At 43.2% G+C, this 72,089-nt stretch overlaps 2 protein-coding genes across 4 annotated transcripts in view; both read right to left on the reverse strand.

Moving 5' to 3' along the window:
• Positions 1-2,680: 2,680 nt before the first annotated feature.
• kdr (kinase insert domain receptor (a type III receptor tyrosine kinase)) lies at positions 2,681-46,974 on the reverse strand. 3 transcript variants are annotated; one of them, XM_060066519.1, is made up of 30 exons: positions 46,645-46,973; positions 45,429-45,522; positions 23,081-23,283; positions 22,847-22,968; positions 22,433-22,598; positions 21,309-21,448; positions 20,669-20,852; positions 20,139-20,262; positions 18,358-18,524; positions 17,568-17,724; positions 16,409-16,529; positions 16,141-16,252; positions 15,546-15,890; positions 15,044-15,190; positions 14,803-14,934; positions 13,861-13,967; positions 13,108-13,243; positions 12,679-12,783; positions 12,459-12,572; positions 12,078-12,166; positions 11,541-11,697; positions 10,814-10,905; positions 10,398-10,520; positions 10,136-10,247; positions 8,575-8,674; positions 8,384-8,489; positions 7,852-7,994; positions 4,858-4,939; positions 4,613-4,692; positions 2,681-3,862 (listed from the first exon to the last, which is right to left on the reverse strand). In XM_060066519.1, the coding sequence occupies exons 1-30, from the start codon at positions 46,745-46,747 to the stop codon at positions 3,646-3,648; spliced, it is 4,080 nt and encodes a 1,359-aa protein (XP_059922502.1). In that variant the 5' UTR covers positions 46,748-46,973; the 3' UTR covers positions 2,681-3,645. The 3 variants fall into 3 exon arrangements, with proteins under 3 accessions (XP_059922502.1, XP_059922501.1, XP_059922503.1); XM_060066518.1 differs by having other exon boundaries at positions 22,433-22,601; XM_060066520.1 differs by lacking the exons at positions 2,681-3,862; positions 4,613-4,692; positions 4,858-4,939 and having other exon boundaries at positions 7,855-7,994; positions 8,384-8,448; positions 22,433-22,601; positions 46,645-46,974.
• A 24,592-nt stretch (positions 46,975-71,566) lies between these two features.
• The window catches only part of LOC132469627 (uncharacterized), a 1,854-nt gene continuing 1,331 nt past the window's right edge, over positions 71,567-72,089 (reverse strand). The window contains exon 1 of the mRNA XM_060067611.1: positions 71,567-72,089. This exon is cut by the window's right edge and continues 1,331 nt beyond it. Within this exon, the coding sequence (XP_059923594.1) occupies positions 71,715-72,089 (375 nt within the window). The 3' untranslated portion in view covers positions 71,567-71,714.

The following is a 72,089-nucleotide window of genomic DNA, read 5'->3' on the forward strand; positions in this document are numbered from 1 at the left end:
TATTTCGTGTTAAATACATTTCAGGATTAAGTTTGAGATTGTTTCAGTATTACTTGTTTTGGAAACCTGACGTGGGGCTGGCACCATCATATCTGTCTTATTTATTGAACCCAAACATAATAGGTCCATGATACCATGTGGAGTCATTTCAGAGGTGCCATGCCGTAATTCCGACGCCTCATTGTTCCGACGTCTCAATGGTCCGAAATATTTCCCATTAGATCGACATGCCACTATGCCGACGGTTCAATGTTCCGAAAACGGAACCCATTGATCCAAAGGTCCGTTAGTCCGACTTTTCAAAAAGGAGGCGCCTTAGGCCGACGGTTCAATATGCCGAATAGGCCAAGGCGCAATTCCACATGTGTGATTATGAAACCAAAAATAAAAGACGATAGGCTAAGTTCCAGCAGTGCACTTCTGTTGCTGTGGGCTTGAACGGTCAAAAGAGGTGAATTTATGAAGCGCACGTTACACAAGGAGTAATACTTTTCCCGTAAAGAAGTCAAATGGTGAGTGAAAAACAAATACAATTTTTATCTTTAGTAGCTGTGTGTGGGCCTATATGTGTTGTTTACTGTGTTTACAGTGGGCTTTTAGTCTATATAATTTCGCTGGTATTGATTTAGTCAAACTTATACCTCTTACCGTGGTGTGTGTGTGTGTGTGCCCGTGTTGAGAAGACCTACGCTCTCTGTCCATGGGGCGGAAACACCCGGTCGAAATGAAGTGAAGCGTTGTCACTTTGCTCTCCAATATTCAACGTTAATGTGATATGTAGGCCTATGTTGTATTTTGGAGAGAGTGAGAGAGCGCGAGAGCTCGAGCGAGGTTTAAAACTCTTTATATCTAGGCCTATTCGGCATATTGAACCGTCGGCCTAATGCGCCTCCTTTTTTAAATGTCGGACAAACGGACCTTCGGACCAATGGGTTCCGTTTTCGGAACATTGAACCGTCGGCATAGTGGCATGTCGATCTAATGGGAAATATTTCGGACCATTGAGACGTCGGAACAATGAGGTGTCGGAATTACGGGCAGGCCCCATTTCAGATTCCTTTGCTTCCTATCACCTTCTGAGTTCCCTGGGAACACCAGCTGATGGGTCTGTGTATATATTGGGCATTTGATTCTCGTTTCAGTAACAGAAATATATTAAAAAAACAAGTGGTAATTATGATTTCTGTTTTAACATTTAAAAAGGTATATACAAGGTGCTTTTCTTATAAAGTCAAAAAGGGGCAAACTAATCTAAAATAATAATTGTTAAACATATAGAGAATCATCGGGGGATTAGAAACCTGTACTTCCATGGTTGGTAAACAATGCGACTGCGATTACTCAGACCTCTCGCTTATGATGCTACAATGCTAACAATGCTAAAAAACAAGAATATTTCTGCATCCGGTACGTCATGAAGTAGGGCGTGGCTATGGACCCATGATGCGGAAGCATATCTCTCCTTGATGTTGCCCTGCGCCATTGTGCAGTTTACATAGGAATTAATGGGCGCCATTTTGGAATCCGTTGTCCATTTTATAATACGTCCATGAAAGAGACACACACACACAAACACAAACACACACACACACACACACACACACACACACACACACACACACACACACACACAAACACACACACACACACACACACAATGGCTCCGCCATTCTCTTAAAGAGACACACATACACACACACATTTTTTTAATTTTTGGAACTCTATTCAACTCATTCATACCTCAACCAACAGACTTCATTCTACCTTCAAAATGTTCAGCAGATTTCCTAGATTCAGTGTAATTATTCTTCAACATTCAGCTTCAGCAGTGTAGCGGAGCATTTCAGCGTCAGCAGACGTTATCAGCATGACTTCAAAACCCTTCAACTCACTCATACTTCATCCTACAGACTTCATTCTACCTTCAAAATGTTCAGCAGATTTCCTACATTCATTGTGATGATTCTTCAACGTTCAGCTTCAGCAGTGTGTAGTGGAGCATTTTAGCGACAGCAGAAATTAGCAGTATGACTTCAAAACCCTTCAACTCATTCATACTTCATCCTACAGACTTCATTCTACCTTCAAAATGTTCAGCAGATTTCCTACATTCATTGTGATGATTCTTCAACGTTCAGCTTCAGCAGTGTGTAGTGGAGCATTTTAGCGACAGCAGAAATTAGCAGAATGACTTCAAAACCATTCAACTCATTCATACTTCATTCTACAGACTTCATTCTACATTTAAAATGTTCAGCAGATTTCCTAGATTCATTGTATTGATTCTTCAACGTTCAGCTTCAGCAGTGTAGCGTAGCATTTCAGCGTCAGCAGACGTTAGCAGTATGACTTCAAAACCATTCAACTCATTCATACTTCATTCTGTAGACTTCATTCTACCTTCAAAATGTTCAGCAGATTTCCTAGATTCAGTGTAATGATTCTTCAACGTTCAGCTTCAGCAGTGTAGCGGAGCATTTCAGCGTCAGCATCCACACCGCAATACCTTCAGGGATTGCAATTCTAGTTACTGATTATCGGCATGCTATTCACATTCCAAGTTTCTCCCCCTTTTCTGCCGTTTCTTTTGTTTCTATCCTTTTTCAGCTACATATTGGACACATGAGCATACTCCTATTGGTATGTAGTAATGCGGACCATCAGATAAGACCAAAAGATGCCTAATCTAAAAGAGTGTTTATTTGATAAAAACTAGTAATATTTATTACAGGTCAATGCAAACTATGGCAATTCATGGAAAAAAGTGAGCTGTTCAATGAAAATTGGTCAGAATTAGGTTACAAAAATTAATTTGAAAGATTTAGTCTACAGACTCACAACTGACCAAATAATATGTAATAATTATAACTTCTGCCAGTTACCAAAATCTAGTTGCTATTTCCTGCAATTGAGGAAGTGTGGGTGGATTGCTTGTCAGGAAATGGGCTTACCCAAATGCCAAGGCTTGGCTGGGTAAACATGATTACCTTTTTAATGGTGGTTCAAATAAATCGGCTCAGAATTACGATATACCTCAAAATGGTTTGTTGAACGTAAAATGGAATCATGTGGAAGCAAATCACTGCGATAATTGTCAGAATTTTACATTTTGTATATATTGACATGTAAACACTATTTAATTCATGACATTGAAATATTATAAATTGAAAACAAGAAAAACTGATTATATTTGTTTTGAATTCACCTCTTTGAAATTCAAATAAGGCATTTGCCCTGCTGCTGCAGTTCAAATTCTTATGGCTTGAATTTTCTGGTCCGTATTGACAACTTGAATATGCTGTTTAGAATATTTGATTTTTGTTATTTGACATTGTGATTTTTAAAATGGTTTACTTAAAATGCCATGTTTGAAATTCAAAGGTGAATTCAAAACAAATAAATCAGGTGACCTTGTTTTCAAAGTATAATATTCAAATTTTATGAATTCAATCAGTGTGTACAATGGCTTTTAAAATTCAAAAAATGATGGCAGTGATTTGCTTCCATAGAATCACTGCTATCAGGACCATTGCCTGTGATGTTGCCATATTTCAAAATTGGTTTTCCATTGGGAGGGCAGCAGAATTGGGGCAGGGAGTGGGCAGACTTCACGGGTCGACAGGGGACAGCGGTAAAAATGTGCGGTCACACCGGCGGTGTGCTATAGCGCACATCAACGTTAAACTTGTCTGCTTTCGATGGCAACGGAGGATTCTTCAGCATTCTGTGCTTCATGATCACATCCTCGTTGGCATATATGGGCGTGTCCGTGTCGTCGGAGTGGTAGCCTGACTGGTATCCACTCGTCTGATTGGATGCTTCTGAGGCCACAGACTCCTTGCTTTTACAGCGTAGCAGTTGGCTGGGAAAAAACCAAGGCGGACGAGGGGACAGTTCATCAACTCATGAAAGCCTGTAACAGTGTATACATAAACTGTAGCTGCAGAATCAAACACATGTGTATCCCTGGATGGATGGTAGATGCATGGCGGACAGATGGAACGATAGATGATAGATGGATGAATGGAAGTGAAACAATAAAAGGGGTTGTAGGTAAGAATTAAAGTAGACGTATTATACCACCAGATGTGAGTATGATTAATCTTACAAGCCGTTTCGAAAATCTGCCCAATATGACATCACTAGTGGGCGTGTCCACCTAGATCTGTGCTGGATAGATCAGTCTACCAGCCTACCCAGTGGACTGAAGTAAACGTTGCTCATCTATCCAGCACAGATCTAGGTGGACACGCCCACTAGTGATGTCATATGGGACAGATTCTCGAAACGGCTTGTAAGGCTAATCACACTCACACTGGTGGTATAATATTTCTCCTTAAAGAGCTATTATTGAGGGCAATTTGGTAGAAATGAATTAGCCATCCATCATCAGGGATGAAATGCTCTGTTAGAATATCACTATAGTTCGCTGAGCCTGCCTCTGTATGAGCAATTGAGATAACAGATCTCTCTAAGCAAATTTCTGACTACTCAGGGCATCTCTACCATGATTAACACTTGAATGGTGGAGAGATGGATGGAGTGAGCTCTCACAACTCTTGAATCTTACCTACAACAGCTTTAAGAAAATGTGGTGGGTGTCGGTACTTACTTGAGATTGGGTGTTCTGGGCAGCTGGTGATCCAGACTCTTGATCTCATCTGGAGTGAAGCCCCTGACTGGACACCCCAACTGGAGGAAGAGCCAAACACACAGTTAACACCTCAGGGCCAACTTTTGAATCTGCATGTGTGCATTTGTGTGTGTGTGTGTGTGTGTGTGTGTGTGTGTGTGTGTGCGCGTGTGCGTGCGTGTGTGTGTGTCGGGTGGGTGTAGGAGGATGGGGGATACACTCACCATGACATTGTTGTTTTCCACTGGGATATCCTCAAAGGTTTTAACACTGAGAGGGCGGCTGCACCTGTCACTCTGTTGGCTCCTACATGAAGGTAGATCCAGTTTACACATCGAACAACCAGATGATGACACACACACACACAGGGATATCGATGATACAATTTTTCATTTTGACATTGAAACATCTTATTCTGGATTTATCCAAAATAAAATTACCGCAATTTTCGGACTATAAACTGCACCTTTTTTTCCCATTTTTCGATTCTGATTTTTACAGCAAACGGCCACTTAGTATTCAAAGCTTAAAGGACAATTCCGGTATTTTGAACATTGAGCCCCCTTTCTGGTTTGTTTAGGATGAAATAGAGTGGGTGACACCGAAATTTGAACTATTAGTCCTTTCTCGGGTATTTGGCTCATTTTGAATCGCTCCTGCCTGCTTCACAATGGTTGTCTGTGTGCATACACAAACCTGTCAACCCAGCAACCCTAAACGTTCGTTTTCAAAAATGTGCAAGTAACCGAGTGGTTAGTGGCATTCGTGAAGTTTAAAAAAAAATATCAGCGCAATATATGGTTTCTGTCGTGTTTTATTGCACATTTATCGCCAGTTGATTTCAGTTGGAAGACTCATTACTGCACGTTGATATTACTCTGCCGAACCGGAAAGGTGGGCTGTTTTTAGTTGGTTTGAAGTCTTGTACCGTGAGCACCTCGGATTAGGGAAAATCACATAGAAAATCACTGAAAATGGATTATGAAAGGTGGCTTCTGGAGGACACACTCGATTTTGAGTTTGACGGCAGAGGATATCGTTTTGAACCAGAATTCACCCAAGAGGAGCTACGTGAGATGGAGGCTAGGGCTACGGAGGCGCCTGAAGCTCCTGCTGAAGCGGTCCCCAGGATCACGGGAAATTGGTGGTGTGCCTGTGGGTAGTGCAGGCAGATGCTGACGGAAGTGCAGGCAGATGCCGACGGAAGTCGAAAGTAGGTGCTGCACAGAGTGGGACCTTGTGCGGAAGTTTATATGCGGTTGTGAGGTATCTGAAGAAATAGTTCCAATTAGCAACTAACACGGATGGAACCCATATATTGCGCCGATATTTTTTTTTTCAACTTCACGAATGCCACTAACCACTCGGTTACTTGCACATTTTTTAAAACAAACGTTTAGGGTTGCTGGGTTGACAGGTTTGTGTATGCACACAGACAACCATTGTGAAGCAGGCAGGAGCGATTAAAAATGAGCCAAATACCCGAGAAAGGACTAATAGTTCAAATTTCGGTGTCACCCACTCTATTTCATCCTAAACAAACCAGAAAGGGGGCTCAATGATCAAAATACCAGAATTGTCCTTTAAATCAGTATTAGGAGCTTCGTTGTTTTTTTTCACGTACGTGACGTTACCAGAGCGAGGGAGGCAAACTATAAAGGTACGGCCACACCAACCGCATTACTCGCATTAGGGGCGTTGAAAATCTGCATTTTTGCATAGGGAACCATTGGTATAGGCGCGTAGACGCGTTACATGCGTTGAAGCGTCGCGTTAGGGGCGTTAGACGCGGCAGACGCACGTAATTACGCACGTCAACGCAGTAACGCGCCCAACGCACCAACGCCCGGAGTTCAAAAATTGAACTTTCAACGCTCCAACATGTGACGCTTAGCCGCGATAGCCAATCAGCATGGAGCATGACCCGACGTCACTGGCAGAGAGTAGTGACGCTAACATAGTTAGAAAAAGTAACATAGTTACGCCATTAAATGCGTTTATGTAAACATTTTTAGCGAGAAATGTGCATTTTACTTTCATAATGTTCGCTCGGTGAATGGGAAGGATGTTTGGTTTGATAGTTATGACGAAGAGGGAACGCTCCATTCACTTGCATGGACAGCGTCTCCGGTTGCTAAGCAACCTCAACGTCTTGGCGGACTATATCTCTGCTGATCAACACTACGAATGCTGGAAACACACCAGACACACCATGTGAAGTTATTTAATTATTGTTATTTATATCCGAGATTATTTAATCTAACCCGATCTAAGCTCTATCATGCACCCAAACACGGCGGCGTTTGGGTTTCCTACCTCGGACTCCAGCGCAGCCACAGGCGCGTTGGGCGCGTTGAACCATTTTTGTGACACACAATGATCAAGCGTCAAGTTAGGCACGCTACACGCGTTATCCAACGCGAGTAACGCGTGTGGTGTGGTACGGCCACACCAAACGCGTTACTCGCGTTATATCTTGTTTCCCTTTACTTTATAACACAACATTAGCGTGATCTCGGGAGGAAAAGTAATACTTAGCGAAATGCTAACCTTAGCTTAGTTGTTTGTTTACGTTCGCTGTACAGCGAATACCCGGACAATATAATGGATATAATATGGACACATGAGACAATCAATATTCGATATTTGTTATGGATTTATTGTACAAATTCTTTGAAAAGATGCACGTTCCAGGATGAATTGAAAAGATCCCGTAAGGGCTGAGATGGCAGAGGACAGCTGATTTGGAACGGAACAACAGCTGTTCGCTTTCACGGGGAAAAACAAAGGAACTGCAACCTACTTAGGCCTACTAATTAACGTTCAAAAGCTATTAAATCTTACACAAAATATGCAGATACTGTCAAAAATCGGTTCCAGGGAGTATAGGGATTATTAATGTTGTTTTTGATGGTGTTTCGAATATTCAAGTATTCGAATATTCGCTCGGAAAAACCAACGAGTATTCGAAGCCTGAAAAATGGCATTCGGGACAGCCCTAATGGTAATTAAACATTAAAAGACCTGCGGCTTATAGTCCAGTGCGGCTTATATATGTACACATCATTCAATTTAGCTGCTGTGGTTTATACTCCGGTGCGCCTTATAGTGCGGAAATACGGTAGGCCTACATTAAAAAGTAGACATTTGATTGACAATGGAAAAACAAAGAGATGGTCTGTGAGTTATTTTATCTTCAGCGTGAGGGTGGTTCTTACCAGATCTGGGGTGCGTTGTCATAATGGGGCTGGGGCTCCAAATGCTCCCCACTCAGAGGGAAGGCTTGGGGGCCCCTGGGGCTGGAAGTCACCGGGCATCCCTGCACCTCATCTGCCGTCAAGGGAATGTAGTCTTTCCCATCCTGCACACCCACAAGCACCCACACACATGCGCATACACACACACATGCGCATACACACACACACACACACACACACACACACACACACACACACACACACACACACACACACACACACACACACACATGCATGGATGCGCATGCACAAACACATGCACGCACACACACACACGCACCCATGTACACACACACACACACACACACACACACACACACACACACACACACACACACACACACACACACGTTCATCAAGCACAAGCACACTTCCATGGATATATATTTAATGGATCCTATTGTTTTAAACAATCCTGTTTGAGTGTGTACGTACTCACCCACCTGCCTATTAACACAATATCAATACGTTTGTGATATTGATTGACACTAACCTGTTGAGCGCTGGTCTGTAGCAGGTTCCCCAGATGTTCCACCAGTTCAGAAAAAGTTGGTCTGTCTGTGGGACAATTGAGCCAACAGTCCAACATGGTCTGGTATCTTAGAGGATAACATAAAAATACATTTTAACATGTATCTAGCACATATCTAATCACCATATGATTCATATGAAATCTGGGCTCACATCTCAGTTGTGGCATAGTCTGGAGCTCTCATCCTGGTCCCCTCCTTCAGCCTCCTGCAGAAGGACTCATCAATGCAAACGCCTGGATATGGAGATGCTCCTGTAGGCCAAGGCACAGGGTTACTTTAGAGGAGAGGAGAGCAGAGGAAAGGAAAGGAGAGTATAGTAGAGTAGAGCAGAGAAGAAGAGCAGAGCAGGGAGGAGTAGAGTAGATCAACAGGGAGAACCACAAATATCTATGTTAAATAACGCTGTGGAAACATCAAATTTCAATAAAGCATAGTAATAAATGCTTCTCTCGCAAGGATCCTGGAGGGGGCCTGGGAGTATGCCCATCCGGTCTACATGTGTTTTGTGGATCTGGAGAAGGCGTATGACCGGGTCCCCCGGGAGAAACTGTGGGAGGTGCTGCGGGAGTATGGGGTAAGGGGGTCTATCCTCAGGGCCATCCAATCTTTGTACTCCCAAAGCGAGAGCTGTGTTTGTGTTCTCGGCAGCCAGTCAGTTTCGTTCTCAGTGGGTGCTGGTCTCCGCCAGGGCTGCGCCTTGTCACCAATCCTGTTTGTGATATACATGGACAGGATATCGAGGCGTAGTCGTGGTGGGGAGGGGTTGCAGTTCGGTGGTCTGAGGATCTCGTCACTGCTTTTTGCAGATGATGTGGTCCTCATTGGATCATCGGCCTGTGACCTTCAGCACTCACTGGATCGGCTGGCGGCCGAGTGTGAATCGGCTGGGATGAGGATCAGCACCGCTAAATCTGAGGCCATGACTCTTAGCAGGAAACCGGTGGATTGCTTACTCCGGGTAGGAAATGAGTCCTTAGCCCAAGTGAAGGAGTTCAAGTACCTCGGGGTCTTGTTCGCGAGTGAGGGTACTATGGAGCGTGAGATTGGCCGGAGAATCGGAGCAGCGGGGGCGGTATTGCGTTCGCTTTACCGCACCGTTGTAACGAAAAGAGAGCTGAGCCGCAAGGCAAAGCTCTCGATCTACCGGTCGATCTTCGTTCCTATCCTCACCTATGGTCATGAGGGCTGGGTGATGACCGAAAGGACGAGATCGCGGGTACAAGCGGCCGAGATGAGTTTTCTCAGAAGGGTGGCTGGCGTCTCCCTTAGGGATAGGGTGAGAAGCTCAGCCATCCGTGAGGAACTCGGATTAGAGCCGCTGCTCCTTTACTTAGAAAGGAGTCAGCTGAGGTGGTTCGGGCATCTGGTAAGGATGCCCACTGGGCGCCTTCCTTGGGAGGTGTTTCAGGCACGTCCAGTGGGGAGGAGACCTCGGGGAAGACCCAGGACAAGGTGGAGAGATTATATCTCAACACTGGCCTGGGAACGCCTCGGGATCCCCCCGTCAGAGCTGGTCAATGTGGCCCGGGAAAGGGAAGTCTGGGGCCCCCTGCTTGAGCTGCTCCCCCCGCGACCCGACCCCGGATAAGCGGATGAGGATGAGGATGAGGAGAATAAATGCTTCTATGCGAATATAAGGTCCTTTTATGACAATTTTTACTATGTTTAAACAAGATTAGCATGTTAGTGGCGGCCTTGTACCACAGGCTCACCCAGTGAAAATATCTCCCAGAGCAGGACCCCGAAGGACCAGACGTCGCTCTGCGTGGTATACACCCGGTCAAAGATGGTCTCTGGAGCCATCCACTTCAGGGGCAGGCGGGCCTGGGGAGACCAGCCACGGTTTACATTGAAGCTCAAATACAACACAGTCATCCCCACCATCATCAACATCATCATCTTCAAGATGGTTGGAGAGTTGGATAGAGCTTTATTGATAGTCTACGGTCTGTCTGCTGCTCATTCCTCACTCACATCTCCCTTGCGGACATAGTCAGGGTCTTTGTAGACATCTCTGGCCAGACCGAAGTCACAGATCTTCACCACGTTGTGCTCGGAGAGCAGGATGTTCCTAGCCGCTAGGTCTCTGTGGATACACTGTGGAGCACACAAACGCACACACATGCTCACACACCCACACACACACACATCCATCCACAAAACACACAACACACACACACACACACACCACACACACACACACACACACACACACACACACACACACACACACACACACACACACACACACACACACTTTAAAAATGTCATGCAGTAGATCATTGACATTTGTCATTCACTATAGAAAAAAAGGATTTTCCAAGCTTGGGTTTCAGTTGCTTCAGCATTTTAGACAAGTACTTCTATCAGGATTGTTTTGTAGAGCTGACCTTCCGAGAAGACAGGAACTCCATGCCCTTGGATACCTGGAAGCTGTAGCTGATCAGGTCCTCCATGGTCAAGTGATCATAGTCCGAGCTCTCTATGATAACAGAACAACATTCTCATTCAACACATAATAATAATAATAATAATAATAATGGATTGCATTTATATGGCGCTTCTCTAGACACTCAAAGACGCTTTAAAGTGAAGGAGGGACCTCACTAACCACCACCAGTGTGTAGCACCCACTTGCACTAATGTACACAATAGCATTGAGTATTCTATGTGCAAACCATTCCTCAACCAAAATTCCTTCTCATTCCTAAATCCCCAATATATCACAATATATTGGTGTTATTTGTTCTTTGACTTCAATGGCTATTCACCATCATTTGAATTTGCTGAAAAATATTCACTGATCAGCCTGTGTCTTTATGTTGTGCCTCAACCTCTTCAGATTCAATATTTTCTTTTGTTTTTTTATTTCTTATTGCCACTTTCTACTCCATCAATTACTACAGCACTTTATCTGATTTTAAATGTGCTCTATAAACACATTTGATTTGATTTAGAGTCCATATTTCTTATTCTACATTCAATCCATATCACCACTAACCACTTCATCCTTTTTCATCTAGAATAAGTTGTTGAAGGGTTTGTTTTTCCTTTAAATAACATCTGAGCCGCCACTCTGCTTTAACCCACAGGAACGTTTTTAAATGAGTAACTGGCCTCCTTTGAGTTCCGGTTCGATGGGTAAGGCGTCGTATCGGGTGCAGATAGCTGTGCCGGTACAGATGTCCAACTGGGCGGTAGTCCCCAAACCCAGGTCCACTTCATTCACGTCTTCCTCTGCACGTGCCCACCTCGCATTTTCCACCCTCTGTCTCTGTTAACATTATGACAGAGCAATCATCTCATTTCAGGTCAACGTAAATTTGTCATTACAGTGAGTGAGTCAGACAAAGCTTCACAGGTCTAAATTCAACGGACATGTGACTGTAAACACCCCAGAAACCCTTTGACAGGATAGTTAGACAATCTAAAAAACATGAAGGCAATTCTTGCTAAACTATATATACATAATATAATATAATATAATATAATATAATATAATATAATATAATATATAGTTTCTAAAGAATAGTTTTTTTCTGTGAAATTGTTTTTTTTTGCACGAAATTGTTCTGCTGTGTTGTAACTGGAGCATAATTCTTGAGTGTGTGTTTGGTCATAGTGTTGCATGCATGGTGACATCAGCAGGGTTACCTTGAAGGGACTGTACTCTCCACGCTTGCTCTTTAAGTAGCTGGAAAGGTTGCCGTTTTTACAATACTCTACAATCACCATCAATGGTCCTGAGTAGAGAAAGGGAGAGAATAGAGAACATTCAGAAAAAGTTAATGTGACATTTTGTGGGGAGACCAACCATAAAGAGCTAGACATATTATTTCTCAGGTGTTTAAAACATATGTCTAATTTGACGACAAGCAGATAATAACCAATCATGATAACCAATGAACAAGTAGCGGTACTAATAAAGGGGCCGTATGATGTCCTTCCTCATTGGTGCATACCAGAAGAATGTCACAATGAAGATACTTGGAGGAGGCAATGTTTTCTAGTAGTACGGTTGCTATGAGGACTCACCCCCCGGCTTGGTGCAGGCTCCCAGAAGGTTGACCACATTCAGATGGTGACCGATGTGTATGAGGATCTTCAGCTCGGACATCAGCGCCCGGTACTCACTCGATGTGGCCCCTTCTGTAGCACACCAAAGAGTATTTTCCTTTATCGCCTCTACATTTGTCATTGCCACTTTGTTTTCAATGAAACAGTTAGGGTTTCTCTCTACCCTGTTTATTTGTACCTTTCAGCATTTTGACAGCAACAGTTGTACACGTGGTGTTTTTCTCGATGCCAAAAGCAGCGGCCTCCACCACCTGACCAAACGCACCTCGTCCCAAAGGATCGCCTTTGTAACAAATAATATGAAGTCATTCAAAATAGCTTGGCTTAGCTTTTATGCAGCAGCGTGAATGGATCGGTGTTAATGGTAACTCCCAATGGATGAAGCGATTAAATGCATAGCAAACATAAATGTATGGATGAAATGTTAGTCATTTACACAACCCATTTTTCCATATGGTCTTCCAGTGATCTCTTTCTACGAGATATCATTAATGAGAAGGTAAGGTTCAGGTAAGGTTGCTTGACTGCGAACATTGAGGTTTGCTCCATTATCCTGCCCCTATGCTTAACACTGGTTATGCGTGACATGGTCTTGATTGTGGGTCACCTAGTTTCAGCCTGTCCTGGGGAAACTCCCACTTGTTGGCATCATACGTGAGCCGCTCACACTGCTCATCCACTGGCATGTCCTCAGAGTCCAAGATCATAGACAGGTAGCCCGTCTTCACGTCCTCACCGGTAGGCTGAGAGAGAGACAGAGAGTGGGAGGGTGAGAGAGTGTCATTTAGTCAGTCAGCCAGTCAGTCAGTCAGTGTCAGTCAGTCAGTCAGTCAGTCAGACAGACAGACAGACAGACAGGAAGGTAGACAGTGAGTGAGTGAGAGACGGTGAGTGAATGAGTTGGCGTGTTGGTGTGTTGCTGACAGAGTGGACATTCACAAACCAAAGAGGTCATCACTGGTCATTTCTGGTAATTGTTTGTACACAATAAACAGGACTTTGCTAATGACCCTGACCCTCTTCTGAGGGTTAGGTTTAGAAAGGCTGTGTGTGGGAGGAGAGATCGGACTGTTGTTTTAGGGAAACAATAGCAGAGGTGCCGTCATGAGCCAGCCTTGTTAGTTTTAATCAACCGGTTACAGTGGTCTATGTTTTGGTAAGTGTGTCTATGTTGTTGATTGCCTGAATGTGTCCTTTTGGCTTTGTGTCTTGTCTGCTTGCTTGAGTGTTGTGCTAGTAAAGGGAGTGTGTGTGTGTGTGCATGCATCCGTACATGCTTGCGTTTGTGTCTGTGTGTGTGAGAGAGAGAGCTGAAGGTAAGTGAATGTACAAATGTGCTGTTCTGCTCAATTAGTTGTACCCTCTTTCTTCCTCGGATGACGAAGACTATCAGCAGCCAGAAAAACATGGCAATGACCACACAGCCAATAGGCACAATCAGCTCCACATTGGTCTTCTCCTCTGCCCCTAAAAACAACAGCCATTGGGAAAGTACGCTCTTTATTAACAAAGCCATCACAGTATTGGGTTGCATAGCCATGGACTATTCTACTAAGACTTTAGAAACAAAAGTGGACAGTGTTAAAACATTAACATGACTCCCATACTTTTGGCATTTGTTGACAATAATGATGTGTGGAGAGGTTGGTTGTAATTGCTGTGTGCATGTGCGTGTGCATGTGTGTGCACGTGACCATGGCTGAAGGAAGAAGTCTAGGCTGGAAGTGTATCTAGTCATAACAACAATCTGGGCCCACCATGGTCCCCAACCCCTCTCATTTTCACTCATCCCAATCATTCCCTGTTTCTTCTTATGCTCTGTTTATGCTTATTATTCTGTCAGTGGCCCAGGAGGGGATGTGTGTACTGACGGGCTAGTGGCATTATGGTCACGTAGACCTTGATTGGAGTGAGACCATTTGTTGTTTGTCCCGGCATGGGTTCAGTATAGAGGGAGTGGGGGGTGGGGGGGGGGGGGGGGGACCTCTCCCATTGTCCTGAAATCTCTTCATTGTTATGTTTTTTCCTAAACTGCCTGTAGGATTTTTTAAACGGGGGTCAACTTCCCCTACCGGAACAAGTGAGGTTATTCTTACACACAGAATTTGATATTTAAAAATGCTTGGGCAAAAAGGGGGAAAACCTTGAGACAATGTGAAGAGAGCGTAGGGGTTGAAGGTTAAAATAAAGGACGATGTTGTTGTTTCCAAACTACCCAGCAGGAAATGCTAGACATTTCTGAAGAGCAATTTACGGTACGCACGGCTTAGTAACGTTTGAAGGTGATGTAGGCAATGTTTACCTTCTGTGGTCAGGAAGGCCTGGGAGGAGTCACAGGAACGCTTGTTACACGCAGTGCATGTGTACAAACCACTGTCCTCCTCCTTCACACGCTGGATGGTCAACCGTTGGTTCCGTTCGCTCAGAATAACTCCTGGAAACAGTTTGCAACAGCATGTTAGCCTGGATTCGGAGGGAACGGTGCAGATACAGACACCTTATTGCTGAATGGTTTGGATGTAGCCTGTTGGTCCCGCTCTCACCGGAACCTTCCAGAACGGTGTGGTTGTTCTTGGTCCAAGCCACGCTGGGGTGAGGGGTGCCCGTGACGTTACACGTGAACACCATCGTGCTGCTCATGTTTACCTTCTGGTCAGTCATGTTATTCAGAATCCTTGCAGGCTCCAGAGCTATAGTCAAGGTTGCAGATGCAAATTCACGTCAAGCATTTCTTTGCTTGACACTTTTCCAATGCACATTAGCTTTGTTTCTTCACTCAAGTATGCTTTGTTTAAGGTGCTGTAGGTTCACCCACCTGTGCTTAACAGGCTTAATTATTGCCCGAACAGATCAGGAAAGATCAAACTCAAAACTCAAAAGATGGATGACAATGGCATTCCTCACAGATTACACTCCTAACATGATAAGGAACATGAGGACTAAACCTTAAGAAGCAAAGAATATGTGAATTTAAAATCTGTATTTGACGTTTAGCCAGTAAAATAAATAAATAAAGACTAAGCAGAAAGAGCGGCGAGCATGTACCTCTGAGAGTCAGGCTGCGCAGCAGACAGATCTTCTCCCGTGTTTTGATGTTCTCCACCTGGCAGACGTACATGCCCTCGTCATGCCGCGACGCGCTGGCCAGTGGCAGCTCCAGGCTGAGCTTGGCGCCCGGCAGGCATGACAGAGCGGCCTGGGAGAGGGGAAGCTGGGCCAGGGTCAGCGAGCGGCACGGCTGGACCGATGTGGTGCTCTCCGAGTCAAAGGCGCCGGACAAGCGGAACCAGGCCAGGTTCCTGTAGATGAGCCTGTCCGCCTTGCACCTCAGAACCACCGGCTCCTCCTCTATGGGCTCACTGGATGGAGACACGGTTAGCTCCAGACCACCTGCGGAGGAATAAGATGTAGCGTCAACAGTAGCGTTGAGGGATCCCACCAAACTAAAGTAGTGTTTGATGGAAAGAGTTTCCTGGAACCATTTTTTAAATGTTCCATACTCTTCTGTGGTAATTGGGTTCCTTTGACTCTCTAGCTGTACATGCATCCATTTAAACAGAAAAATGCTTTGGTTTGGCTGTCTGGCAATTTTGTTGCCAGACAGCCACATGAAACATGAACCATGAAAAAGGCTTCTTACGGGTCACATGGAAGAAGATTACGCGTGAATCTTGTCCTTTTTTATTGGCAGCCAGGCATCTGTACAGAGCGTGGACCTCAGCTTTGTTGATCTTCAAAGAACTCACGATTTTCTTCATGAACAGAGGCAGACTCATTAAGTGGCAGGTCATTTGAATGAGAAATACAGCAACAACTTTGACCCTAACCAATGTTTAGGCGACTGATTAATTAGGAATAGATGGTGGCCTGGCAGTAGTATCTTGCTGGTGAAATGAATAGGGGTGTACCTTATGATCACGTTCAGGGTCGATGGTGATTCCATCCATAGGGTTGTGTTCTGTGCCGTTGCTGATATGCCTCCAGCTGGTGCACTCATCTAGGTTGACCTCTGATACGGCCATCCCTGACCTATTGTAAAAGGACCCGGAAAGGATCTAATGCAACTCCAATCACAATATTTTCTTTAAGACTTGGAGTAAAGATGTTTTCTTTACTCCATTTTTTTTTGAAGTCTAACCATTTAGATGTTATATTTAATCAAAGATGAATCATCTCCTGTAACAACAGTTTTATAGGAGGCATAATACACTGTGTATTCTGTATATATTTTTTTATTATTTATCAACTCTTTTAAACAATGAATATAGAGACTGTGATAAGATCTGCTACCAAATATAGGAGAAAGAAGCCTGATGGAGCGAATTCTAAAATGCACTACAGAGAAAATACGTGAAACAAGAGCATTTGATAAGAAGGGAGGAGAGGAAATCACGGAGCAGAGAAGTGGACTTGACAGGAAGAAGCCTGGTTTGATATGAGAGCACCAGAGGATCAACAGGAAGCACAGTGTTAAGGTGTAGGAAGTGATGTGCATGCTTAAGATAAGCTCCTTTCTGGTCTGGAGTCACTACAATGTCCTGCCTGCTTCCATCACCATAGCTTCTTCTCACAGCACTTTACCTGGGAGGAAACCTTTATGTAATTAATGTTTACCCCCCCCCCTCAAGTTCTCATGTGCTGCAATCCAGGCACAACAAATAGCTAACAGCTAATGGTTATCGTCACTGTCTCTAAACAGCAAGACGATAGAATGACGGCAATTGTGATTATAAGTGAGAATGCGTTTACTAAATATATGTTTCGGTTTCAACAAGTCTGAATAAAGGAGGTTATTCAAAAGGGCCCATTGTAAGAAGAATGAATCAAATCTGTCAATCTTCATCGGGCCACAGTTCACTCTCATTGTCTCCTTACCTGTCGTTTCTATCACCATCATGAAATCTGCTGTTCCAGGTCTAAAATAACACTGTGTTGACAATGGAGGGTGGAAGGGGTCTCTCTCTCTCTCTCTCTCTCTCTCTCTCTCTCTCTCTCTCTCTCTCTCTCTCTCTCTCTCTCTCTCTCTCTCTCTCTCTCTCTCTCTCTGCGTGTGTGTGTGTGGCTCACTGAAAGGCCTGTGGGCAGTCTTCCCGGGACATCCACTCCCACTGGATGTGTGAGGGGATGGGGAATCCCCGGGCGGTGCACCTGAGGGTGGCCCTGCTGCCGTATGTATACACGTCCGTGTCCACCGCAACCTCTTTCTCGATGATGTGTGGTGGCACTGTACAACAATGCGAGGAGCATTAACATACTGGGCAAAGTTCACAGTTAAAGACTGGAATGTTTGGCCGGTCTAAAAAGATCCATATGAAAAACCTTTCGAAATTGTTCTGTCTCCTTTCGAGCCTATTCTATAGCAACAGACTTTATCTAATGCCATTGATCTGAGTCATGCTCTTCAAAAACCATTTAAAAACAGGAATCATCATAGAATAAACACAGGTGTCGCTAGGCCTGGGCTATAAAACAATAAATCATTGTATCGTAATAGACTTTTGATCAATATCAATATAAAACATGTTTATGTATCGATAAGAGACTGGACCACCGAATCTAGCAAGTGGGTTTGTTACACAAACCCGGTTTCATACTTATTAACAATATATGAGGGTATTTCATTTATCGAAATTGGAGTATTTATCAATGTTGAAGGTCATATTAAGTGTTAAACAGCAGTGTTTAAATCCAGCATGGTAATTCCTAGTCATTTTAGGTCATTACAATTATCAATGGTTATCGATATCGACCAAAGTTATATCGTGATATGTCATTCAGCCATATTACTGTCGCTCATGATGATTGACCCCTGCCCCTATGAAAAGAGTCAATTGGACTCGATTAGTAGAGTACATGCCATTGACAATGAGCTGAAATGTGTGGCTCTCTTTGTCATTGGTGAGGTTGTTGGTCAGCACCACGGTGTAGTTCCCTGCATCCTTCTCCAAGACCCCGTGGATCACCAGGCTCCCGTTCTTCGGCATGACCCTGTAATCGACCTTAATTGGCAGGCCATCCTTATACCTGAACAGACAGAAAGAGGCGTGGGGTGTGGTTCAACACGAGAAAATCAGTGCAATTTATCTAAAATGTAATTTCCTTTACTCTTGTGGAAACAGTAGCACAACTAAAGCCAATCTCCTTTTGCCTTGATACTTTACATACCAACCTCTTTAAGAATGGTTTTGACTGCCTAGCAATAGACATATTGCAAATAGTTAACAACTCTCTCTAATCAGGCAAATTCCGAAAAAGCCTTGAAAACTGCAGTTGTTAAACCCCTTTTAAAAAAGCGGAGCCTAGATGCCTCTATTATTAACAACTACAGACCAATATCAATTCTCCCTTCATAAGTAAAATCATTGAGAAAGTTGTCCTCCAGCAACTTAATCACTTCCTGTCATCAACTGGTTGCTATGACACCTTCCAATCAGGATTTGATTTCACACGCTGAATAATTGAATAAGTCAAAGACTGTATGTGCCGAAATTTTCTTCAAGTAAATGAGGACAAAACCAAGATAATTGTATTTGCTGCTAAAAATGAAAGGCTTGAAGTAACCCAACACTTTCCCTCTGTCCCTGAAAGCCTCAATCAAAGCCAGAAATCTAGGGATTATCATGGATTCACATTTACATTTCGACAGTCACATTAAATCAGTTACAACATCTGCATATTATCACCTTAAAAACGTAGCAAGATCTAGTGAGTTCATGTCCACCGAAGACTAAGACCAAAAACTTACATACACGTACATGTACATACCTTTATCACTAATAAGCTTGATTACCGCAAATGGTCTCCTCACAGGTCTCCCAAAAAAAACTCTAAGGCCAATACAGCCTGTTCAGAATGCTAGTGCTAGAGTTCTAACAAAGACCAACATATGAAAACATTTCTTAAATCATTACATTGGCTCCCTGTATGTCATAACCTATAAATCCCTGGTTTAGGGCCAAAATATGTAACTGATATGCTTCCAATATATATGCCTTCTAGATCTTCTGAGGCCAATCTGTTAATTATCCCAAAAGTGAACACGAAACATGGGAAAGCAGGATGTAGTTAATATGCAACAAATAGCTGGAATAAAATCCCTGAGGATTTAAGACTTGCCCCAACCCTTACCACTTTTAAAACAAGACTGAAGACTTTTAAGTTTGCTTTAGCTTTCTGCTAAATCACTGAATAAACACTGTGAATGTAAGTATCTGATACCAGAGAGACTGTTGTTCTGATACAAGAAAAATATGATCTGATACCAGAGAGATACAGGATCTGATCTTAAATACATTGCACTTTCTAAAAGTGCAATGTATTGCAAAAAATGCTTTGCCTTTATTTTCTATCTATTTTATCATGTTTTTACCTTTGCCTATGTTTTCTTTTACTTATCAACTATTTAATTTTATTGTATGAAAATGTATATATGTGAAGCACTTTGAGTCTACCTCGTGTATGAAAAGTGCTACATAAATAAAGTTGCCTTGCCTTCCTGGATAAGGAAGGCATATGGATAAGGAAAGAATCACAAAATATTGTCATTTCAGTCTGTTTAATTATATTTTCAATGATTTTAGGGATGTATATTTGTTTGTTTAATGTATTTGTTGTGCTTTGATGCAGCGGTCACCGTACCACTGGATGGAGGGCTCAGGGTAGGCCTCGTACTTGAAGGGAACGAGGGGCTCTGCGGTGTGGTCGCCAACGGTCAGCTCTATCAAATTTGCACGAGGGTCCTTCAACTCAATGAACGGTTTTTCTACAATATAGACCAACAGAGCACTCGGTCAACTGCACCACATACCAAAGTGTTTAGTACAATATGTATTCACCCAACCGCATATACAATCTGTGTATATTTTAACAAGTAATTCTGGAAAAATAAGAGAACAAGCCTTTGGTCAACAAAAAAGTAAATTAAGAGCCCTGTCGATTAGACCATAACAAAACACCAGGAATATTGAATCTGAATTGACCTTCAAGAATTAAGGACGCAGAAAACCACAAGGAAGTAAAACACATGAGGACTTCATTGGCATTATAAACAAACAATTTTTTCACTTTTGTTATGATCACATTGAGTAAAGGATTGCAAAGTATTTTCATAGCATGTGTGTATTTCCAGGGTACCCTTGGTCTGGGCATTAGATTAGCACAGGGCCTACCGTAAACCTTGAGGAAGGCTGATGCACTCTTTTCCATCTGACCGCTTGACGCTGTGCAGGTGTACTCCCCCGTGTGGTCGACCGTCACGTTGTCAACGGTGAGCGTGTTGGACAGTTCCAGAGAGTTCCACAGCCTGACTTTATTGGCCTTTTTGTGAAAATCCTCTGAGCCATTTTTTGTGGTCTGAGGGGGGTGAATGAGATGACTGAGATACCATGAAGAACAAATCATTCATCATTTACAAAAAAGAACTGGATAGATCCTCTGTTCCCACAGATAGTCTGGTTGACTTTGAAATTTGGTCTTATGTATAGACATGCTTCAAAATAAACCTAAGGAGGAATACGCTGCAAGCGAGGAATGAAACGGAAGAGGTACATCACATCTCTGGTATGTTTATCTTATATTATATAAGAAGGCTTATCGAAGGCAACAGACACTTTTCACTAAGGTGTCACAGAAGGAAATATCACAGGTGTCGCTCTCTAATTATGGGTCTGCTCCTGTATACGAGGACACAGAATAGTTGACCTATCCTCACTAGTATAGTGTAGGCCTACTACCCGTGCCCTGCTACAAAAAGGTAAAAGGGTCTTGGTCATGTGTGTAGAGTTCAAGTGTTAAGAAGGTACTACTGACCAGGCGCTGGCCCGAGTGAGTCCAGTTAAAGTCAATGCCCACATTGAGCTCAGTACTGGCCGTACAGATGAGTACCAGCCGCTCCCCGACAGACAGCCGAACGTGTGCAGGGGTCAGCATGAGCTCATGGATCTTGTATCCTGGGGAAAGGGAGGGAGAGCTGAGTGGAAGGCCATGGCTGGCAGTATTGCTTGGAGGTGATGGCCTCTTGTTCCCACCTCATATGATGGTTATATTCCTCATTGCTTAGCCAAACTTTATTCATTCATGAGGTGTCATTTCTTTGGTCACCAAAGTTGTACTTACTGCCTGAGATTAACTAAAACTGAATGGTATTTTAAGTTATTAGTTATTAATGAACCAGTAATCAGAGACTGTAAGTGACAGCAGTTTGGGGTTAGGCATAGACGTGGTTGTGAAGGCAGCAGAACAATAAAACACAAATATATCAATGTAAACAATTATATAAAAGTAATTGTATTCGTTAATACAAATAACAGCAACCTTGATTTCTTTTTTAAAACGTTTGTTGTATATGTGCAGAAATAATATATAATACGTTATATATTAAGTGCAGCAGTAGATAAGTACGAGTTCTAGACTTGCCTGATGGCTACATTGGATCCTAAGTTCTTTATCCAAAAGAGATAAGATGGTAAAGAGTATAACTACATACTTCAGATCACTTACTTGGAGGGAAATATTTCACCATTACTGTGTATATAATAGGTTTTGTTGAAAACCTTGAGTTGGTTGTTTGTGTTAGGCTGTGTGGTTTATGGAAAATACAATACAGAGAGCTCAGGATTTTAACAAGTAATTCTGGAAAAATACCAGGTTCCCTGGTATTCTCAGCTCAGGATTATGTACAAAGTCTTGCTCCATGGCCTTTTTTTGACGAACCAGGATTTGTTCTCGGTAGTTTACAACTGCTTGTAGTAAAGATGAATCAAGGATGGCATACATGTCAGTTTTAGGAATAAACTCGTCACATGAGGGTCTCAATGAGGGTTTTTACATCTTGCACCAATACCCTCACCTCACATATAGCTCCCCAACTTTGCATCTCTATGAATTCTCCTAGAAAATACATGAACAGTCCATGGTTTACTTTTTTATCTTACCAACGACGGCTACGATGTAGTATGGCGACTTGAATGTCTGGTTGGCAAGCTTAGTTTGACAAAAAACCACTCCAGCGAATCTGATCAGTTGACTAGGGATGGTGAAGCCAGTCCGGGCCTCCCACACAGAATCCTTCCCATTGGCATTATACTCCTTTGGTGGAAACTTCTGATGAACGGTTTAAGAAACACACATAAGCATCCTACAATGAAATCTCTGTCACTTGTCATGTCCGGTTCATTAGTTGCACTGATGTATCTCAAATACGACCTCACCAAATAGTATGATTGACTCATAAAATTAGACACTTTATATACAAATATATAGGCAGCTCAAGGATGGCTCGAGGTAGGCAGGGCGTTGACCCAGAAACATAATTATAAGCAGGTTATTCAAAAGTCATTGTCTCTTACAGTATGGAGCGTTACGTTAAGATCCTCCACTGAACCACGGCATGGGATGACCACCGGCTGTCCCTGGCGGATGAACACTACTTCATACTCCTTCTCAGACAGCACAAAGGGCACTTTGTAATCTAGAACCAAAAAACGCAGAAACATGTATTACAATTTATAGCAGAAACAGTGTTGAAAACATTTAGCAGTAGTTACCCCTAATCCCCACTTGCTGGTTGAAAGAAGTCGTACCATGAACAAAGACATAAACAGATGCTGAGGTTTTATCGTCCTCCACCTTCAGGTCTTTGAAGAAGCATCGGTACAGTCCGGTCTCGTTGGCAGTTGCACTAGTGATCACCAGTGTGGAGCAGAATAGCCCTGACCCACTACAGTCCACAACGGAGATTTGACTGCTTGTTAAAGGGGTGGTCCACTTTAGGTTCTGGTGACCTCTGTGAGGCAAGAACAGATAATCAAATGGCGTAAATACAACCGCACACAAACACACAAACTCTCACACACACACACACACACACACACACACACACACACACACACACACACACACACACACACACACACACACACACACACACACACAACGTACACTCTAAAATGTAAGTCAGTTGCATACATGATTCTGATGAGTTTTTGTGACATAATAATGGTGGTGCATTGCAATCACATCACAAAAAAAAGGAATCATGTTATCTCGTAATTATGACATAAATATCTCATAATTATGAGAAAATATCTCATAATTACGAGATCTTTGTCATAATTACGAGATGCTTATCTGATAATGACGCGATCATTATTTCTTTCATAATTACAAGATAATTAGCTCATAATTACGAGATCTTTATGTTATAATTACGAGATGCCATTTCCCATCACCTTTAAGATCCATGAGCGCATTTGAACCTGACAAGTTGATATTTTGACAGCGCATTTGCAGTCTCCGATTAGACAGATGCATGCACATGAATTTTCCAACTTCAAATGGCAGTTTATGGCCTATAATATGACTTAATTCACACATGGAATAGTGTTTTCTTCTACAACTTCAGTGAAGTTGCACAACTTCAGTGAAGTTGTAGACACCAACCCGGTATCACGCGATTTCGTGCTCATGCGCACGAACGTCAATCTATTGAAGCGTGTTCCAGAGCACGATAGTCCGACTTTTTTCGTGCTACACAGAACGAAATGTAAACCAATGCATTCTGAATGGGAGTGTTCTCAGACAATTAACGTGCTCCACAAAACGGTACGAGAGAGAGAGAAAGAGAGAGAGGGAGGGACAGAGAGAGAGAGCGAGAGAGAGGCTTCAGAAAGGGTGTTCTCAGATTGTACAGTGCACCCTAGTTATGTTTATGCCAAAACCACAAATGCTATATATATATATATTGCCTAATTATATATATTGCCTTTATATATATATAGGCTATATATATAATTAGGCTATAATTATATTATTTAGCGTGTAATGAGACAATCTATAGCCAAATGGTCGAAGATGCCCGAGAATCTCCGGAAATATCAGCATGGGAAATCGGCGCATCAGACCCATGTACCTATAAAGAAAGACGTAATCTCAAGCGGGAGAGAACGTTTGCGGTGCTGGTTTGTGTCATGTAAGCACAGGGCTCTCATGTCTCATGCATTCAGCGTGAGACACATGCAATTCAACCCATGCACACGCTAGAAACCTGGGCCCCGTTTCCCGATATCGATGGATCTTCGCTCGTAAGATCATTCTCCCGATGGATCTTTCGAACCAGCGATAATTTCTTTGGAGCGTTTCCCGAAACTCCTCTTAACGTGAACACGCATTCGCTGCACTCACGACGATCGTAGGATTGTACCTGTCCACTGACATGGTGCCGAAACGGGCTATGACGCAGGAATGTCGGAGGAAAATGGGGTTAAAAAGGGTTAAAATATCACCCCATCCAGGCCAACCGCAGAGTAGCCTACGAAAAGAATAGATTGCAATAATATGAATGCTAAAGATATTAAAACACAATTGATTAAGCCTAGGCCGACATATATATCAGTCCTAATCCTGAGCGCACGATCGGGAGGTGGAAGTTGCGCTTTCGATGCCTTCACAAGTCCAGCGGAGGGCTCCAGTTTTCGCCGGCCAAGTCATGCGCTGTGATAAGTGTGACAGCTATGTTGCACAACATTGCAGCTAAGGCTGGGGTAGCTTTGGTTGAACCGGAGGACATTGAGGACGATGACGACGAGGAAGATCGCTGTGAGGACGGCCTCCCTCATAACTACGCGGCTGGTTTTCATGCACGTCGAAGAGTGATTGAGACTTTTTTTTAACCCCCTCCACCCTCCCACATGTCACTAAACATTCCCGTCAACGTGACCAATCCCCACCATATCCCAGCCTTTTGCCTGCTCCTTTGCATTTTTTTTTATATTTTTAGAATTAATAATTTTCTTATTATTTATTTTTTTACATTATTATTGAGTAGCCTATGTCAGTCTGCACAAATCCCCCCCACTTTCTCTCACACATTTTAAGTGCGCTGCCTGCTCAAACATTTCCTGGACTGTCTCTCAAACTAAGAACATAATGGCCCACATTAGGCTCAGACGCACGTGATACACCATTACCAATGTGTTATAATAAAACGCATCCAATACTAGGAATGTCCGCTGGTTACGCCACTGAGGCTATAGTAGACTAACGAGGCTCTTAGCGTCCTACGAGTACCCTGGAGCACTCGTTAGCTACGAGCGTTTTCAAGACGTTCGTTACCAAAGATGCTTTCGGGAAACGGTGTGAAAACTGCACGATGCTCGTACGACCCACTCTGCGATCCACTCAGGCTAAAGATGCTTTCGGGAAACGGGGCCCAGGTCTCACGAAAATACGCGACACTGTCACGTTATTTCATCTATTGAAACGTGATCAGGGACACGTAGGCCTATTTTCTAAATTTTGTATTTCAATTGGAAGTAGGCTATTTGTCGTGTCACTATAAGCACGACTTCCAAACTAAGGTTCTGTCCCGGAGCGTTCTCCCAAATGTCCCTTATGGAGCTCCGTACAGATCATTCATTGTTGAAAATTGTCTGTGATAACTAACAAATGACAGCTTTTGGACACCCGTTTCAACTTAAATTTGTCTGTGATAACTAACAATATGACAGCTTTTGGCCACCCGTTTCTACTTTCACCTTTGATACTGAGAAATTGTGACAATACACGGATATATTGAATGCAGGTGCGCTGCTCTGTAGGCAAACCGCGAAGGAAAAAAGGGTAGCTGCTTCATCTGTTCTTTTTAGAATTGTATGTCTTGATGTTTATTTTATCTAGCCATCTATTCTCTTGTTTTTGGCTATGTGAATGAACGTCTGCGTCGATGCCTTGCAAGTCCAGTGTCGCGAGCGGACGTTGCCATGACATCTAGAAATCATACCGTATTTAATGGGTTGTAGTGAGTGTAACATAATTCACCTACAGTATTTTGTTATGTGTTGTTCTTTCAATTGTGTTAGGCATGTCGTTTACTGTCTTGGTGGTTCAGGGATCGCTGTCCCTTTAAGGATTACGAGCGTCTCATGACGTCAGAGCCCATGCGGGATTTGTTTACTTGCAGCACGTTTTGATTTCCTGTTTCTCTCTTACTAAATAAACGAGTCACACAACTGTGTGCTCAACGTGCGAAATTGTATCTCTCACTTATTGCAATTTCCACAGGGTTATCATTAATATTGATGTGTAGGGGTTGATTATAACTCGTGAATAATACTGTTTCGACCAAGGTCTGGGGGAATACTCGTATTCTGATTGGCTGCAGTGCGTGCATTAACTCCTGATATAGCCCTACAGACAGCTGCTAAGTAGTTCCAGTCAGTGTTTAGATTCTCAGCCCGAGCTCGAGCCCGACGCGGGCCGGGTCGGGCCGATATTTCCCACCACTATACTCGGGCCGGGCCTTTGATCGAGCGTTTTTATTTTTATTTTACCATTGGTTTATTGGCCTAATCTGAGGAGAAATCTATGCCATAAACAGAAATATTATAGGCCTTTATTACACGGGTCTTCTCAATGCCGTGGAACGCTCCGTTCACTTGCATGGGTAGTAGTCCGGTGACTTGTCTACCCCAGCGTCTTCCGTTGCTAAGCGACGTCACCGTCTTTGCGGACAAATAATTTCTCTGCTGATCAACACTACCAATGGCCAAAAGACTTGTATCCCCCCCCCCCTTAAATAAATACTATGGCAGAATTATTATTATTATTATTCTCATTCAACTTGAACATGTGTTTTTACAGTAGAGTGGTGGAGGGATGACATATGTTGGCCAACCCGGAAGTGAGCGTCGCCCTGGATTCCCTCGACAAAAAGCCAACGGGTTTTGCCATTGGATTTTGGATTATTTCAGAAAAATTTGCATCTTTGAAGCACCTCCTTAAAAACTGAAAATAAATAAATAAATAAATAAAAATATCCGTGCTCCAAAGAACGAAATGTAAACCAATGCATTCTGAATGGGAGTGTTTCTCCGATTTTTCCATGCTACACAGAACGAAATGTAAACCCATGCAAATAAAGACTTCATGTTCATAATAAATTAAATATGATTAATCTCCTGAGGGTGTAGGGTGGTTTTCTATTTTTTTCAACGGGGCTGCATCCAGTCACTTGACCGTCATGGTTGCTATGGTGGTTGCTATCGACCGCCCCCTCTAATCCTTACATGGTTCTAAAAACCACGCGGGCAAAGGAGCTGCCGTCAATTGTGTTGTTTTTGTCGTAAACCAGGGTCCGATGGTTTAAAAATAGACAGATATTCCAAGGTATCCTTAAAAGGCAGCTTGGATGTTTTTATTTTCTGCAGTTTAGACTTCTTCTATAACCTATTTTTGAAAGCAAAACACCAAACTCATTGATTTAACGAGGCAGGGTTATTTGAAACAATTTATTAAATAAATATTTGCGAGAGGTCATTCCATCTCCTGAGTTTGCTTCCTATTTATGTCTAGTGTACACCCCTACTGTCCACAAGCATCCTCCCCCCCCTCCCCATATGGATTTGGAGAATTGTTGCCACGTCCCAGTGGTGGAGGTATCATATACATGAAAGAGGGCATTCAATTATACTACAATGATCAATTAGGAGGCCGAAGCCCTAAAGGAAGTGATGCAATAGGTGACTGAGTCGAAAACATTTAAGTAAGCTGTTCCTTGGGGTCTCTTATGTATCAAAGGGGGTCACAAAGGACGCATATACGCTTCAACCTGTGGCTCCAGCCATACAGGAAATGACTCAGCAAGTGCTCCAATCTCGTTGCACCTCACCCAGCGGCTCGCTTGCAAGATTTTGGCCTGAAGTTCTTCCCAGACCTACACCCTAGCCATCCAACATGCATATCTGAGAATCAGGCCTCTCTTTAATAATAACAAAAAGTTATGAGAGAAATACACATGAACTTTTTGTTATCTCATAAGCGGCGTGGTGCCGGCTCCTTTTGACCCCAGACTTCTGGGGGAATAGCTGAATCAATTCATTAGTCAATCAAAAGTATGTAAATATCTTCCCGGTGGCGTAAGAGGGCGAACAAGGTGTCCTTCAACATCTACGCTTCCAGGCGATTGCAACGGTGCCACACATGAGCATATTCGAACATGTTTAATGGTAGTAATTAGCTGTCGAAATTGGAGGCCTTAATCAATAATGAGCAGCCATTGATTTGCTTCCCGATAGAAATTTGTGACAAATGACATGTTATTTAGCATCTACACGTTGAGCTGAGTCCAATGACACCAAGCATGACACTCAGCAAATGGTAACATGTATTTTACATGGTACACCTATGGTCTAGGACATGATCTCGGTGTAGCAAGAGGGCGAGCTTGATCTCATTGGACTCAGCTTAACGTGTAGATGCTAAATAACATGTAATTTGTCAAAAATCTCCATCGGGAAGCAAATCTATAGCTGGTCATTATTGATAAAGGCCTCCAAAATCGACAGCTAATTACTACCCCGAAACATATTCAGATATGATCATGTGTGGCACTGTTGCAATCACCTCGAAACGTAGATGTTAAAGGACACCTTGTTTGCCCCATTACGCCACCGGGAAGATATTTTCATACTTCTAATGGATTGATTCATATTTTAAGGTTCTCGGAGTGAGACTTTGAGCGGCTGCAGAAGAAGTGTTGAGACGAAAGATGATATCAAGACATTTATAGAATATTCCCATTCACATTATGATTCTTCGTCATAACATCAGACCAAATATCCTTCACATTCACCGAGCGAAGATTATGAAAGTCCAGGCCCCCCCTTCCTGCACTCGGGGTCCGACTGGGCCAAGTTTCGGGCAGGAAGGGCCCCCCCTTCCTGCCCTCGGGGTCCGACCGGGCCAAGTTTCGGTGCGGGGGTCCCGGTTAGGCCCTAGAATAAGGTATTCAAATTTCAGGGCGGTAGGACCTTCCTATCTCAAAAACTGTTTTTCCAACACATTCTGAACCATGATGAACCATAAATGTACATAAGACAGAGGTTATATATGATACCTCCACCACTGGGACGTGGCAACAATTCTCCAAATCCATATGGGGAGGGGGGGGGGGGATGCTTGTGGACAGTAGGGGTGTACACCAGACATAAATAGGAAGCGAACTCAGGAGATGGAATGACCTCTCGCAAATATTTATTTAATAAATTGTTTCAAATAACCCTGCCTTGTTAAATCAATGAGTTTGGTGTTTTGCTTTAAAAAATAGGTTATAGAAGAAGTCTAAACTGCAGAAAATAAGAACATCCAAGCTGCCTTTTCAGGATACCTTTTCAGGATACCTTGGAATATCTGTCTTTTTTTAAGCCATCGGACCCTGGTTTGCGACAAAAACAACACAATTGACAGCAGCTCCTTTGCCGCGTGGTTTTTAGAACCATGTAAGGATTAGAGGGGGCGGTCGATAGCAACCACCATAGCAACCATGACGGTCAAGTGACTGGATGCAGCCCCGTTGAAAAAAATAGAATACCGCCCTACACCCTCAGGAGATTAATGATATTTAATTTATTATGAACATGAAGTCTTTATTTGCATGGGTTAACATTTCGTTCTGTGTAGCACAGATATTTTTATTCATTTATTCATTTTCAGTTTTTAAGGAGGTGCTTCAAAGATGCAAATTTTTCTGCAATAATCCAAAATCCAACGGCGAAACCCGTTGGCTTTTTGTCGAGGGAATCCAGGGCAACGCTCACTTCCGGGTTGGCCAACATACGTCATCCCTCCACCTCTCTACTGTAAAAACACATGTTCAAGTTGAATGAGAATAATAATAATAATAATAATAATTCTTCCATAGTCTATATTTAAGGGGGGGATACAAGTATTTTGGCCATTCTTAGTGTTGATCAGCAGAGAAATAATTTGTCCGCAAAGACGGTGACGTCGCTTAGCAACGGAAGACGCTGGGGTAGACAAGTCACCGGACTACTACCCATGCAAGTGAACGGAGCGTTCCACGGCATTGAGAAGACCCGTGTAATAAAGGCCTATAATATTTCCGTTTATGGCATAGATTTCTCCTCAGATTAGGCCAATAAACCAATGGTAAAATAAAAATAAAAACGCTCGATCAAAGGCCCGGCCCGAGTATAGTGGTGGGAAATATCGGCCCGACCCGGCCCGCGTCGGGCTCGGGCAGAGAATCTAAACACTGACTGGAACTACTTAGCAGCTGTCTGTAGGGCTATATCAGGAGTTAATGCACGCACTGCAGCCAATCAGAATACGAGTATTCCCCCAGACCGTGGTCTAAACAATATTATTCACGAGTTATAATCAACCCCTACACATCAATATTAATGATAACCCTGTGGAAATTGCAATAAGTGAGAGATACAATTTCGCACGTTGAGCACACAGTTGTGTGACTCGTTTATTTAGTAAGAGAGAAACAGGAAATCAAAACGTGCTGCAAGTAAACAAATCCCGCATGGGCTCTGACGTCATGAGACGCTCGTAATCCTTAAAGGGACAGCGAACCCTGAACCACCAAGGCAGTAAACGACATGCCTAACACAATTGAAAGAACAACACATAACAAAATACTGTAGGTGAATTATGTTACACTCACTACAACCCATTAAATACGGTATGATTTCTAGATGTCATGGCAACGTCCGCTCGCGACACTGGACTTGCGAGGCATCGACGCGGACGTTCATTCACATAGCCAAAAACAAGAGAATAGATGGCTCGATAAAATAAACATCAAGACATACAATTCTAAAAAGAACAGATGAAGCAGCTACCCTTTTTTCCTTCGCGGTTTGACTACAGAGCAGAGCACCTGTATTTAATATATCCGTGTATTGTCACAATTTCTCAGTATCAAAGGTGAAAGTAGAAACGGGTGGCCAAAAGCTGTCATATTGTTAGTTATCACAGACAATTTTAAGTAGAAACGGGTGGCCAAAAGCTGTCATTTGTTAGTTATCACAGACAATTTTCAACAATGAATGATCTGTACGGAGCTCCATAAGGGACATTTGGGAGAACGCTCCGGGACAGAACCTTAGTTTGGAAGTCGTGCTTATAGTGACACGACAAATAGCCTACTTCCAATTGAAATACAAAATTTAGAAAATAGGCCTACGTGTCCCTGATCACGTTTCAATAGATGAAATAACGTGACAGTGTCACGTATTTTCGTGAGACCAGGTTTCTAGCGTGTGCATGGGTTGAATTGCATGTGTCTCACGCCGAATGCATGAGACTTGAGAGCCCTGTACTTACGTGACACAAACCAGCACCGCAAACGTTCTCTCCCGCTTGAGATGACGTCTTTCTTTATAGGTTCATGGGTCTGATGCGCAGATTTCCCATGATGATATTTCCGGAGATTCTCGGGCATCTTCGACAATTTGGCTATAGATTGTCTCATTACACGCTAAATAGTATAATTATAGCCTAATTATATATATAGCCTATATATATATATATATATAGGCAATATATATAATTAGGCAATATATATATATATATATATATATATATATATAGCATTTGTGGTTTTGGCATAAACATAACTAGGGTGCACTGTACTATCTGAGAACACCCTTTCTGAAGCCTCTCTCTCGCTCTCTCTTTATCTCGTACCGTTTTGTGGAGCACGTTAATTGTCTGAGAACACTCCCATTCAGAATGCATTGGTTTACATTTCGTTCTGTGTAGCACGAAAAAAGTCGGACTATCGTGCTCTGGAACACGCTTCAATAGATTAACGTTCGTGCGCATGAGCACGAAATCGCGTGATACCGGGTTGTAGACACACATATGATTTACGGTCCTTCGGCCGTAATGGTGGGTCTATTTAATGATATGTGGCAATACATTAACAAACATCGTTTCTCACCATTATTGTTTACATTATCGTTATCAACAATGTGTTCATAATATGCATGTGTCCCCCGTTACTACATTGCCATGGACTTTTATGCGTTACGTGTTTAGTTTGCGTGTGTTTAAACAGATTGGTACACACACGCGCCAAGCATCACCCGCATTCATTCATTATTTTAAAGATCCCATGCCATGCTATTTTATGGATGCTTTAATATGGGTATTAGTGGGCCACAAACACAGTATTCAAAGACGTCCCCGAAATTCAGCCGTGGTGCAGAGTTACAGCCACTCCGAACCAGTCGCACATTGAGCTTCCCCCAAACGCGCTGTTTCGGTGGGCGTGTCAAGGCAGGTCAAGGAGGGGGGTGGGGGTGTGGCCCTGAGCAGCTTGTAGCCACAGTACCATGCGCTCTGGTTACGGTGGGCGTGTCAAGGCAGGTCAAGGAGGGGGGTGGGGGTGTGGCCCTGAGCAGCTTGTAGCCACAGTACCATGCGCTGTTTACGGTGGATGTATCGCAATGGCTCGTAGAAACCCACATAGGCGTCGATTACGGGGGGGACGGGGGGGACATGTCCCCCCCACTATTTGAAATACGAATTTTGTCCCCACCAGTTTTAAAAATGTGCAAACCGAAAAAATCCCCACATACTCAACCAAAATCGTCAAGTCTAAAATCATGCGATAGGCGCGCTCGAAGACATAATTTATTAGATAGGCCTACCTAATAAACCGTTGGCACACACAAGACCGGTGTTACACCGAATTCTGCGACCCGTCGAAATGTGTGACCCCAGAGGGCGCTGTTGCACATTTTCTGCAACATGCACGAGTTTGAAGCTAGACTCGGAATGGGTACATTCGTTTTGTGACACCGGGCAATGCTTTCCTTCTTGAAAGCGTCTTACTGACTGTAGCGTCTTATGGGGAAAGAAGCAACGGTGATTGTCCGTACTAAACACCTTATCCATTCTATGGGTCTGTGAAATGCAAATGAAATCAAATGTAGCCTATTTATTAAGCACATTTTATGTTTTTGTTATAATGCCCACCGTTTTTATTTGTATGCCCACCGTTATTATTATTTTTTACTGCCGTTTATGAAATAAATATGAACTAATGCCAAAATTATTCATGTCTGCGATCATCAGAGTCCACAAGCAACGTAGGTCGCAATCAACGATGCCACAATCAATCTAGCGCACCGTCGAATTCTGCGCCCACACTGTAAATGCAGGAAAAATGAGGCAAACCCCAACCAAATGTTTTCAGGTCATTTGTCGTCCTCATATCTGTATTTGGACAAAATTATTCATGTCTGCGATCATCACAGAGTCCACAAGCAGCAGGTCGCAATCCCCGATGGGTCACAATTCATGACAGCAGACCGTCGAAATCTGGGACCACACTGTAAATGCGGGGAAAATGAGTCAAACCCCAACCAAATGTTTTCAGGTCATTTGTCGTCCTCATATCTGTATGTGCACACAATTATTCATGTCTGTGATCATCACAGAGTCCACAAGCAGCAGGTCGCAATCCCCGATGGGTCACAATTCATGACAGCAGACCGTCGAAATCTGCGACCACACTGTAAATGCGGGGAAAATGAGTCAAACCCCAACCAAATGTTTTCAGGTCATTTGTCGTCCTCATATCTGAATGTGCACACAATTATTCATGTCTGCGATCATCACAGAGTCCACAAGCAGCAGGTCGCAATCCCCGATGGGTCACAATTCATGACAGCAGACCGTCGAAATCTGCGACCACACTGTAAATGCAGGGAAAATGAGTCAAACCCCAACCAAATGTTTTCAGGTCATTTGTCGTCGTCATATCTGTATGTGTGCACAATTATTCATGTCTGCGATCATCACAGAGTCCACAAGCAGCAGGTCGCAATCCACGATGGGTCACTTAACCTACCTGCTTCATCATGTAAACAAGTATGACGTTGGATGTGTCTGATTGGATCCAATTTGAATTCCGTGAATATAAACAGATTGACAACCGTTATCAGAAAGTTAACCACCACAACGTAGACTTTATTAGCAGCAGTTTCAAGACAAGTTTCAACACTTTATGAGCAGCAGTTTCACACTGAAGGCATGATGCCACCATAGGTTTGTAGAGAACTATATACAATATGCACACTGAAGGTATGATGCCACCATAGGTTTGCAGAGAACTACATACAATATGCACACTGAAGGCATGATGCCACCATAGGTTTGCAGAGAACTACATACAATATGCACACTGAAGGCATGATGCCACCATAGGTTTGCAGAGAACTATATACAATATGCACACTTGAAAGGGGTGGGGTGGTGGTGGGGGTTGTGAGGGCCGCTGAAACCCCAGCATTTACAGTGTGGTCGCAGATTTCGACGGTCTGCTGTCATGAATTGTGACCCATCGGGGATTGCGACCTGCTGCTTGTGGACTCTGTGATGATCGCAGACATGAATAATTGTGGGCACATACAGATATGAGGACGACAAATGACCTGAAAACATTTGGTTAAGGTTTGACTCATTTTCCCCGCATTTGTGTGGTCGCAGATTTCGACGGTCTGCTGTCATGAATTGTGACCCATCGGGGATTGCGACCTGCTGCTTGTGGACTCTGTGATGATCGCAGGCATGAATAATTGTGGGCACATACAGATATGAGGACGACAAATGACCTGAAAACTATGGCGACACATTAGTGCCATAATTCACTAATGTGATAAAAGATGCATTCGGGCGTATGATATTATTCCACACGCGTAGATATTAACTGCGAGCGCGCAAATGATCTCTGCGTGCGCGCAAATTACCTCTGCGCGCGCAAAACAGCCTCTCGCGAGCGCAAATGACCTCAGCGCGCGCAAAACAGCCTCTCGCACGTAACAGCCTCTTGCGAAAGATGTTTTTACGCTCGCTCGAATTTAATTTTGGCACTATGGGGGAGGAAACCAAGGCAGGGCAGGCTTTCTTATGATTGGCCGTTTCTGAAGCGCGATATTTGATTGACAGCCCTCCTCAGCCTTCCTCTCATTCAATTCTGAATTGTACAGTAAATGGCTGAAACGATAGTTACGTATTGTAACTCTAGATTCTATGAGTATAGGCACAGCCTTTTAAGGCTATCGCTATTGGGTTATCCCTAGGCGTGAGCCGTAGCACTGAAAAATGTGTAATCCCCGACCACCAACAGCGTGGGCCTCAATTACGTCCGCGTGCGGCGTGCCTCAACGACGTCTGCCTTTCGCAGATATAGTCGGGCGCCGGCAGACGTTCTGCTCCCAATAAACAGCTTTTCTTCAGCTATTTAAAGGACAATGAGGCCGACACTTAAAAGGCTGCGCCTATACTCATAGAATCTGGAGTTACAATACGTAACTATCGTTTCAGCCATTTACTGTACAATTCAGAATTGAATGAGAGGAGGGCTGTCAATCAAATATCGCGCTTCAGAAACGGCCAATCATAGGAAAGCCCGCCCTGCCTTGGTTCCCTCCCCCATAGTGCCAAAATTAAATTCGAGCGAGCGTAAAAACATCTTTCGCGAGAGGCTGTTACGCGCGAGAGGCTGTTTTGCGCGCGCTGAGGTAATTTGCGCGCGCGAGAGGCTGTTTTGCGCGCGCAGAGGTAATTTGCGCGCGCGCAGAGATCATATGCGCGCTCGCAGTTAATATCTACGCGTGGGGAATAATATAATACGCCCGAATGCATCTTTTATCACATTAGTGAATTATGGCACTAATGTGTCGCCATAGAAAACATTTGGTTAAGGTTTGACTCATTTTCCCCGCATTTGTGTGGTCGCAGATTTCGACGGTCTGCTGTCATGAATTGTGACCCATCGGGGATTGCGACCTGCTGCTTGTGGACTCTGTGATGATCGCAGACATGAATAATTGTGGGCACATACAGATATGAGGACGACAAATGACCTGAAAACATTTGGTTGGGGTTTGACTAATTTTCCCCGCATTTGTGTGGTCGCAGATTTCGACGGTCTGCTGTCATGAATTGTGACCCATCGGGGATTGCGACCTGCTGCTTGTGGACTCTGTGATGATCGCAGACATGAATAATTGTGTGCACATACAGATATGAGGACGACAAATGACCTGAAAACATTTGGTTGGGGTTTGACTCATTTTCCCCGCATTTACAGTGGTCGCAGATTTCGACGGTCTGCTGTCATGAATTGTGACCCATCGGGGATTGCGACCTGCTGCTTGTGGACTGTGTGATGATCGCAGACATGAATAATTGTGTCCAAATACAGATATGAGGACGACAAATGACCTGAAAACATTTGGTTGGGGTTTGACAAATTTTCCCCGCATTTGTGTGGTCGCAGATTTCGACGGTCTGCTGTCATGAATTGTGACCCATCGGGGATTGCGACCTGCTGCTTGTGGACTCTGTGATGATCGCAGACATGAATAATTGTGTGCACATACAGATATGAGGACGACAAATTACCTGAAAACATTTGGTTGGGGTTTGACTCATTTTCCCCGCATTTACAGTGGTCGCAGATTTCGACGGTCTGCTGTCATGAATTGTGACCCATCGGGGATTGCGACCTGCTGCTTGTGGACTCTGTGATGATCGCAGACATGAATAATTGTGTGCACATACAGATATGAGGACGACAAATGACCTGAAAACATTTGGTTGGGGTTTGCCTCATTTTTCCTGCATTTACAGTGTGGTCGCAGATTTCGACGGTCTGCTGTCATGAATTGTGACCCATCGGGGATTGCGACCTGCTGCTTGTGGACTCTGTAATGATTGCAGACATGAATAATTGTGTCCAAATACAGATATGAGGACGACAAATGACCTGAAAACATTTGGTTGGGGTTTGCCTCATTTTTCCTGCATTTACAGTGTGGGTGCAGAATTCGACGGTGCGCTAGATTGATTGTGGCATCGTTGATTGCGAACTGCGTTGCTTGTGGACTCTGTGATGATCGCAGACATGAATAATTGTGGCATTAGTTCATATTTATTTCATAAACGGCAGTAAAAAATAATAATAACGGTGGGCATACAAATAAAAACGGTGGGCATTACAACAAAAACATAAAATGTGCGTAATAAATAGGCTACATTTGATTTCATTTGCATTTCACAGACCCATAGAATGGATAAGGTGTTTAGTACGGTCAATCACCGTTCTTTCCCCATAAGACGCTACAGTCAGTAAGACGCTTTCGAGAAAGAAAGCATTGCCCGGTGTCACAAAACGAATGTACCCATTCCGAGTCTAGCTTCAAACTCGTGCATGTTGCAGAAAATGTGCAACAGCGCCCTCTGGGGTCACACATTTCGACGGGTCGCAGAATTCGGTGTAACACCGGAACCCATAGCAACGCCGGTAAACAAACCCTGACTCCCGAGAAGCCTTCCTTGTTATTTGGATAACCGTTCTGCTGTTGGTGTGATGGCGCATAACACGTCGGACTCTCGTCTCTGGTATTTCTACAACGAGACTCGTAGTGGGGGTTATCTCAGCCATGGTTGAGAATGAATTGGGGGAAAGGAACTTTGGCTTTGACTCCCTGAAGTACATGAACCACGACATGGAGGAGAAGGGGATTGTTGGCCGCGAATGTATCCCGCTTGAGCCCTGCTTCCCGCCGCCTCGGCAGCGGTCAGCGCTAATCACCGCCTCCTGAAGCCGAGGCGGTGGTCCATCGGCAGCGAGGCTCCGGCGGGAGACGACCGCGGTCAACAATCCCTTTCTCCTCCATGTCGTGGTTCATGCCTACTTCAGGGAGTCAAAGCCAAAGTTCCTTTCCCCCAATTCATTCTCAACCATGGCTGAGATAACCCCCACTACGAGTCTCGTTGTAGAAATACCAGAGACGAGAGTCCGACGTGTTATGCGCCATCACACCAACAGCAGAACGGTTATCCAAATAACAAGGAAGTGTACAACACTTGCGTTACAGTCCTGGAGCTCTATATCTAAATAATATCATATAATACATAGATATCTATATCAAATAATACATATTATCACGGCCAAAAGCTGTGTGCACGTCCAGACGATATAATGAATCACAAAGGACTTCGTCGGGTTCTCCGACGTCTCTGGTTCTTCCACTTCCACATCAATCTGTAGTAGACAGAACCGCGCGCTGCCTGCTGCCGGCGCGAGGCACCACCGCCAGGCTGCCCGCTGCCGGGCGGTGGTGCTTCGCGGCGGTGGTGCCTCGCGGCAACCGGCGGCAGGCAGCATGTCGCAGTTCATGTACTTCGATGTCGTTCTGCCATTGCATTCAAAATTCTGTAACTAGTCTGTTACTACGAACTAAGCAACTACCGTACACGTATTAGCATTTAGCACTAGCTCAATCACGACTCCTTCAGAATTCTTGTGGGTGGTTACGAACCAACCAAGTGGGCAGGGCCATGAATAATAGTTTGACAACGCTACGTCACAGTGTCACCTTATCCAGATCGGCTCATTTCTTCTGCTTTTTTCCTTTCATTGCCTATTGCATTCAGCAGACAAACTGCATAGATTTCAAACTTACCACAGCTCACAAACTTATTCAGACCTATGTTATTTAACAAACAATAGGAAAAATGTGATTTTAATGGCATGGGCTCTTTAAACACTCACTCGCAGTAAAACGATGTTTTCTCACGATCAAATACTCATCACTCCTAAAAGTTATAGGCTTTTAGACGATGTATGTGTCAAGAAAACGTGTGTTTGCAGTAAGGTGTGTGCAGAATGATGCATTGTTTTAATAGTAGCCTACAACTTCTTACTGCTGTATCAGCTATTCTTTCCCAAATAACGTTATAATTTACCCCAAAACGAGATTTTGTTTTGGAAGGCTTGGATATAGCCTACTTTGCTTTAATTTATTGTTATTATTATTATTATTATAATATTATTATTATGGCATAGCTTACTACGGTGTTCATTCAAGCAGCCCCTAAGGAAAAAAAATGTTTCCACAATCCACATCTTCAACATAATATTTCAATTAGGCTAATCGTTTGCATGTTTGTGCTGTGTATAGCCTACTGGTAGGGTGCACTCACACCAGGCCTTCTGGCCGTGGCCGTGGCCGTTTTCACACCTAACCGTGCTAAAATCTGCCAGTGTGAGTGTGGCCAGTCTGGCCAGGCCAGGCCAACTTGGCCACTTGGGAGAGTTGTGCTGCTACGGTACGGGCCGCCACTGTACAGATGCTAATGAGCCGACACGCATGGCTACGCAACCTGAGCTGGATGACGTATAGACCATGCAAATGCTTTTTGATCTGTAGCCACAAGGCGCGTTAGGCGCGTTGAACCATTTATGTGACAAACAATGATCAAGCGTCAAATTAGGCGCGTTACATGCGTTATCCAACGCGAGTAATGGTACGGCCACACCAAACGCGTTACTCGCGTTGGATGGAGCGTTCCCTCTTCATCATAACTATCAAACCAAACATCCTTCACATTCACCGAGTATACATTATGAAAGTAAAATGCACATTTCTCGCTAAAAAAGTTTACATAAACGCATTTAATGGCGTAACTATGTTACTATTTCCAGAATAAAGAAAGATGTCCGCCTTATGCTTCTGTGCAAGCGTCACTACTCTCTGCCAGTGACGTCCGGTCAAGCTCCAAGCTGATTGGCTATCGCGGCTAAGCATCATGCGTTGGAGCGTTGAAAGTTAAATTTTTTGAACTCCGGGCGTTGGTGCGTTGGGCGCGTTACTGCGTTTACGTGCGTAATTACGTGCATCTGCCGCGACTAACGCCCCTAATGCTACGGCCACATCAAACGCGTTACTCGTGCTGGATAACGCATGTAACGTGCCTAACTAACAAAAAAAAGTTCAACGCGCCTGCGTTGGGCGCGTTACTGCGTTTACGTGCGTAATTACGTGCGTCTGCCGCGTCTAACACCCCTAACGCACCTATACGCACCTATACCAATGTTTCCCTATGCAAAAATGCCGATTTACGACGCCCCAAACGCGAGTAACGCGGTTGGTGTGGCCGTACCTTAATGCTACGGCCACACCAAACGCGTTACTCGCGTTGGATAACGCGTGTAGCGTGCCTAACTTGACGCTTGATCATTGTGTGTCACAAAAATGGCTCAACGCGCCTAACGCGCCTGTGGCTGCGCTGGATTTAGGAGTCCGAGGTAGGAAACCCAAAACGCCGCCGTGTTTGTGTGCATGATAGAGTTTAGATCGGGTTAAATTAAATAATCTCGGATATAAATAACAATAATCGGGTTAAATAATTTCACATGGTGTGTCTGGTGTGTTTCCAGCATTCATAGTGTTGATCAGCAGAGATATAGTCCGCCAAGACGTTGAGGTTGCTTAGCAACCAGAGACGCTGTCCATGCAAGTGAATGGAGCGTTCCCTCTTTGTCATAACTATCAAACCAAACATCCTTCACATTCACAGAGCGAACATTATGAAAGTAAAATGCACATTTCTCGCTAAAAATGTTTACATAAACGCATTTAATGGCGTAACTGTGTTACTATTTCCACCCAGAATAAAGAAAGATGTCGTCAATGTGGGTCAGATGTCGGGTCAAGCTCCACGCTGATTGGCTATCGCGGCTAAGCATCACGTGTTGGAGCGTTGAAAGTTCAATTTTTTGAACTCCGGGCGTTGGTGCGTTGGGCGCGTAACGCCTCGTGCCCACTACCTCTGTCCGTTGACTGATCCCCATTGACTTTGAATGGGGACGGACGCGCAATGCATTGTGGATCCGTCCGTTCCGTTGGAGCCTTCGGCTCCGTCAGAAAGTTGAAAAATGTTCAACTTTTCGGCAGCGACGGATCCATCATCCAATCAGATCGCTGTACGGTTGCGGATTGACGCCCCGCCCTCATGGGTAAAATCCTCAGTTTGTCGATACTCATGCTAATGATCATGTGTTTTCCCCGCGTGTGATTTGTTGACCATTATGTTAATTTTGATGTGCCTGTCCCCGGACGTGATTGGCTGCTGCATCGGAGGGCCGAGGATCCGGGAGGATAAAGCACGGGCGAGCTCAACATTCACGGCAGCTGGCCTTGGATATGCAGCTTGCCATATTGGGTCTTCGAATGGTTATTTGTTGGTTGATCGAGGTTCTTGTTAATTGCTACACGGGAACTGGGCCAGAGTTTTGTTAGAGGTTATCGAACACCGACTCGCAGCTATACTTTTGTTAAAAACACTAGACGCAGGGGTGCTGTTCCACTCATGTATTTTGGGAGCTCTTGGTTATATTCATTTCTTTGATTTGGACAACACCCAATGGTCCTTTTCCTTTTGTAGTTTTGCCTCCTCTGTTTGTGTTAAATTGATTATCCCATGCTCTGGGCTAAATAAACAACTTCCAGTTAACCAAAGACATCTGGTTTTATGTTGCCACCCCTTCCCCTAGCGGGGGACGTAACAATCGCGTATGCAAATTTAAGCACTGTGACGCGACTCGGGCTCTGACGATACTGGAAAGCGGGAAAGCGGGTCATCTTGCATCGCAATAAGCAGGAAGAAGCGGGAAGAACCCGGCGAAGCGATTTGATTGGCTGACGGATGCCTCTGCAAAGACTACTCCCCCATCCGTCAGCCACGCCTTCCCACGTCCGTTGACTGACGGTGCAGTGGGCATGTAGGGTTACTGCGTTTACATGCGTCTGCCGATTTTCGACGCCCCAAATGCGAGTAACGCGGTTGGTGTGGCCGTACCGCGACTCTTCAACGCGTATAACGCGTCTACGCGCCTGTATCAATGGTTCCCTATGCAAAAATGCAGATTTTCGATGACCCAAACGCGAGTAACGAGGTTGGTGTGGCCGTACCTTAACGCGTTTGGTGTGGCCGTACCGGGTCCCTACACATAAAACGAAGAATCAACAGTTTAGGGAGTTTATTAAAAAAAGACTGTTTTTCTGTTTCGATTTTAGCAGAGTCATAGAACATGCTTTTTAAGTTGTGTGATAAAAGAAAAACAATGCAATCGTACTATTATCGCGTGTATGTTACATATACATTAATATAATGATCATATGTTATCTCATTCTTATTACTGAAACCTATTTAGTTTGTCTTTGTGTATTGAAAATAAATTACAATAAATAATGGCCTAACTGAATTCACTTAAAAGTTACTTAAAAGTCTTCAGTAACCAACAAATTCATAATTTATTTTATTTTGCTTTACAAGGAAACCGAGGAGACTAATGCAGGCCTTGAAGGCAAGTGATGAAGATTGCCATCAGCGCTGACCGGTCTACCCGAGGATCTGACAGCAAGATGGCAAACACCTTGGTCAAGGGAACCAAATTCCTGGTTGGAATATTTATGCTCTGAATCTGACCTATTGCAAGGAACTTGAATTTACATTTTAAGTAGGCTGTTCCTTGACCTTAAAGATGAACTGAACTGAAATAATCAACATTGATAATGTCTTAGTTATGACCATTATAAAAAATATATTTAAAAAATCAATATAGGCAACAAAAGGAAATGCGTCTTTTAGTATTAGAGCGGACTAGGTCGTTGCTGCAGACACGCAAACGTCTTCTACACACGATTTTAAAATGGCTGGTTACGCGTTTGAGCCTGTGAGGGACATGCCTGTGTCTGACTGCCAGACGGTGGAGAGGGATCAATTTCAGGCTCCCGCTCCACCTTCGGATCGTGTGGGTGTGACTGGTGTGCGTGTGGGTGCTGCCGGAGCATGGACACTGCCATTAAATCGGTCTGCTGCCGAGAGGTCCCGGTCAACCTTGACCATCTAATGGTGGGATTAGGTTGCATAACCATGCATAGGGCATTTCGAATGCTGTGCGGCAAGAGAGAGGTTTTGGAAGTGGCCATGCTCTCTCTAAGGGACGTCCGAGCGGAGACACTGGAGCGCCCCATAAATAGCAACCAAGTAACAAGGCGAAAACGATCATCCCCCTCCGTTTTCCTTTGATGCATTACAGGAATATCTCCGTAAAGACGGACTCATTGCGGAAACGCAATGAGCTGTACAAACGCTGTAGTACCTACATATTCAAGGAGCTGGTTCTCCACAAAAAAAAGTGGAGCGCATCAAGCCTGCGCACATCCAGCCTGCGCGCTGTATAAAAACATTCAAGTCGAGGAGGATATAGTAGTTGTTTAACCTTTTAGATTGAGTAGAAATACTTTTTAATTTATAGTTAGTAATTAAATTGACCAAGGGGCTGTATTTAAAGCTACAAAAATAATACAAAAAAAACTAACTTTCAACCCAACTTCAGGCGTCCACACGAATCCTAGGTCTGGTTTTATTTGAAACCACCCTGGGACCATGGACCTATTAAAGAACATGGTTTATTATCTGCCCAATAACATGGTTATTAAAGTCATGGTTTCACAAATAAAAAAATCGACTCCGGGTGGACGGGACCTGAAAGACATTTTAGATGCACTTTGGGAAATACACCCGCGGATGAGCATAGATGCGAGGCGGAATCACGAGTGTCACGTTTACTTTAGGTGGATGTTGGAGGTTTCCTTTCTGGTGGATGTTGATGGATATTGCACAGATGGATATTGCACAGATACCAGTGTTTCCCACAGACCAAGGACCAATGTGTGGTGCGGTGGGGCGGCGGCGCACTCACTGACGTCTGTGACGCGGCAACGCGGCCGTCAGTGAGTGTGCATGGAACTCCGCGTTTACATGCGGACACATCTGATTTGCATAGATGTGGAAGAACAGCTCAATCGGAATAGAAAAGTATCATATATATACGCCTCAATCGGTTTGGAATAGAATTCTATGCGGAATAGAATAGGTGGTGTAGTCCGCTATAAATACTTATTCCGATTAGTTTGGGGTTTAACTTGGAGCAGCTGCAGTAGTTCGCAATTGGTCCACTCCCACTCCAATAAATAAATAAATAAAAAGACAGAATCAATTCGTGGCGCTCGATGTTGATTCTGTGGCGCCGCGCCACACAATGGTCTATGTATGGGAAACACTGGATACATCTTATGAAACTACTTCTTCGGGTTGAACTCCCTCTGCATCAGCAATCGGCTAGTCGGCAAACATCAGGGTGAGTAGAAAGGGACATTTGTGGAACTTCTGTTTACAGACCCGCTGTGGTTTAATTAGCAGCTTGGAAACATAGATCTGTGATATCGTCGGAGTAATAGTTCATACACTTTATGGTCGGAGTGCTAGCTTGTGGAGATTGACATGACAGGGGCTATCGGAGGGTTATTAAATTTTAAGGCTGCCAGCCATGTATTGAGGGCGGGTTTCCTATTCAAAGCTAGCCTGTGGAAATGTATGATAACCCCAGCTGCCTTGGCCCTATATAATTCATTACTGCAACCAGGGGCAATGCAATAAGATGATCCTCCTGTGGTTGTTTGCTTTTCTGTAGCAATTTCAGCGAGCCTCAGAGGCTGACTCATTACCTGCTATGGGTGCCACAGAGTAGGAGCTATGTTACCATGCCAATGACGTAGCTGAGCGTTGAAATCCAACATGGCGGCGCCCTGTAACACTTTCACCGTACAATTGAATCCCTTTTAGCGAGTTCAGCCATTTTTTGTTATTGTACCAATGAGAAGTCAGAAAATACATCTGTTATATCAACTAAACTTCAAATTTCAGTGCAGTTAATCTTTAATGGACTGAAAGCCAATGCAAAAGTAATGAGTCTCAAGAACAGTATTTTCTGAACATTCCACTTCACTGTTTCACAGCACACGATTCACTGCACCATCAGAATTTATTAAGCAAGCCTTTGGGTTAAAGTGTTTCCTATTGTTACAAATACCGTCTGCTACGTATGTATCTTAGGGGTTTATTGCAAATCGGATCGTATTTTTGATACTCAGTTCCTTCAGGAAAATTTATCACAAAGGTCTTTATTATATAGAAAAAATATCTATTAAAGTTATTCTTCAAGGACCTTGAAGATACTTGAAGGACCTTAAGGCTTAACTATGATTTGATGGCATAATTGAGTATGCTTACTGCTTAATGGGCAACATGGCCAAATTGTTTATTTATAATGTGTGGGGCATTATAAATAAACATCCAGGCACGCATTTACCCAGGCACACATACACACATTCATTTATGGATGATCGATAATGGATGATTGATGATGGAATTGTAGTAAAGTATTGCAATTAAAAATATTTCGACCTATACCTGCAGGTGAGCTCCAGATGGTCCGATTTGTTCATCTTTTGGATCCCAGTGGGGCTCAGTATTGGGGGCTCGGGCATGAAGCGCAGTTCTAAAGCTGAAAGAATCGATTAGAATGTAGCAGAATTAACACAATGATCCAAATCCTGTTATTCAACAACATTCCCATGGACATACAAAGCCCTTTTACCTTCCCTTTGTCACTGTTGCTGCTATTTAACAAACTACAAAGTCTCCCAGGAATAAAAAAAGCTAATCCGCAAGCCAATCAATTTATTGTTTTTTTCTGATCCAAAGATCTAATGAGCTTTTGTTTTTCAAACAGGCATGCAGTGCTGACTGATGGCATTTTACTGTAATGTAACAATCTGCCTACGTGTGCATCAAAAAGACAATTCAAGGTCTATCACAAAATGATCCAAAGATGGGAGGATATGGTTTTGAAAAAGAAATGCTGCTCTGGGCTGGGTGTTATTTAAATGGTGGTCCAATTTTTTTGTTCCACAGCCGCAGCAAATGGTGGAGCTGTGTCAAAACAGGAAGCCATGTGAGATGGGAAGGGTCAAGCTGCTGAATAGTCCAGCACTATGGAGAATAGGTGGGGTTCCTGTTCCAGAGGATACAAGCCCAGAACCCACCCATTCCACCCTTTCCCCTTGAAAAGCTTCAGAGGATATACCATCTTTGGAAAATAGTTATTGCCATGTTGATCAATCAAGTGGTCAATAATATTAATTTTTACCATTGCCTAAATTGTGATCCCTTGATGGATATTTCTCAGTGAATACAGAAATGTAACCATTGTGAGACTATAGTCCAATATTACATCATAACTGTTGATTGACAAAACAATGGACAATGCTTTTTCAAGTGAGCGACCGATCTCATCCTGTTTCATTAATGGTGATAACATCATTAAATCCAATACACAATAATGCATCGTGTTCGCAATCCTTTACTTGAGATTATTAAGGTTTATTAAGCTTTCTAAATTAAAAAAACAATGACTAATGTTATGTTTACATTAAAAGGGCTATATGGGAATATAGCCAGAAAATATACATGCATTTCACATAGGCTACCATCATTACAGACAATAGCCTATATATTATAGCATACTGCTAGGTCAATTACATTCAAATTCAAAAGTCTATTAACATATTTTTTCTATCTTCATTGTTTTGGCAGTTATTTGGTACAATCTGTTTGAATCACTTACCAATGGCAACGGTAATCTCCAAAATAATGCCAAGGAATGAGATAATGGAGAGCGTCTGAGCCATCATCCGAAAAAATGAATAGAACATCACCATACCAATCATCAATAACTTCAGGGCTATGGGAACTTTACACGTAGGTACATCATTTGTAAGTAGAAAATCGGTGACGCAATATTGCCTTCAGTGAAAAGTCCATGAATGTAAACCTCGTCGACAAATCATGGGTGCATCATCGAGATAACGTTTCGCAAGTTTAACAGCAATGTCACCGGTCTGACTTTCCACTCCTGTCCCCATGGAACTCGAAGTGCTGCTGATTAAAGGGAGGAACGCGCAGCGCGGTGGAAACGCAGGGCGGAGAATACGTGGAACCTCAAAGGGAGGAGCGTCACGACTGCAAACTGCCTTATTGGACCGCTGAGTAATTTAAGGCCAATGGGTAAAAAATAATTAAATGTTTGAGGGTTAAAGGCTCCCAGTGCAACTTTCGAGGCTTAAAAATAAGTCTAGTCTTTTTTACACGTAGTAAGTTTCAATAACTCCATACCATTACATACCGACATTTAAGCAGCAAAGATGAGACGTCGTTGTGTGGTGAGAACTGATACAAAATCGATAACAACAACAATGCCGCCATTTTCTTTATTTTTTGTAACCTACAATAAATAAAGCAGGCTTCCAGTCAATGGAAAAATGGCTTCTCCCCACCGGCGATTGTTGTTGTTTACGATTTTCTATCAGTTCTCACCACACAACGACGTCTCATCTTTGCTCCTTGAATGTCGATATGTAATGGTATGGAGTTATTGAAACTTACTACGTGTAAAAAAGACTAGAAATTGAATGTTTATTTTTCATTGAATGTTTACATAAAGTTGCACTGGGTGCCTTTAATTACACTGACATAATCTAAATTGTAATGTCCGTTATTAAATTGCTATACAAATACACTGTGGCGAGCAGCACGGGAAAGACGGGAGCCCAGGTTCAACCAATTATGCAGTTCCGTGCCCCACACCGCACGAATACGGACTGCCTTTTATAACGACCAACGAACATAACAGAAACACGCCATACACCTGACCAACACACACAACACTCTCACTAATAGTCGCCATCACACAACAATGGAACTACACACAATTAATGCACAACCAAATAACACCCCGAATCCATTAACCCCACTTAACCTAGTAACAAACAAGGACTTCAAAACCCCTGAAAACCCTTAACTCCCAGGATCCCCTACGCGACCGCAGAGGGGTCGCCACAATACTCAAGTGAAATACGCAAGGTTATATTAGAGATAACAGTCAAAAACATTACATGAAGAAATAATAATTTGGCAAAAACAACCTTCCCAAGATGAATAGAGTATATCTCCACAACTACAAGGGCTTTAAAGGTCCCATGGCATGCTACTTTATGGATGCTTTAATATCGATATTAGTGGGCCCCAAACACAGTATTTTAAGACTTTCCAGAAATTCAGCTGTGGTGCAGAATTACAGCCACTACGAGCCAGTCGCACATTGAGCTTTCCCCAAATGCACCGTTTCGGTGTTTGTAGCTTTAATGCATATGAGGAGGAGGGAGACGGGTCAAGGAGGAGGGTGGGGGGGTGGTCCTGAGGATCTTGCGGCCACGGTACCATGCGCTCTGTTTACAGTGGATGTATCGCAATGGCGAGGCGCACACAGCCTTTGGCCGTGTTCTGTAAATATTCTGGAACACTCCGGATGCTGCCAAAGGCAGGCAGCGGGCAGCGGGAAGCATTCGCGGGTAACAATCCTTTTGTCCTCCATGTCGTGGTTCATGTACTTCAGGGAATCAAAGCAAGAGTTCCTTTCCCCCCCAATTACTTCTCCACCAGTGGCGTAACTATCGGTAAGCAGGGTATGCGGGCGCGTACGGGCCCGGGCCAATCAGGGGCCCGCCCGTCGGTCTTCGAAATGTTCCACTTACGATACTCTCAATTGAGAATGCCCGTGCGCGTCACCTGGACGTGAAGGACTTAATTGACAACTTCGCTCAGAGGAAAGCCCGGAAAATGCAGCTATGATGTAAGTAAGCACATTTTTATCTATTTAAATGATCGGGTATTGCCTTTTAGTTTGTATTGTGTCTTTGGTCCTTTGGTGTGCAGTCTCTGAAATGCGCCCAACACAGCACTAATCTGGTTCCATCGTTTTTTGGTATTTCTCCAAAAATAAATTGCAACCATTTCTCCCTTAATTCCTCTGTCATTGGCAGGAGATGCAATGTGGACGTTTTGCTTTGGAATGACACACAGGTTCACACAAGTCCAGCCAAATTGGATCACACCTTTGTACTATGGCATAGAAAAAGCATCAATAGGTTCAGTGATATATAGATGGAACCTTTGCTAGTTTCAATGATTTACGTTCCAAATATGACCTCCAACAAAAGGACCTATTTCGCTACTTTCAAACCCATCAATTTGCAGTAGCCATAGCCGGCAGTTTCCTATCCTTCCTAGTAAGTCACTCGTTGATTCAATTTTGAAAGTTCCATTCTGGCTGCGGGGTTTTACTGCATACTCTTACACAATGATCATGTCAATGGACAATGCCAAGCTGGACAGGATAAAAATGAAATGGGAGAAAGAAATTGGAACTGAAATCTCAGAAGATATTTGGACTGAAGCTTTGAAAAAAGTGAATAATAGTAGGCCTACCTCCTGTGAAAGACTGAGTATAAGAGCAAAACTTCAGTTTAAGGTGGTACCTCGCTTGCATTGGAGTAGAGCGAAAAATGCTTCCTTTTATCCAAATGTTGATGGCAGTTGTATCAGATGTCATGTTAATGTGGCCAATTTGACACACATGTTTGGGTCTTGCCATTTGCTAACAGGGTAGGCTACTGGTCTTACATATTTGGTGTACTGTCTAATGTCCTTGGTGTTATTTTACAAACTTGTGCAATGATAGCATTATTTGGTGTACCAAATGAGGAAACAAGCATGACCAAGAAGCAATTCAACATTATAGCATTTGTTTCTTTGGTGGCACAAAGGGAAATTTTACTTCATTGGAAATCGAATACGCCACCCCCTGCAGCACAATGGCTGAAACATGTAATGTTATTTTTGAATTTTGGAGAACAATAAATTTGCAATAAAATGCTCAGACAAATTTTCACAAAGTTTGTGAATCTCTTTTATCTTCAAGAACTTCCCAACACATTGAAGGACTAAATTAGAAGATTTCCGGAGTCGATAGAGTCCTGCGGCTTGGGCCCACACTAAAGCACCCTTGGCCGGTCATACAGAGCTCTGAAGTCACGTTGTACCTCATTGAAATCCAATTTATTTATTTGTATTTTAATTGTATTTAAGTGTTTCACCTGTAACTAAGCCTTTTCTTTTTGCTTATTATTATTTTGGTCCGGTCGGGTTGGGGGGGATGGTTGGGTGGGGGGTGTTTTGTGACCTTGCTGATTTTTTCAATAAAAAGATTTATTGAAAAAAAAAAAAAAAATATATATATATATATATATATAATACAAACCATAAATGATAATATAAGTGTGATGAGACAGAAACAGGTGGATATGTCGAGCACCGGTTTTTCAATTTTGAAAGTTGACCCCCCAGTGTGTAAGAGCTCAGACATCCATCAAAAACAAAGTCACAGTGGTCTGTGTGATACACATATGGATGCCTAGGATTCCTGGTCCACTTTATCCTGCCCTATCACTGCAAATCATTGATACTACGTAAATGAGAACACCTCTGGTGTCACCAGAAATGTAGACAGACAGAAAGAAAAACATACACGCACACAGCACTTGATAAACAATGACAAGAGATAAGTTGATAAAAGATAACTTATAATATTTCATTCAATAATGTATTATTGAATGTAAATGACCAATATATGACGAGGAACTGTAAGTGATGTTGCTCCTTCCTTCTATGGGCAAGGGGCCTAATTGGGGCTCCAACTTTTGGCACAATAACAGGGAGAGGATCAGCGTAGGCGGGGAGGGCGAAAGGAAACAGCACACACTCACTTCCTAACACAGGATACTGGACTGAGACCGGGGATCCATCGTCTCAAAGACATTACAGTGTTTAACCTGAAAACACTCTTTATTACCTTTTCAAACCATTGCTGTTTTGCAAGAAAAAAGACTTTGAAGGGGTCCTGCTCAGCTCAACTTGTGGAACATATATATCTTATGCAATGAAGGGGTTCTGCTCAGCTCAACTGGTAGAACCACTGCCAGGGTAGGGGTTTGATTCTCACTTGGGCTACCAAAGATAATCATGTATGCATGTAACACATTATAAATATATATGTTGTGTATATTCTGTCAACACACTAGCTGTTGTAGTGTGTTGAGGTGACCATGACTGGAGACATGTACCCCACTGACGGCAACCAGTTTGCACAACCACTTTTACAACTGAGCAAAGTAGATGCCAAGAACTATGGCTTTAATTGGATTAAGCGTAAACGTACTGATTCAGTATGTTTACATGCACAGCTTCATCCGATTAAGGACGGGAAGGGAGCCCAGATTCAACCAATTATGCAGTTCCGTGCCCCACACCGCACGAATACGGACTGCCTTTATTAACGACCAACGAACATAACAGAAACACGCCATACAGCTGACCAACACACACAACACTCTCACTAATGGTCGCCATCACACAACAATGGAACTACACACAATTAACGCACAACAAAATAACACCCCGAACCCATTAACCCCACTTAACCTAGTAACAAACAAGGACTTCAAAAACCCCTTTCATCAACTGAAAACACTTAACTCACAGGATCCCCTACGCAACCCCGGAGGGGTCGCCACAATACTCAAGTGAAATACGCAAGGTTATATTAGAGATAACAGTAAAAAACATTATATGAAGAAATAATAATTTGCCAAAAACAACCTTCCCAAGATGAATAGAGTACCAAAGATAATCATGTATGCATGTAACACATTATAAATATATATGTTGTGTATATTCTGTCAACACACAAGCTGTTGTAGTGTGTTGAGGTGACCATGACTGGAGACATGTACCCCACTGACGGCAACCAGTTTGCACAACCAGTTTTACAACTGAGCAAAGTAGATGCCAAGAACTATGGCTTTAATTGGATTAAGCTTAAATGTACTGTATGTTTACATGCACAGCTTAATCCGATTAAAGCCATAGTTTGACTATGCTCCTCAATCGGACAACTGCAATTGTCAGAGTATACATGGTGGTGAGAGAATCGATTAATTGGCCAAAGCATTTCATACCCCGATACGATAGGTGGCGCTGTGCCCATTTCAACTAGTGGTAATAGAGCCATCGGTTTACCTCGTTGCGTCAATAGGCTAGGTGCAGGAGTCTCCAACGGTTTTTACTTCCGTATTCCGGTGTGGGTTACGCTTCCGGTCTCGCTGCGCTAGTGATTGAGAAAGCAGCTACACTATGGCTTTATTTTATTCAAGATGTTTGCAGGATTTGCCTTCAATCTCGATAAGTGACGTTCATCGACTGGTCCAGACGGGGAGCTCCGCCCCCAGAAGCAAGAGGGAGAAGGGATTTAAAATGTATCTGTCAAGTTACATAGACAATTATGAAGGTAAGTTTAAACAACAACACTACGGTAGCCATGCTACATCGACTAGCTAGCTGTAGTTATTTACCATTTAGCAGGGTCCTTGTTCGTCTGTACAGTGTTTGAAATGTGTACGATTACTGTTTAGTAACATAAATTATGTCTAATAACATGAATTATGTCGAATTCCTACAGTTTCAAACAGAGATCCAGCAGGGAGAGTCAGTGTGAGGGCAATCTGTCATAGGTCCTACAGGAAGAGTGAAAAGCCACACGACCTCAGAGTAGGGAGAAACAAAACATGTATAACCTAATGGTTCAAGTTTTGGGTTGTTAATGTGTCTCGAGCTGGTGATGGGGATGCAGTATAGAAAATAAGTCTAGTTTGCTGACATAAACCTTAACGTGGCTTTCATTGACACCCCAGAAACGGTTCCTGTTCCTTAGTGTATAAGTATATACGTTTAAGCCTATCCATGGTCGGGTTCATAAGTCAGTGTTAGGTAAGTGCTGAATGTATACCTGGAATCTTGGATAGTCTTACCTGTTCAACGTTCAACTTACACTGCTCTTACTCTATTATGATTCCTGAACTCCATTTAAGAGGTAAGTGCAGCATACGTTTAGGTGTTATACGTTTAAGCCCAGGGGTGGCCAAACTTGCTCTTATATTACTCCATGCACATGTTACCCAGACATTCATTAGATAACTCTGGAGTACCATAGAGAACAGGGTTTTTCACAACTACTGTTACACTTTTAACTGGTCTTGTAATGATCCTGGACAGTGTGTATTTTTCTGTATGGGACCTGCAAGCACAAACAGTTTGGCCATCCCTGTTTAAGCCTATCCATGGTCAGGTACATCAGTCAGTGTGAGGTAAGAGCTGATTGTGTACCCTGAATCTAGGCTGGTTCTTGTTCAATGCTGTTCTTACATTGTTACATTTCTATGTTACCTGAAAGCCAATTAAGAGATAAGTGACACCGGCTTATTTGTGTGGATGTCAAGTAGCAGTATTTGAAACGGAGCAGAACTAGATGTTTATTCCCTCTCTCTCAGTTCAGTTAGTTTAATAAACCAGAATGGTTGCACTTTTTCCATATCCACTATTGCTTGAACCATAAGCCTGCTGTGACCTTTCTCATATCTGGTGTTCTTTTATAGTAGTGACATAATGACTTCAACGTGACATGTAAGTAATTGTGTTTTCTTTTATAGATAACTTTTGAAAACAGCTCGCCTGTTACAATTGCTGCTGCTGAATGCACATTTGTTGCCTGTGCAATCACAATGTTGGACTTCTTTTTCAAACGGCACATTACTCAACCAACCCTGAGACTGAAGGCAGTTCCCCCCGTCCTTAGCTGCACAGAAACAGAGCAGAGATGGCATAAGCCACGGACTATGGTAAGCACTTAATACCAAAGTGATAATATTATTTATTATTAATACCATTGTTGTTATTGTTCTTTGTGTACTTTTATAGGGTGTGAAACCAGGTAGAGTGAGTGACATGGTCGTCATTTCTACAAAGCTTAAACCAAGGTAGTACACAGTTGCTGATGGTGTAAGGTAATATCTACTTATCTTTCTTCTTTTAGTTTTGCTTGAGTGTATTATTCTTCCCTCACCTTTTTCCCAACTCCTAATTATGATGTTACCCTTTCTTTTTTTTCTAAGGAGTAAGCGCTACAAAGCAGTGCTGGGGGACTTGCCGGACCCAGATGTCCTGAAAGTTGCTGAGGCTTACCAAGACTTCACAGCAGACATTGCTCCACTGATAACCACCATGGCAATAACCGAGGATGTTCCCCTTGTTGAGTCAGCATTTGGACCTGTCCAGGAAGGTAGCCCCATCTCTTACCAGCATCCAGTACCAATTAGTCGGGTAATAGTCTGCCACCCAGACAGCCCCCCTCCACCACCTCTGCCATTAGAAGGCTATAGGCTGGATAAGATAAGATAAGATACAACTTTATTAATCCCCCGTAGGAGAAATTTGTTTGTTGCAGAACAGCCCAGCAGCAGTGGAAGGACACAGGATAAAATAACAATGGAATAAATACAATAAAAACAAAGTGCTAATGCATAAGTAGACGCTTATAGTTAAAATAGGGACAAAAACAAGACAAACAGAACCAACATCAAGATGGGTGATGCATATACACATTGTGGCAACCCGGTCCTTGTTGTTGCCGGGTTCCAGGGATAAACCACGCTTGCCAGTGTGGGTTAAGCCATTAAAGGCATTTATTGCAGACAACTTAAATCAAACAAAGTAAACGCGGTCTCTAGGGCCTCCGTGGGCCTCTAGCCTCTCGCGGACACGAGCGCTTCCTCCTTCCTCGCTCCCCTCCCTGGTCTGCCCAAATGTCATTCCTCTTATAGTGGCTCCTCGGCTTTCGGCCAGGTGTCCCCCAATCCAGCTGATTGGGGTTCAGTCTGTGCTCTCCGTCGCCGGCTGGTGGGTGACGGTGGTAACAGCCATCCAGGACCAACCCTCGGGCTGGTCCGGGCCGAGGTTTACGGGGCGGGATGCCACAACATATATACGCATACCTAAACACACACACATGCATATGCAAACACATAGACATAATAATAATAATAATAAATGAAATTTATATAGCGCTTTATATGGTACTCTAAGACGCTTACACAAACACAATCATCATCAGGCACTGTTGAACAGCCTAATGGCTGCCGGCACAAAGGAGCACCTGAAGCGCTCCGTCTTGCACCTGGGGAACATCTGCCACAGCTCAGCATGGAGGGGATGGGAGGGGTTGCCCATGATGGACTTGAATTTGTCCCTCATCCTGCTCTCCACCACCACCTCCAGACTGTCCAGCTCAAGTCCCACAACAGAGCTGGCTTTCCTAACCAGCTTGTTGAGTCTGTTTGACTCCCCAGCCTTGATGCCTCCTCCCCAGCACGCCCCAGCAAAGAACAGCGTGCTGGCTACCACAGACAGATAAAATGTCCTTAGCAGCCTGCCACACACGTCAAACGACCTGAGTCTCCTGAGGAAGAAGAGTCTGCTCTGACTCTTCCGGTAGAGGATGGTATTAAACGCACTGGAGAAGTCGAAGAACATGACTCTCACTGAGCTCCCCGGCTTTTCCAGGTGTGAGTAAGCCCTGTGCAGCAGGTAAATGATGGCATCGTCCACGCTGAGTTGGGCCTGGTACGCGAACTGCAGTGGGTCCATGGAGTCACACACCTGGGGCCTGAGGTGCTGTAGAACCAGTCTTTCGAAGGTCTTCATGATGTGCGAGATCAGCACCACTGGCCTGTAGTCGTTGGGAGAGCTAGGACGAGCTATCTTAGGCACCGGAACAATGCAGGAGGTCTTCCACAACTGGGGCACCTTCTTTAGCCTCAGGGAAAGGTTGAAGAGGTGTTGGAACACTCCAGCAAGCTGTCCAGCACACGCTTTAAGCACCTTGGGATTGATGTTGTCCCGACCCATTGCCATATTCCTCTGGAGCTTAGATAGCTCCCGCCTCACCTGGCCTGATGTAATGAAAAGACTGGTAGCAAGGGGGAGTGGAGGGGGAAAGGGAGGAGGGGAGGGAGGGAAGGTGACAGGGTTGGGGGTAGGGGTGGTGGAGGAGGGGGGCACAGACTGACTCGCTGAGCTCACTGGGGCAGGGGTTGAGTCGAACCTATTGAAGAATAGGTTCAGCTCATTAGCACGTTCGTGCCCGCCCCCCACAGCTGGACCTGGCAGTCTGTGTCCCGTAATCTGCTTCATCCCATCCCACACCTCCTTGGCACTGTTCATTTCGAGCTTATCCTCCAGCCTCTCCTTATAGCGGTTTTTGGCCGCCCTTAGTTCCCTTCTCAGCTCCTTCTGAACTGATTTTACCCCCTCTCTGTCTCCTGCCAAGAAAGCCCTCTTCTTCCTGTTGAGTAGGTTTTTAATGTCCTTATTAATCCAGGGTTTGTTGTTAGGAAAACAGCGGACCTTCTTGATGGGTACAACGCTGTCCTCACACAACCCAGTCGCCAAGAAAAAACGTTGACGGTGTACGTTTCCATGAACACTGGATACGTAGCATTTCAACGTAAAAAATAGCGTGTTATACCTACAGTATCCACGCGTGCCGCTGTGGAGGCGGGTTTCGGGGTTTGGGTTTCACGGCTTTCGCGGCAAATTGTGGACACGATTGTTTAGGGGGGGGGGGGGGGGAGGTAGACTGTTGTTGACCGGGGGGGGGGGGGGGGGGAGACACGTTTGTTGAGGGGGACGACGACGACACGATGGGGGGGGGGGGGGGGCGACACGTTTGTTGAGGGGGGGGGGAGACACGTTTGTAGGGGGGGGGGCACGCTCGACAACGAGAGTTGGTTTTTATTGAACGCTCGACAACGAGAGTTGTGGTTTTTATTGAACGTGACTTCAACACGGAACAGCTGCACGAAACGATGGTCACGTCACTCTCGGTGACGGTGTCGACAACAATGAACACACGAACAATGTTAATAGAACAACACACAACCACATAACATCCCGAACCCATTAACCCCACTTAATCCTAACAACAAAACAAGTTAACAAAAGCCCCTTTTGTCAACTGACAACCCCAGTTCCCAGAATCCCCCGCGGCTCCGGAACACGGCGTAGCCTATATTAATCTTTATTATCTGAATGGGAAATGCAATATTTTAGGACAGATACACCATTAAACGCGTTTCTAATGACATTTCTAGCGAGAAATGTACATTTTCCTTACATAATCTTCAGTCAGTGAATGTGTATGATCTTTATTAATCTTTATTATCTGAATGGGAAATGCAATATTTTAGGACCGATTCACCGTTAAACGTGTTTGTAATAAGATTTCTAGCGAGAAATATACTTTTTACTTGCATAATCTTCAGTCAGTGATTGTGTCTGATCTTTAGTTTTATAGTTATTAGGATTTGATCGGCTCGCTCGCATGTTTCAACGACGTCAGGTTGTTAGGAATAGGGACGCTGCTTTCGCTAAACTAGCAGCTCACGTGCTTCCTGCGTTTGTGTTATTAAACTGTTACTTTATGTAACTTTTAATGATATCATCTTGTTAGAAACATGTATATCTGAGAGCCAACCCAGTCGCCAAAAGCATACGTTGACAGTGTACGTTTCGTGAACACTGGATTACGTCGCATTTCAACATAAAATAGCGTGTTATACACACACACGCACGCACACACACACAAGCACACACATGCACACGCACGCACAGACACACACAGACACACACACGCACACGGTGCATTTCGCTGCTAAAACAACAACAAAAAAATATTCCCTCAAATATTATTACTAAAGAACCGTTTTCCAAAGAACGAAATGTAAACCAATGCATTCTGAATGGGAGTGTTTCTCCGATTTTTCCATGCTACACAGAACGAAATGTAAACCCATGCAAATAAAGACTTCATGGTCATAATAATTTAAATATCATTAATCTCCTGAGTGTGTTGGGTGGTATTCTATTTTTTTCAACGGGGCTGGTGCCGTCTCCTTTTGACCTTTTGACCTTTTGACCCCAGACTTCTGGGGGAATAGCTGAATCAATTCATTAGTCAATCAGAAGCATGTAAATATCTTCCCGGTGGCGTAGGAGGACGGACGGTGTCCTTCAACATCTACGCTTCCAGGCGATTGCAACGGTGCCACACTTGAGCATATTCAAACATGTTTAATGGTAGTAATTAGCTGTCGAAATTGGAGGCCTTAATCAATAATGAGCAGCTATTGATTTGCTTCCCGATAAAAATTTTGGACAAATGACATGTTATTTAGGCAAGGCAAGGCAAGGCAACTTTATTTATATAGCACTTTTCATACACAAGGCAGACTCAAAGTGCTTCACGTATAAACATTGTTATACAATAAAATAAAATAATAGATAAGTAAAAGAAAACATATGCAAAGAAATGAGTAAAATAGAAAGTGCAATGTATTTAAGATCAGATCAACAGTCTCTCTGGTATCCGCGTCGGGACTCCAACCCGACCTAAAAGGAACTTGGTACTTTCTCTGGGACTCCAACCCGGATTCTAGTAACCCTTATCCTTTCTCTCTGGTATCAGATCATGTATCTTTCTGGTAAAAATAGAAAATTTAATTGAAAGTTAAAAAGGCTTTTTAGTAAGTAAAATTGAAAGTGCAATGTATTTAAGAAAGTGAGAAAATTAAATTGAAAGTTAAAAAGGCATTTTAGTAAAATAAAGGTAAAGTATTTAAGATTTAGCAGAAAGCTAAAGCAAACATAAAAGTCTTCAATCTTGTTTTGAAGGTGCTCAGAGTTGGGGCAAGTCTTAAATCCTCAGGGAGTTTATTCCAGCTATTTGTTGCATAGTAACTAAATCCTGCTTTCCCATGTTTCGTGTTTACTCTGGGGATAATTAACAGATTGGTCTCAGAAGATCTTAGTGTTCTAGAAGGCTTATGTAGTGGAAGCATATCAGTTAGATATTTTGGGCCTGAACCATGTAGGGATTTATAGGTTAGCAACATGATTTTAAAATCAATTCTCTGACCTACAGGAAGCCAATGTAACGATTTAAGAATTGGTGTAATATGTTCAAATTTTTTGGTCTTTGTTAAAACTCTAGCAGCAGCATTCTGAACAAGCTGAAGCTTCCTTAGAGTTTGTTTTGGGAGACCTGTAAGGAGACCATTGCAGTAATCAAGCTTACTAGTGATAAAGGCATGTACAAGTTTTTGTAAGTCTTCGGTGGACATGAGCCCTCTAAGTCTTGCTACATTTTTAAGGTGATAATATGCAGATTTTGTAGCTGATTTGATGTGACTTTCGAAATGTAAATCAGAATCCATGATAACCCCTAGATTTCAGGCTTTGATTGAGGTTTTCAGGGACAGAGAGTGAAGGTGTTGGGTTACTTTAAGCCTTTCCGTTTTAGCACCAAATACAATTATCTCTGTTTTATCCTCATTTAGCTGAAGGAAATTTCGGCACATCCAGTCTTTCACTTGCTCAATGCACTGGCACAGCAGATCTATGGGCCGATAGTCATTTGGTGATAGCGATACATAGATTTGCGTGTCATCAGCATAGCAATGATGGTCAATATTGTTATTATGCATGATTTGCCCTAGTGGGAGCATGTAGATGTTGAATAAAGAGGGTCCTAAGATCGAACCTTGTGGGACTCCACACATCACGTTGGTTGATTCTGATACAAAGTCGCCGATGGAAACAAAGTAGTTCCTATTTTGTAGGTAGGATCTGAACCAATTTAAGACTGTGCCTGAAAGCCCCACCCAGTTTTCTAACCTGTCCAAAAGTATTGTATGGTCTACAGTGTCGAATGCAGCACTGAGGTCTAGTAGCATTAGTATTGAGGTTTTGCCAGAGTCTGTGTTAAGACGGATGTCGTTTACAACTTTAATGAGGGCGGTCTCAGTGCTGTGCAGGGGTCGAAATCCTGATTGGAAGGTGTCATAACAACCAGTTGATGCCAGGAAGTGATTAAGTTGATGGACAACTTTCTCAATGATTTTACTTACGAAGGGCAGATTTGATATTGGTCTGTAGTTGTTAATAATAGAGGTATCTAGGCTCCGCTTTTTTAAAAGGGGTTTAATAACTGCAGTTTTCAGGGCTTTTGGGAAGTTGCCTGACTGGAGAGAGTTGTTAACTATCTGCAATATGCCTATTGCCAGGCAGTCAAAAACATTCTTAAAGAGGTTGGTAGGTAAAGAATCAAGGCAACAGGTGGATGGCTTTAGTTGTGTAACAGTTTCCACAAGAGTTTTAGAGTCAATAACATTAAAGCATGCCATCCCTGCCACGTTACTTTTGCCTGAACAGGGTGGTAGTCCAACATTTTTGTTTGAAGTGGAGATATTGATGGCGCGTCTGATGCCTTCAATTTTATCAGTATAAAAAGCTGCAAACTCATTGCATTTCTGCGTGGAATGGAGATCAGGTGGAATTTGTGTTGGGGGGTTGGTCAGTCTGTCAACAGTTGCAAATAGGGTTTTTGCATTATTATTATTGGATTTAATGATATTGGAGAAAAACGTTTCTCTAGCACTTTTTAAGTCTGAATTGTAGGCACGGAGGCTCTCTTTGTAGATATCATGGTGAATATGAAGTTTTGTTTTACGCCAGATGCGTTCAACCTTCCTGCATTCTTTTTTCTGTGCTGTTACAGAAGCAGCTTTTCTCCAGGGTGCCTTTTGCTTTCCAGAAATCGTTTTAACCTTATAAGGTGCAATGACATCCATGACTTTAAAAGTTTTCTACAAGATCATCAGCAGAACATGGGTCGAGAGGTGGTAGTAAGGAGATGGCCTTTCTAAAAAGTACATACGATTCTTCATTGATATACCGTTTTTTGACAGTATTTGATTTTGTCTGTATGTCGGGAATAAAAGATATATTAAAGAAAACACAAAAGTGGTCAGACAAGGAAGGATCAGTCACAGAGAGATCAGAAACATTGAGGCCCTTTGTGATAACCAGGTCTAGAGTGTGGCCCTTACAATGAGTAGTCTCTTTCACATGTTGGGACAGTTCAAATGTGTCCAAAATGGTCAAAAGTTTTTTTGCACACTTGTCATTCAAATCATCAGTATGAAAATTGAAGTCACCAGTTATAACTAGACAGTCAAAGTCTGTGGAGATGCTAGACAATAATTCTGTGAATTCATCGAAAAAATTTGCAGAGTATGTGGGTGGCCTGTAAATAATTAATAGGAGAACTCTGGGGGAGCATTTCAATACAGCACAAAGGTATTTGAATGATGGAAAATCACCAAATAACATCTGTTTCCCCTGAAAATCATTTTTAAATATAACAGCAACCCCGCCACCTCTTTTTCCAGATCTACATGCATCAAAAAAGTTATAGTTGGGAGGAGCTGTCTCTATCAGAACGGTTGCACTGTTATTTTGTTCCAGCCATGTTTCAGTTAAAAACATAAAATCCAGATTAGAGGTGGTAATAAAATCATTAACTAAAAATGATTTGTTATTAAGAGACCTAACATTAAGTAGACCCATCCTGATGGTGTTGTTGATAGGCTTTAAGGTTGTTTTTGGTTTGGAGGAAATTTGTATGAGATTTGTGAGGTTAGCAGTGTGTCTAAGCTTCCCTTTGTTTACTCTCTTAGTGGTTACAGCAGGAATGCAAAAGTTGCCATGTTTTGACATTTAGCATCTACACGTTGAGCTGAGTCCAATGACACCAAGCATGACACTCTAGCTAATGGTAACATGTATTTTACATGGTACACCTAGGTCTAGGACATGATTTCGGTGTAGCAAGAGGGCGAGCTTGATCTCATTGGACTCAGCTTAACGTGTAGATGCTAATTAACATGTAATTTGTCAAAAATCTCCATCGGGAAGCAAATCTATATCTGGTCATTATTGATAAAGGCCTCCAAAATCGACAGCTAATTACTATCCCGAAACATATTCAAATATGATCATGTGTGGCACTGTTGCAATCGTCTCGAAACGTAGATGTCAAAGGACACCTTGTTTGCCCTGTTGCACGACCGGGAAGATATTTTCATACTTCTAATGGATTGATTCATATTTTAAGGTTCTCGGAGTGAGACTTTAAGCGGCTGCAGCAGAAGTGTTGAGACGAAAGATGATATCAAGACATTAATAGAATATTCCCATTCACATTATGATTCTTCGTCATAACATCCGACCAAACATCCTTTACATTCACCGAGTGAAGATTATGAAAGTCCAGGCCCCCCCTTCCTGCACTCGGGGTCCGACCGGGCCAAGTTTCGGTGCGGGGGTCCCAGTTAGGCCCTAGAATATGGTATTCAAATTTCAGGGCGGTAGGACTATCTCAAAAACTGTTTTTCCACCACATTCTGAACCATTAGGTCTCGCAAGCAACACTTCTGAAGGGGCTTTGTCCAAATGACAGTCCATTTGGGAAAACTTTTTTTCTCTATGGGCTAGAACTACAAATCTTGGATATGTCGTTCTCGGGGCCCCGGGAAATGTGTGTAAACATTTTAGCATCCCTAGCTATCTCGAAAAGGCCGGAAAAGGGGCGTGACCTCCAACAGTACAGTCACTGTACATAAGACAGAGGTTAGTTTCTAGGCCCCATTTTTTGCGGGATGGAGGTGTACATTTGTGGCATAATGTGTGTAGACACAGCTGGCCTGTGGCCACGTCTTTATTGAAGAGAGGCCTGATTCTTCCTGATTCAGATATGCATGTTGGACTGTTAGGGTATAGGTCTGGGAAGAACTTCAGGCCAAAATCTTGCAAGCGAGCCGCTGGGTGCAGGTGCAACGAGATGGAGCACTTGCTGAGTCATTTCCTGTGGGGCTGGAGCCACAGGTTGAAGCGTATATGCGTCCTTTGAAACCCCCTTTGATACATAAGAGACCCCAAGGTACAGTTTACTTAAATGTTCTCGCCTCAGTCACCTATTGCATCACTTCCTTTAGGGCTTCGGCCTCCTAATTGATCATTGTAGTATAATTGAATGCCCTCTTTCATATTATATGATACTTCCACCACTGGGACGTGGCAACAACTCTCCAAATCCATATGGGGAGGGGGGGGGGATGCTTTTGGACAGTAGGGGTGTACACTAGACAATAAATAGGAAGCAAACTCAGGAGAAGGAATGACCTCTCACAAATATTTATTGAATAAATTGTTTCAAATAACCCTGCCTCGTTAAATCAATGAACTTGGTGTTTTGCTTTCAAAAATAGGTTATAGAAGAAGTCTAAACTGCAGAAAATAAAAACATCCAAGCTGCCTTTTAAGGATACCTCGGAATATCTGTCTATTTTTTAACCGTCGGACCCCAGTTTACGACAAAAACAACACAATTTACGGCAGCTCCTTTGCCGCGTGGTTTTTAGAGCCATGTAAGGATTAGAGGGGGCGGTCGATAGCAACCACCATAGCAACCATGACGGTCAAGTGACTGGATGCAGCCCCGTTGAAAAAAATAGAATACCACCCAACACACTCAGGAGATTAATGATATTTAAATTATTATGACCATGAAGTCTTTATTTGCATGGGTTTACATTTCGTTCTGTGTAGCATGGAAAAATCGGAGAAACACTCCCATTCAGAATGCATTGGTTTACATTTCGTTCTTTGGAAAACGGTTCTTTAGTAATAATATTTGAGGGAATATTTTTTTGTTGTTGTTTTAGCAGCGAAATGCACCGTGTGCGTGTGTGTGTGTGTCTGTGTGTGTCTGTGTGTGTGTGTGCGTGCGTGTGTGTGTATAACACGCTATTTTATGTTGAAATGCGACGTAATCCAGTGTTCACGAAACGTACACTGTCAACGTATGCTTTTGGCGACTGGGTTGGCTCTTAGATATACGTGTTTCTAACAAGATGATATCATTAAAAGTTACATAAAGTAACAGTTTAATAACACAAACGCAGGAAGCACGTGAGCTGCTAGTTTAGCGAAAGCAGCGTCCCTATTCCTAACAACCTGACGTCGTTGAAACATGCGAGCGAGCCGATCAAATCCTAATAACTATAAAACTAAAGATCAGACACAATCACTGACTGAAGATTATGCAAGTAAAAAGTATATTTCTCGCTAGAAATGTTATTAGAAACTAGAGCTGTCAGTTAAACGCGTTATTAACGGCGTTAACGCAAACCAAATTTAACGGCGTTAAAAAAATTATCGCGCGATTAACGCAATTATTTAAAACAATTATTATTTTTTTGGCTCAAAACAAAGAAGCAGTAGCCTGACTGCTATGTTCAAATGACATTTGTTCAAAGCAGTCGTTTAATTGCACTATAGGCTATTTTTTTGTATCGTCCTGTTTTGATCAGTATATGCCAATGTTGTTATCAATAGAAAATCATTTGCACAAGGCAAGCCGATACACTTCACCATGTTGATAAGAGAATTAAAATGAGAAGAATTATGGGACAAAAAAATCAAGGGATATTTAGCATAGAAAAATAATTTGCGATTAATCGCGATTAATCGTGAGTTAACTATGACATTAATGCGATTAATCACGATTAAATATTTTAATCGCTTGACAGCTCTATTAGAAACACGTTTAACGGTGAATCGGTCCTAAAATATTGCATTTCCCATTCAGATAATAAAGATTAATAAAGATCATACACATTCACTGACTGAAGATTATGTAAGGAAAATGTACATTTCTAGCTAGAAATGTCATTAGAAACGCGTTTAATGGTGTATCTGTCCTAAAATATTGCATTTCCCATTCAGATAATAAAGATTAATATGAGCTACGCCGTGTTCCGGAGCCGTGGGGGATTCTGGGAATTGGGGTTGTCAGTTGACAAATGGGGCTTTTGTTAACTTGTTTTGTTGTTAGGATTAAGTGGGGTCAATGGGTTCGGGATGTTATGTGGTTGTGTGTTGTTCTATTAACATTGTTCGTGTGTTCATTGTTGTCGACACCGTCACCGAGAGTGACGTGACCATCGTTTCGTGCAGCTGTTCCGTGTTGAAGTCTCGTTCAATAAAAACCAACTCTCGTTGTCGAGCGTTCAATAAAAACCAACTCTCGTTGTCGAGCATTTCGTTCTGTGTAGCATGGAAAAATCGGAGAAACACTCCCATTCAGAATGCATTGGTTTACATTTCGTTCTTTGGACACAAACGTGTGTCCCCCTCAACAAACGTGTCCCCCCCCCCCCCCCCCCCGCCTTCAACTAACGTGTTCCACCCCCCCCCCCCCCCCTACAATCGTGTCGTCATCGTCCCCCTCAACAAACGTGTCTTCCCCCCCCCCCTCTCCCCGGTCAACAACAGTCTACCCCCCCCCACCCCCCTAAACAATCGTGTCCACAATTTGCCGCGAAAGCCGTGAAACCCAAACCCGAAACCCGCCTCCACAGCGGCACGCGTGGATACTGTAGGTATAACATGCTATTTTTTACGTTGAAATAGCTACATATCCAGTGTTCATGGAAACGTACACCGTCAACGTTTTTTCTTGGCGACTGGGTTGGACATCCTCTCTACTCATTTGCTTTTTGTGAGAGAGAAAGGCAGGTCAGTACACCTTACACCCAGCAAGGTTGTCAACCAAGAAGCCTTTGTCCACCATGATTGCCATGTCTGGCTGCAGCAGCTTCGCAATTCCAGAACGTTTGAAGATTTCCCGATCACTCATTGATCCCGCATACAGCCCTGGCACAAACGTAATGGCACCATGGGGAGCCATGCCAATCATTGCCTTGAATGTTGTGTGTGACTTGTAGCTGGAAAACACTTCACTCTGCAGGAGAAGAGAAGAGGGCGTTTGGCAGGAGATCTCTGTGCAATCAAGCACCACCTGTGTGTTCAGCAAACGCAGAAAACTCAGGTGGTAGGTGAGCTCTGACAACTTCAGGTGGGATCCACAGACGCTGGCTGTGTACAGGAAGTGACACAGACAGAAAGTACAGGAAGTGTGTCCAAGTGGACACAATCCGACTGGCAGTGCTGCGGTGGATACTGAACCTCTCTGCAAGGTCCCTGAGAAGTAAACCGGCTGACAGATGCATCAGGAAGAGCAGCAGCTCGTCAATAGGTGGAAGTTTCTGTTGAAAAAAAAAAAAAAAGTTTTTGTAACCTTGCAGACTAACATTTTGATTACTTATTGTTATTATTAAAGAGTTTAATCAGAAGACTATTGGTATAGAATTACAATTTTAGTGTTAGATAGGCTACAACTCTTCTAGCCTACATACCGTTGTTTGGTGAGAGACTGTGTTGCTGCTGCTGCTGCTGGCAGATGCCGTTGTTTTGGCGCTGGTAATCCTCACCATCTTGCTGTTCACGGCAGGCTCCACCAATCTACAAAATGCCATGAAATGCGAGTGGGACGCAAACCTGGTGTAGAAACGAATGTCCACGTCCGATCCTAGCAGACGCTCTATCCCAAAACGCTGCCGTAGCTGTAGCACCTCGACCTGGTGCACTGTAAAAACGAAAACTTAAAATTGTTGGTCTCATTATGATTTCTGAGTAAAATGAATATAAAACATTAAGTATTCTTGTCAACTGTGCAATGCAATTTAGTCCAACCAACAATGTTGAGTTTTGGGTCAAGAGTTGGGCTCACTGTAGTATCTTTGTTAGCAAGACACACGGGTTTAAGTCAGACTCTGGCTGTTTCCCAAAGTGAAGGCTGCAGCCTTGCTAGGACGCGTCCTTGCTAGTCGCGTCCTATGGAGATGAGACTAGAGTGCTAGATCGAGTGCTTCCTAGCGTTTGTAACGTCGGACTTTGGGAACGACTTGGTAGTGTGGAAGCGCTTCCGCTTCCGCTTTTTAATACTGCGTGTCCGCTTGTAAACACATGTGCGCTTATGAATAAAACATTAGTATTATGCAGGGGGAAAAAGACAAAGAAAGAGATGATAAACGTGTATTTATTTGGATATATTATTTAACTGATCTGATTCATTCATTCATATATGCCTACAATCTACCAGTGCTTTGAACACATAAGTATATCATATAAAATACAATTAAATACGTTCATTAAAAATTACAAACATTGCAAATGATCGGTTGTGCATTAATTGTACAACATTGGATAGTGGCACTATCCCTTCCACCGGTAAACAAATGTTTGTGCGCCACCCTAAGGCGCACAAAAGCCTCCGTTTGCTGGGCTGACCCTAAAAAAAAACGATTCAACACAAACATAAATAGGTATACATAAATAATGTAATCTTGTGAGCGAGTAAATTTACATTGGTGACAGTGGTGTTTAACACCAGCTACGTCCATGCTTTAGGCTTGATTATTTGCATTAACATGATGAATCTATAAAAAGCAATACGGCACAAAATATTTCTGAAAACTAATATAACTTCACTTCGTTTGAACGTGTAGGCCTACTGCTCTGCCATTTTCAAGAACCCGCCCAGTGAACGCAGAGGATTGTGGGTAGTTTTGGCTCGTCTAGGATGCAGCGATGCATCCTTGAAAAATCTCGGAATCCTCAAAAACAAAGGACGCAAAAATGGCGCGGCTTTCGAGTGTCCTCAACATTGGAACACTGCTTGTCGGTGTTCTATGACGTAGCGTCCTTAAAAGGGCGGCCGTTGAGCATGCTTCCTTGACATTGGGAAACAGCCTCTGTCTGAGGCTGGGCCAACTACGGTGCACATGCGCATTTCGACACGTTGGAAAATACGGGGTTTCCTGACGGAATTTTTGTATGTTCAAATTGGAAAGAAGAACAACAGAATAAATTACAAAGAAATACCGATTACGTGCACACCCCCTCTCTTTCGCGTTAAAATGGAATATTCCATCCATGCAGTTGTTGTGACTCGTGAGAAAAGACGTGAACTTAGCAACATTAGCAACATGAAGCGCCACTACCCAAGTGGCGCTACAAAAAGAAGGAAGAGGCTAAACTAAAAACAGATGCTCTCCCAAAATTAACAAGCTTTTTTAGCGTGACAACACCACCGGACACGAATGTTTTGGTGGAGGGGGAGGGGGGGGAGGAGGTGCCGTCGGGCCCGGCTGTTGATGCAGCAGGAGGAGGAGGAGAGGAGCTAAAAGCATCGTGCACTGATGACAAAGATGACGAAAATGCCGTGGAGGATGCGAGGCCTACTGCTGCCGTTTCTGATTCTGACCACCCAGAAGAAAGTGATGCTCTAATGAAAACCGGTGCCACACACACACACACAGGGACATTCTTCATCACTCACTCAGACCTCTCTCTCACATACTCATTCTCTCTCTTTCTCTCACACATGCACAAACTCTGCCTCCTCTCTCTCATATTTTCACTTAAGTGTTGTTGTGATTAATAATTATTCTTTATCATTAAGTTCAGTTACAAATGCTCTGTCACACTGCTTTACTTTTTTACATTTATTTATTTTTTGGCATTCAGATGTATATTTTATTTAAAGATATGTTTATTGATTTATAAAAAATGACATAAAAAATACAGTTAGCACTGAAAGCTTCAATTTCCTTTTAAAACTATTTTTGTTAAATAAATATTTTGCATTTTGACATACGATGGTGTGATATCTGAAAACGTATTTCTCGCATATGAATGTTGAGGGCCCCACTAGCTAAATTCGCCTTGAGCCCCCAAATTGCTAAGTCCGCCACTGCCCCCCGGGGAGTCTGGGTATTCGTGATGCCGGTTGGGAAAAAGGGGTTTATTGCCTTTTGTCAATTTGTTTCTGTTAGGTTAAGTGGGGTTAACGGGTTTGGGGTCTTTATTATTTGTGTGTTGTTTATTGTGCGTAGTGTTGCCGCCACCGTTACCGAGACTTGCATGTCCGTTGGTTGGGTGTGCGGTGCGCTATGTGTTGTGGGTGTGTGTTAAATAAAGGCAGCTCTCGGGATCGTGCGGTGTATGAGGCACGACAGTTGCGTCACCGTTTAACCTGGGCTCCTGTCTCGTGCAGAACAAGTTTGATCATAATGTCAAACTTGTTCTGCACTTTGGTTTGCTGCATTTAGACAGCGATTCTCTGCTGCTGAACTAGCTACATGTTGCTTGTTCTATTGCTGTCTGGCATTCAGAAATGTAAAATGGAAGTTTCCAATTATTCATTTTAATTAAGTGAACTTAAAGCTTGTTTTGCATTCTTTGAAATGTTTTTTTTTTTTAATAATATTAACCTTAATTTGAAATATTAAGTTAACACCCGTGACTTCTTTTTTTGAGTTTTGTAAAATATAAAAATCTTAGTTGGTAGAACCCTAACTTTCAAGTTTGTCTAAAGAAGAAAATGATCTTTTGATGGGCTCAAAACTGAAAAATTGATTGCAGTAAGGTTGCCTTGCAATTTTGAGTTTTCTCAACTTTTTATTTTTTACAGTGTGTTGCAACTCTCTTATTTGAAGACGCAAGGCTTCGTTCTCCTCAGTCAACACACTTGCTCTCTCACCTGTTTCTGGAATCACACAGTAATCGTGATCAGGTGCCACTGTCACAACTTCCATCTCGGAGTCAGATCCTGAATCCGGGATATCCATGTCTGGCCGCGGACGCCGATCCCAAACACTGGGTCTGGGTACAGGTCGTTCATATCCATTCCATTCAAAGAGAACAGGAAACGTTCCCTTTTGTAACCTTCTCAATCCACTAGCAGTCACAATAATATCTGTTGCATTAAAATGCCAACCACAGACCCGGGTGTTTTTGGTAGGGTTGAAGTCATCTCTCCGGATCGTTCTCATCCACTCAGCCCTCAGCGCGGAGTCAACAGGGAATGAATGGAAGCTAATTTCGTTATTGAATTTAGATGAGTTTGAACACTCTGGCACACAACAACGTAGTGCTGAATTTCTCACCTTTTGATAGGCAAGTCGCCGTTCTTTCACTCGAAACACACTCATACTACTCTTCAAAACAAACTTGCCGGGGTTTTGCCGCTCTAGCTGTCAAACGCTGGACCGGAAGCGTACCAACCCACACCGGAATACGGAAGTAAACACCATTGGAGACTCCTGCACCTAGCCTATAGCAATAACAAACTCAGGCGGTGTGGTGGATAAAACCCACGGTCTAATACTCTTAACAAATTACAAGAGGTCGAGAAGGACTAGGTTTGAATGATTAAGGCTTTATTGTCACCACAGAGAGTAACAACATTACCTGAGTTGGTTTGCAAAAAAACTCACAAACAATCTCGGAGCTCCGCGTTATATAATTGTGTGACCTCCCGTAAGATGTCCTTGGCCAATCACAATGCTCTATGTCTACGGGCCCTCGGACTGTCTACGGGCCTTCGGACGTTCACGCCCACGATATCCAAGATACATTTCATATAGTAATACAAGCATTACATACAAAGGGTTTACATATAAAATATTAGTTACATGAAGTTACATATTATACATTTGTTATATGGAGTGAGCTCTTTCATTAAAATCCAATCATCGCCTTGTTTATTAACCTGATCTTAAATCACCATGACTGGGTGCGTTTGAGTATTCTCTGCGAACCGACTCTCAGATCTCGGATCTGACACCACGCCCACACTTTAAGCGTTTTATTATTTAGCTCGGTCGTTGGAGGAATACATGGACGCCACCCGGAAAACTTGTCGCGGTAGCATTGGCAGAGTAGGCTATAGGCGAGATCGACCAACGTCTGTCCTTTAGCCAGCATGCAGATGGGGTTTACAAGAAGGGACAACAACGTATGTATCTCCTGAGGAAACTAGACACCTTCAATGTCAGTAAAGACATTTTGTCAACTGCCTACCAATCTCTGGTGGAATCCATCATCACTTGCAACATTACATCCTGGTACGGCTTCCTCACAAACGCAAGCAAAAGCAGACTTAATAGATTAACTAAGCAAGCAAGCAAGCTAATAGGAATACACCAGAAAGCGCTGGAGGATCTGTATATCCAGGCAGTGGGAAGGAAGACCAACTCCATCCTCTTAGATCCCTCCCACCCACTCCATCCTTGTTTTGATCTACTTCCTTCTGGCAGAAGATTCAGAATGCCTTTGGCCAGGAAAGCTATCTACAAAAAATCATTCATCCCCATAGCTATACACACACAGAACACTCATTCCTCAAAGAACTCACACACACACACACACACACACACACACACACACACACACACACACACACACACACACACACACACCTCCAAGCCTTCAGTCAAAAGACAATTTTCTAGTATGGCAACATACTAGACAATAAAGCTTTTTGAATCTTTGAATCTTGAATCTATAGGCCATAGGCAGAGATACGGACGCAGTAAGGTATTGCAGTAATACGAGTGATTGAAATTGCCATTTAAACCAAAGCGGCCCAAGAACAATATTAATTAAAACAGTAATGCATTTGTAATAGTTAATGTACTGTTCTCACTAGATGAACATCCAGCTATCCAGTCAGTTAAACATGAACTTCAATAACTCAAGGAGAACGGGATTCTGTATTGAGAGTTTTTAGTGAAGCTCGTAGATTGTAAAACTGTAACACAAGAATAAAAAGAAATGTTGGCATTACAGTTCCGAAGAAGTATGAAAAGGACACAAAATGGAGGCTATGCCTACAACAAGTGAACATGCTAACAAATGAACATGAATTAAGAGGCTAGCAAAAAGCCTAATGATGCTAACGGGTAAGCATGAGGTATAACATTGCATGTAGATGTACAAAATAAACGTTTTGAGAAATTAACATAATTCTCGCTAAAAGCTGGAAATAAAGTTTTTTTCTAGGTCAATATACTTCCAACTTAAACATCAACTTACAGACAATGCGTGAAACAGCTATCAGATCGAATGATGGCACAAGAAAGTGGAGCTGGGAGTCATTGCTCGACTGCCGCATGTAGACTGACACTTCAAAATGGCTACTTCCTGTTTACGGCGGGCTGCACTACCATCGAACGCCACTAGGGGATTTAACAAACATAAAACCACACAGTGTCCAGAACACTCCCCGCTTGGGGTCTTTGAAAAGACTCCATATAACTCCTACTAACCTAAAGAATCTTCCGGAGACAGAAGAAGGACCACCTCCGTAACAGGTCTAGAGTAAACCTTTGGCTTGCCTTCTTTGATCACGCGGAGATCCACTTTCCTTACCAACCCATCCTGGCTCGGAAGGGTCTTTGTGATGATGGCCGTGGGCCAGTCATTCCTCTTCGCTTGAGAATCTTTCATTAAGACCACGTCTCCTTGCTTGAGGTTGGGCCTCTTGTCTACCCATTTCCGCCGCGTCTGCAGGGTGCTCAAATACTCCCGGCGCCACCTAGTCCAAAATGTGTCTGCCAAACTCTGGACTCGCTTCCACTCTTCCTTGAGAAGTTCTCCTCTCTTGAAGTCGCCAGGTGGAGGTGGAAGAGCTCCAGT

This window comes from Gadus macrocephalus, chromosome 12 (assembly GCF_031168955.1).
Source record: "Gadus macrocephalus chromosome 12, ASM3116895v1".
Lineage (NCBI taxonomy): Eukaryota > Metazoa > Chordata > Actinopteri > Gadiformes > Gadidae > Gadus > Gadus macrocephalus.

Excerpts from the sequence above, each read along its gene's own strand:
- kdr (XM_060066518.1), bottom strand. The coding sequence starts at position 46,747 with ATGATTGGTATGGTGATGTTCTATTCATTTTTTCGGATGATGGCTCAG. Across the intron at positions 22,602-22,846 it reads TTAACGTAACGCTCCATACT|AAGTTTCCACCAAAGGAGTA; the intron begins GTAAGAGACAAT and ends ACCGTTCATCAG. Across the intron at positions 12,167-12,458 it reads AGCCTGCACCAAGCCGGGGG|GACCATTGATGGTGATTGTA; the intron begins GTGAGTCCTCAT and ends TTCTCTACTCAG.